Source organism: Pinus tabuliformis, chromosome 2_1, assembly GCF_031772625.1.
Source record: "Pinus tabuliformis cultivar Carrire ecotype Pingquan chromosome 2_1, CPIR1, whole genome shotgun sequence".
NCBI lineage: Eukaryota > Viridiplantae > Streptophyta > Pinopsida > Pinales > Pinaceae > Pinus > Pinus tabuliformis.
In genome coordinates this window covers 21656060-21728148 of record NC_142299.1, presented here as the reverse complement: position 1 = coordinate 21728148, position 72089 = coordinate 21656060, and the positions used below count along the sequence as shown (strand labels likewise).

The 72089-nt window shown below is 38.8% G+C and overlaps 1 protein-coding gene and 2 pseudogenes across 1 annotated transcript; all 3 read left to right on the top strand.

Annotated features, from left to right (window-relative positions):
- Nucleotides 1-26960: 26960 nt before the first annotated feature.
- LOC149198482 (uncharacterized) lies at nt 26961-28411 on the top strand (annotated as a pseudogene).
- Nucleotides 28412-31521: 3110 nt separating this feature from the next.
- Nucleotides 31522-46276, top strand: LOC149198481 (uncharacterized; annotated as a pseudogene).
- A 3126-nt stretch (nt 46277-49402) lies between these two features.
- Nucleotides 49403-50713, top strand: LOC149198480 (uncharacterized). The gene has a single exon (XM_089399291.1). The coding sequence runs from the start codon at nt 49415-49417 to the stop codon at nt 50696-50698; it is 1284 nt and encodes a 427-aa protein (XP_089255417.1). The 5' UTR covers nt 49403-49414; the 3' UTR covers nt 50699-50713.
- Nucleotides 50714-72089: the final 21376 nt, after the last annotated feature.

Genomic DNA, 72089 nt, shown 5'->3' with positions numbered 1-72089 from the left:
GGATTCTAGTGATGATGAGCGACCCACCTACCATCTTCTGGTGCACCCCACTACAATGTCAAATCTAGAGAAGGTGTTAGGTCCCTATAATACTAGCGATTCCCCCATTACTATTTTCATTGTAGCCCTTATTGTTATTATTGTGCCCCTATTGTGCCCGTATTGTTATTAGTGTGCCCCATAGATGCCCACTATTGTTATTTTTGTGCCCTTATATTATTATTGGTATGTTGGCTTTGATTATATTGTGACCCCTTAGACTCCTATATATAGAAAGGAGGTTTAGACATTTATATCATCCAATAATTGTTCATTTGTGTAATGTAAAGGAGGTTTCCCCCTCGAAGACACTGATTTTGAAGTCGTTGATCTATATTTTCTATCTTTTTGTGAGCTGGTTCATAACATTTGGTATCATAGGTTTGGATTCTAGGGTTTCCCTGCCCCAAACAGGTCATCGTGGAATTTTTGCTATAAAGTTTTTTCTGCGACGTTTAAGAATCTAAAAAAACCCATTTGAGCCGAAATTTCGCTGATCTTCGGGTCCAAATTTCAGGTCTTGTCTCACTATATTTTCAGAGATACAATCTAAGGAAGTTAGGGTTTTTGCAGGCTCCTGAATTACATCTCAAACATGCGACCTTGGGAAAATCGTCATAAATTTCTCTCTGAGTATCAGATTGAAATTTCGTAAGAAGTTACAGAAAGAGGATGGACTTTAGTTTTTTGTGCATCATTTTTAGGTCTAAAGGTTGAAACAGTGACATGTGGCACTTCGTACAAGTTCACTCTACTGAAAAAGTGTATAATCAGGTCATCTTGGGAGATTGGGAATAACTCTTTCTTGGAGAATCCAATTTCGATCAGACTGGTGGCATTAGAAAGAGGACTCAGAGGGATACCACAGTTCGCAATTTCAGACCTTGGAGATCTGAAATTTCAGAGATACATCAGATTCAATATCGAGCTCCTACAAAGTGAAAAAAGGTGTGTAGTTTTTTTTTAATTTTGCATAAGTTTGGTTTGAAAAATTAGTTTGAAGGAATTCAAAGGGCATAGTGAAGCATAATTATCATTAATTGATGCCCCGAAGAAATAAAATGGAAACATCTAGTAAGCAACCTAAAATCTCTAGCATGACTGATGAAGAAGAGGATGAAATGCAACAAGATATATCAAAATTATGAGACAAAGTGCAACAAAATTCACTCTCACAAAAAGTAACAGAAGCTAAGATGGATGGTTTAAAGAAAGGCATGGAAGCTAATATGAATGACATGGAAGCTAAGATGGATGGTTTAAAGAAAGGCGTGGAAACTAAGATGAATGACGTGGAAGCTAAGATGGAAGGCAAAATGGAATATTTGAAGACAGATTTGACAAAGTTGCTACAAGAAATGATTACTAATGGTAAAAAATTAGTAAAGGAAACTCATGATGAGAACAAAATAAACGTTAATCATGATTTCATAGACTCTAACGTTGGATTGAAGACCCACCATGTTCCAAAGATCGATATGAGGAAGTTTGATGGTAAGGATCCCGTAACATGGATACTATAGATGGAGCAATATTTTGATCTCCATAATGTGAAAAACACACAAAAGGTATGCATTGCAACTTTATATTTGGAACCAAATCAATTTGTATGGTATCGATTGCTTTGCTCTTGTAAAAAAATTGTCACTTGGGAATTTTTTATGGAAGAATTGATAGCACATTATGAGGATACAAAAAACAACACCTTTTTTAGCCAATTGATAAATCTCAAACAAAAGGGTTCAATGATGGAGCACATTGAGGACTTCCAAAATTGAATATAAGGGTAAAAGATATTCCAGAGGAGCATAGCATTGATGTGTTCATAGGGACTTGAAAGGATAACATCCAAAATGAGTTTCACGTTTGGGAACCTGATTCATTGCTGAAAGCATTCAGGTTGGCAAGAAAAATGGAAAGCAAAATTATGGCAACAAGGAAGCCTACCACTCACAACTATAAAGATGGAAGTGTTGTTTCCCCTAGCCTTCCACAACCTACAAGGTTGACACCACAACAATTGGAAGAAAAAGGAACAAAAGGGCTTTGTTACATTTGTGATAACAAATACATTAAAGGTCATAAGTGTGCTGAGAAGAAATTATTTTACATAGATTCAAAAGAGGAGGAAGAAAAGGAACAAGAAACCTCAAAAGCAGAGGATATGCACTGGGAACAAACCCTAGAGAAAGAAGAAATGAATCCGACCATATCGTGTAATGCATTGGCTAGAATTACCACTCCTCAAACTATCAAAATAGAATTACATATCAAGAAGAAAAAGGTAATAATGTTGATGATTCACGCAGTACCCATAGTTTTATTCATTGTAAGATAGCCAAGGAATTGAATTGCTTCCTATATCCAGCACTAGAGTGTCAAGTGATTGTTACAAGTGGAAGAACCATAAATTTCTCTGTAAAGTGCCATAATATCAAGCTATCCATGGGAGAATATGTATTGAATAACCCAATTCTTTCCATTCCAATGGGTGGTGCTAATGTTGTACTAGGAATCCAATGGCTACAATCCTTGGGTACAATATCTTTTAATTTTCAAGAACTTTTCATGAAACTTTGTTCGAAAGGAAAGGAAGTTGAATTAAGGGGTATCATAGGGAAACCAGGAAAGATAATCAGCTCTAACATAATGACAAAGCTTATGAAGAAATAATGAGGCGTAATTGCACAATTGTGTTCGCTAGAGGTTCCCACATCGAAATCATCTATTTCTCCAGATATCCAAACTTTCTTGGACAATCATTCCAAGGTATTTGAGACTCCCAAAGGCCTCCCACCTATTCGTGATCATGATCATGCTATTCATTTGATTCCAGGAAGTGTTCCTCCAAACATCAGGCCTTACAAATATCCCTATGCCCAAAAGAGTGAAATTGAAAATATGGTTGCAGAAATGCTAAAGGCTAGTATAATTCAACCTAGTCAAAGTTCTTTCTCTACTCCAGTAGTATTGGTTCACAAGAAGGATGGATCATGGCGCATGTGTCCGGCTTATAGGAAGCTCAACAAGCTCACTATTAAAGATAAATTTCTCATTCTTGTCATTGATGAATTATTGGATGAATTGCATGGATCAGTTTACTTCACCAAGTTGGATCATCGTTCAGGATATCATCAAATCAAAATGAAGACTAAAGACATTCCTAAAACAACATTTAGAACTCATGAGGGTCATTATGAATTTTTGGTCATGCCTTTTGGCCTTACCAATGCACCTTCTACATTTCAAGGTTTGATGAATTCCATTTTCAAACCCTTCCTTAGAAAATTTGTGTTAGTATTTTTTGATGATATACTAATCTACAGCAAGTCTTGGAAGGATCATGTTCAACATGTTGATAGGGTGCTCAAACTATTGGAGGAAAAACAATTATATGCAAAAAGCTTCAAATGTTTCTTTGGAGTACAAGAGGTGGAATATCTAGGCCATATTGTATCTCATGAAGGTGTTAAGGTAGACCCTAGCAAAATTAAAGCCATTAAGGAATGGAAAATCCCCACATCCATAAAGCATATGTGATGATTTCTCAGGGTGACAGGGTATTATCGCAAGTTGGTTAAGAATTATGGGAGAATAGCATCACCTCTAACAACATTATTGAAGAAAGATGCATTTTCATGGACTCTAGAAGCAATAAAGGCCTTTGAACATCTTAAAGAGGCAATGTGCCAAGCACTGGTCTTAGCTACGTCCGACTTCACAAAAACCTTTATTATGGAATGTGATGCCTCAGAAAATGAAATTGGTGTTGTTTTAATGCAAGAAGAAAGGGTCGTTACTTTCGAAAGTCGTCCAATCAAAGGAAAGTATTTACACAAAGCTATTTATGAGAGGGAAATGTTGGCAATACTACATGCACTTAAGAAATGGCGACCCTACCTAATGGGAAGACACTTCAAGGTAAAAACAAATCATGATAGTCTTAAATACTTTTTAGAACAAAGATTATCTTTAGAAGAGCAGCAAAAATGGGTCACAAAGATGTTGGGTTATGACTTTGAAATCATCTACAAAAAAGGGAAGCAAAATGTTGTGGCAAATGCACTGTCAAGAAAGGATGAGGATGTGGAACCATTGCTTTGCGCCACTTCTATTATCCAACCAGATTGGATAACGAAGCAAGGGATGAATGGAAGAATGACGGAGAAGTGTGGGAACTCATTCAAAATGTACAACAAGATCCCAGTACATCTGATACATTTAGCTGGAAAATGATTCGTTATGGTACAAATATCGCTTATACCTATGTAAGAATTCCCAATTCAAACAAAATATTCTTATGGAATTGTACACTACTCCCTTAGGAGGGCACTCAGGATTTTTTAAAACTTACCATAGGGTTAAGAAGGAATTTTTTTGGGATGGCCTTAAATCAGATATTCAAAATTTTGTGGCGGAATGTTTGGTTTTCCATCAAAATAAAGTTGAAACAATTAAGACCTCGGGTCTATTACAACCTTTATCCATTCCAATCCAACATTGGGAGGAGGTTTCAATGGATTTTATCACAGGTTTACCCAAGTCCGAAGGAAAGAGTGTCATCATGGTGGTGGTTGATAGACTTACCAAGTATGCACACTTTTGTGCACTATCTCATCCATTTAAAGCCAGTATAATTTCTACTGTGTTTATGGAAACAATTCAAAAGGTGCATGGAAACCTAAATATTATTTTAAGCGACAGAGATCCCATTTTCACTGGAAATTTTTGGACAGAATTATTTTCTTGTCTTGGTACTCAGTTAGCTCATAGCTCATCTTATCATCCTCAATCTGATGGGCAAACTAAGATAGTAAACAAATCTTTGGAAGTATATCTTCGTTGCTTTGTCTTTGATAAATAGACACAATGGGTCAAATGGTTGCCTCTAGCTGAATGTTGGTATAACACTGCCTTCCATACTGCAACAAAAATGACCCCATTTATGACACTTTATGGATATCATCCACCATCCATGACATCACATTTAGGAGAAAAATCTAAGGTTCAAGCAGTGGAAGATCACATCGAGCATCAACAACAAATTCTCCAACTCTGAAAGGATAACCTCACTTTGGCACAAAATGGAATGAAACAACAAGCAGATCAACATCGCAGCAAAAGAAGTTTTGATGTAGGCGACTGAGTATTTTTATGACTACAACCATACGAACAAATGTCCCTCAAGCAAGCTAAGAAGGATAATAAAATATCACTAAAGTATTATGGTCCATACAAGGTGTTGCAAAAGATTGGTACTATGGCATACAAATTTGAGCTTCTTGCAGCTTCCCGAGTGTACCGAGTTTTCCATGTTTCATGTTTAAAGAAGGTTATAGGTGACAAGCTCCTAGTTCAAACAATATTTCTAGAACTTGAAGAGGAAGGAAAAAATCATATTGGAAGCTGGAGTAGTCACAGAAACAAGAACTCGACACCTACGAAATCAATCAATTTCGGAGTATCTCATCAAATGGGAGAACTTACCCGCTGAAGATTCCACATGGGAGGATGATAATTTTATACAGAAGCATCCAAAACTGCTCAAGCATTGAGGACAACACTTTTTTGAAGGAGAGGGGCATGTTAGGTCCCTATAATACTAGTGATTCCCCCATTACTATTTTCATTGTATCCCTTATTGTTATTATTGTGCCCCTATTGTCCCCATATTGTTATTAGTGTGCCCCATAGAAGCCCAATATTGTTATTGTTGTGCCCTTATATTATTATTGTTATGTTGGCGTTGATTATATTGTGAACCCTTAGACTCCTATATACAGAAAGGAGGTTTAGTCATTTGTATCATCCAAGAATTGTTCATTTGTGTAATGTAAAGGAGGTTACGCATCGAAGAGGCTGATTTTGAAGTCGTTGATCTATCTTTTCTATCTTTTTGTGAGTTGGTTCATAACAGAAGGTTTCATTAAGAAAAAGACTCAGAGAGCAAGCATACAATGAATATTTGAATCAACCACCTATTAAATTCCCAATACGTCCAGATTCACCAATTAGGAATGACTAAGTAATACTAGTTCTTCATCATAAGTTGGCAATGGAAGCAATCAAATGGAGGTTGGTGTGGATGATTACTTACAAGATGCAACTGCCATTGAGGACGTGTTGTTAGATTCATTCCAGAACGATGAGCTATGGGATGATGCTCATATCACCGATACCTTATTCGAAAGTCTGAAACATTCTTCGACCACCCCTCTCTTTGGACCTTGCAGCAAGTCAAAATCTGCTCAGATAGGGACAATGATGTTGTTGTAAAATGTGAAAGCAAATGTTGGCATGTCAAATGCATGTTTCTTGGCAATATTGAGGTAATTGACTTGCATGATCGATCAAGTTCCTTATATTTTGTCACATAATTAAATTTAAAAATGGTCGATTTTATGAATGTTAAATATTGACATTGTATAATTATATTCCCCACCAACTGCATGATATTCAAAGATAAGGTTCTTCCGAGTGATAATGTCTTGTTGGGTAGTTGCGAAGAGGAAAAGCAGTTGTTGAAAATGTTGGGTGTTGAGTACATATCATATCATGCATGTCCAAATGATTGTATTCTATATAGAGGAGAATATGCAGAAAAAGAGATATGTCTGAAATGTGGGCATGACAAGTACCGTAATTCAAAAAAACGGGTAAATCACATGGTCCTCCTCATTAGATATTGAGGAACATCCCTATAATCCTGTTGTAGCGGCTACAACCACCCTCCAAATTTTCGCTCGCATGCAAATTTCGAAGCCTACCTTGGATCCTGCGATCGATTATCCTTGGTCACTTGTTGGTAAGATGATGATCTCAAGCTCCCCTCCTTATCTTAAGAGTTGTCTATTTCCTCATCTTTATGCATCATGTGTCATCTTTGGGCATAGGGGTTGTTGTTTTTCATACAAAGGGAACGTTGTCTTGATTCAAGGGAAAGCATGTGCGCATGAGTGGTTATCATCAGATAGACATGTTTCACACTCACTTCACGCACTCTTGTCACGAAGGTTGTTGCATCAAGCAAAGTATGTCTTATGCATTCTGGATGGTATATGTTGTGTCATTAAGTGTCCATGTGCGATCACATTCAAGTCCTATCAATGTTTACATATGTTTCACTGAACTCACACTTAGCCATTTTCCCGAGCAACCTAGCCTAATCCAGCTTCCTAGAAATGTGCACTTTGCTTCTGTAACCATCAAGTTTCCTCCCTTGCCTATTGAAACCCCACAGTGCACATAGACACCAATATCCCTTACCTGTTTAAACCCCACATCCCACAGAGACACCAATGTATCTTGCCTGTTGAAACCTCGCAGCCCGCAAAGACCCAACGAGCACTGCTCTCCAAAAATGCACAGAGCAGTCAGGGAGCCAGCACTGCTCTCTAGAAATTTATAGAGTAGTCTGGTTGCACTACACTCAGAAATTACGTAGAGGTGTCCTCCCAGGACCCCCATACTATAACAGTGTCTTGTGCCTCAAAACTATGCAATGTTGTCCAAACTGCCATGTCTGTATTGCATGCAGAAACTGCGCAGATAGGCCTCCCAAGGCCTCATTTTGAAAATAGTCACTCTTCCTTGAAATTGTGCAGATCTACCTCTCAGTGACTACAGGAAAAGGTGACATACTGAAATCACTCCTAAGGAGTTGAGGGGAAGGACCAAGAGATCAAGTAATGGAAAATGTCAGGATTGCATGCAAACTCCATCGGATGCATGATCATCTTGAGGGTAAGTATGGTAAGCAAATAAAACCTTCTGAAGTACACCTCTTAGTTGAGTTTGCAGGACTGCTTGTCATTGGCATATCATCATGTCCTTAGTAACATGCATGTGCGCAAACATAATGGTAATTTCACGTGTTTCCTCTACATGTCTTGCTTCCTTTTCGTTTTTTGACCAACTGTCATCTTCGACATGTTGATTGCTATGTCATGCTTGCGACCTTGTTCTCGTGATGTTGAAGGTTGTGTTTTAGTTGTGCTTGCTATGTAAACATCTATTGTACTCACACATGATGTTGTAATCACTATCGTGCAAGTGTCATCACGGTCGTCCGAATGTCAATCTCAAGTGTCACATTTGTCACTCGCACCTGTCGGTCAGTCACACTGAGTGTATGTTGTCTTGATGGTTTGATGTGTCTTGTCGTTGAGTCATTTTGAGTGTGTGTTTGCAAGGTCGTGCATGTACAAGTTCATTCACTCACACGCTTAGTCATTTTGTTGAAACTCTATCGACCGAACCACCCCCAAACAACCAGACCTTCGTTGAGCTGCACTACACAGTCTCAACCCTCAATGATCATGTACTGCTACCCAGAATTGCGCAGAGCTTGAAGCTGCCTCCCAGGCAGTCTGCACTCTATAATCCTGGAATCAACCCAACTGACTGTCACCTAGAACAACATAGAAGTTTCTTAGCAAGTCATTTCAATCTGCAATGCCCGCAAGAAAATATATCAAGTCTCTAGTTGGTCAACCGAAGAGTTTGACCAGGCAGTGACCCCGAGCCTCACTCCTCCAAAAAATTGCACAAAAGCTGCCAAGCATGGCCAATTCCACTGATTGAAAAACTGCACAGACATGTCATACAGACACCCGTTGCCTATCACAGCGCTTCCCTCAAAAATTGCAAAGTTTTTCCAACCAGTCACCATGTCAACGGCCTGCTGCTCCTCCTGAAAACTACATAGTTTTCATGAGCAGACTCCCAGCTTCCCAGCATCTCGCTCAGCTCAGAAACTACACAGGGATGTCCAACAGGCCAGCCTCCTAGCTCTACACAATTTTTTCCAGCAGCCTCCCATGGCCCGCTGCCAGCTTCCCCAAATAAATTGTGCAGTTTTCACTGCCAGTCTCCTTCTGTTGCCTGCACTATCTCACTAGAAAATTGTGCAGTTCTTCCCTCCAACCGAGACAAATCCCGCAAACAGTCACTGCCAATCTGGATTTCCCATCTCAGCCTCCCAGTGACCTCTCTGTAATTTTCATGGATATTGCCTAGAGCTCACAACTCGGCTTGAAATGTGCTCTGCAGTTTCAAAGCCTTGTCCTCTCTCCTGGTCACCTGCATCCAAAAGTGAAAAACAATGCATCATGGTAGGCTAGGAGATTTATGGATTTGATGTCATCTCGTCATGAGTGATTGCAAATATAGGTACATGGATGAGACATGGCACGACGACGAATGGGATGAACAAGGAGCGCATGCAAGGAGACTTGTTCATGAACAAACGAACACATGGAGCATGCCAAGTACAAGCGAAGGAGAGACATGCACATGCAACATCAAGCAAACACCAAGACCATCGAAGACTCCACACACCTTGCCATGCGGAGGTGAAGCTATGATACACCAAGAGCACATCCATCACTCAGCAGCATTGCAGCTCAACATGGACACCACTAACAGCATGAAAATACCATATTTGTCGTGTCGAGTCATGTCATCAATCATCTCAGCCACATCACTATTGTGGGCCATACTGTTGTAATCAATGTAATGTAACGTGGAATTCCAAGAGACCCACATGTAAATCTGAAGAGTCATGTAAAGTTGAAGAGTCATGTAAGTCAAATAGTCATGAGGGAAGTCAAACAATCACAAGGGCCAGTTTTACCCTTGGCTATAAATACCCCTCATTTGTACATGCAAAAGAATTTTTAACTTGGCTCCTCCCACATAGCCTTGAGAGTTTGTAATCTTTTATTTGAGGAGCGAATAGTGGCTCCAATGCCCCGCTATCAGGGTCAGTGATGTAATGGTGTACGGATGTGTCTTGGAACTTTCACTTAATTCAGAAGCCTGTTAACAGGCCAACATGTTTTCACGCATGTATTGTATTCGTTTGGAAGACTACTCTTTGGACGCTTGTAATGCATGTTTCTTTAACCTGTATTAAGATAGTTGAACTATTTCGGTTGTTTTTTACATATGTTGTTGGAAATGTGTTGTATCAGTTGCTAACGTTGTCTCACTCATGTGGGCTATCCTGCCGGACACTCAACATATTCATTCTTGTAAACTTGTTATAACGCTCATCGCTTTCATGTGGACGATTCCGTTGGGTGTTGTAATTGATATTCGTTCACCTTGTGTTTGTGACTGTCACATTCATGTGGACTACTCCGCCAGAAGTTGCGCATGTCCTGTTGTGTTGTGTGTCTCTAACAGAGTTGGGACTATTCCCTTTCAACCTGAGACTCACTTCCACCCTCTCCCTTTGCAGTAAAATAAATTTCACACAAGCGGCACTAAGCAATCACCAGGCACACAAACCTCATTGTTCGAAGACAAATAAAAACATTCTCACGTGCTAACAAGCAAGAGCTAAGGCATATCTTTAAGATCATGGCAATCGGGTCATCATACCGGATGGGACTCCTACACCAAACGGTGTAAGGTCTAGTTGGGAATTCATACCGAGGAGATCCCCTGAATGTTGGCAGATCCAACATCGTCAACATTTCTAGTGCCAATTTGAGTCCTCACAATCTGTTTTGAATCTCCACATAGTTATCATGACTAAACACAGAATTTATCTTTCGGAGTGTATGTCTTATGGAAACGAATTTGAAATCTTGGAAGAGCTCTAGAATAACTTGTCACGTAAAACATACAATGGTGGAGGCCAAGTAGCCTTGGTTAGACACGTGGTTGGCGTTGTAGTCTCCTGTGAAATGCATGAAATCTTTGAAGATTACATGACCTGCACTTTGTTTGCATACATGCTTCCAGGGCACCCACTACATTGGTATGCCACGCTGCCCGAAAAATATATTCACTCTTTCCATCATCTGATCGTAGAGATAGACTATGCTTTCAATCATTTATACCTTAAAGCACTCAATAAAAAATTTCTGAAATTATGAAAAGCACCTGATGAATCCGTTGCATAATATTACATTCGCTTTCGTAACCTTACATATCCATTTCCTGAAGATGAAATTGATTGGGAATTCCTCAATGGAATATTTGAGTATCTTCTTTGCATATCTGAAAATATGCAACTATTAGAATCATTCGAACCCCTCCCAGCATACTTCAGTGATGGAGCTGTGCGATCACAAGAGGACACAATTGTTGTCACAAGTGACAGTCCTCCTTCCCCTCATCAAACATCCCCACCCCTGCAAAGATGATGTGGGAGAACATGCACACACATCTATTGAACTGTCACATCCTCCTACCCCACCTTCTCTTGATATCTATGCAGATTTAGCTTGCAAGCCTGTTGGTTGTCATGTGGACTTATTACCTCAACCTCCATCCCTGCATTTTATTGATCCTCTGGATTGTACTGTCTTGTGTTCTTTCGTTCTCGACTCCACACTTATTGTGAATGAGGATCAAGTTGTTGACGGAATTAGTGTTGTGCAGCTAACCTGTGCTATCATTCATGATGAGTGTGTGGGGGAATCTACAGAATAAACTGTATTGAAGGATGACTACCTTCCGTCCACACCTCATTCGCTCTATCCTGACATCCCTTCTGATTCTGACACTTTTGATTCTCCCTCTAAAACTCATTTCCAGATGCCTCTACTTCTGATCATTCACAGGACACACCAGATGTCATTCTATCATTACATTATGGAGAGGACACATCCTCCTCTGAGGGTGAACATCCTTGTTTCTCCTCTACCCCTCTACATGATCATCAAATCATGAGGATATCGACGAACATCCCGAATTTTCTGATCATGTTTGTCGTGATCTTTGTACTTCTTCATTTGATCATGATGTTGATTCACTCGATTTTAATATGTCTAAGCCACTCGTCTCCAGTGATATACCTATTGACGGAGTGGAAACCCCACACGCTGTCGAGGCACTTCAGCCTAGGCTGATGGTTATGTCAGGCCCTCACTATCTTGAGGTTAGTTCCACCTCCGATTGTAAAATTTTCGAAACACCCAAGGCTCCTCATCACTCTCTGCTTTGCATTGAAAATCAACCAAACATCCAGATTTCACTTTCTCCACTCGAATCACATGATCCCATCGCTCAAGCTTTGAAGGAATCTTACTCAACAAGCACACATGCAAAGCACAATTTGTTGGTATTTCTCATGTTCACTCGTATGTCATAGTCCAAATAGTGTGTATGTTTATCACCTGCACGTTGTGTGTCATAACAACATGGTATGTCTGCAGAATGTTTTTTTTGTGCATTCGCTCTTTTCTATTATGTGGATGTTTTAGAACTCAGAGTGTATTGGTATTCATTGATCTGTCTTTCTTGTTCGCTAGTTTACATGCATATCTTTCTTGTTAACCATGTCTTCACCAACATGGGCCAGCCAATGCGTCGGTGGATGCATTGGAAATATCACTTCACGTAGGTAGGCCCATGCATTGTTTAGCATAGGAGTAGGAGTAGTCTTTGCTTATTTGCTTTGCTTTGCCTTCTAGTTTTCATGTTTGCTTGCTTGCTTGCTTTGCTTACTTTTTTTCCTTTCACTTTACTTCTTCTTTTTCCTTTTTTCTTTCTTTGCTTGCTTATACCTGTAGGTTAGCCTCTCGTGAAACCATTTTTGGCTCTCGAAACAAGCTGGGAAAATCTAAGAGGACTTGTATAGATATCAACACCTGGTTATTTGTTGTCCTCTCTCTTTACCTGTTGTCTTCAGTCGATGATGCCTTGATGGAAAATGTGTTATGTTCAGAGTGAGTCTTGGTGAAAACACTGAAAACACAAAGCTTGCATTGTTAACTAGTACCGCCTACTCTAATCGATTCTTTTGTGTTAACCCTTATCAGCTCAATCAAGTAGAATAAGGTGAGGGGGGGAAACTTTAACAAGTTGTCAGAAGTATATATAACATACTTATTTGAAGGAACAACCTCTCCTTCTCTCAATAAGTCGGGATCCCTCTTCTGCCTCTAAAATAAATAAGTGTCTATGCACAGTTCTTTGAAAAAAATGAAAAAATGATGAAAAATGAATAAGGCAAAAGAAGAGAAAGGCTTCCTGTGCATAACCATGATACAAGTAACTCCGCCGGGGTACTGACATGGCGCGCTGGCAACGGAGCGATGCTTGTGTTCCTGCATGACTCCATCGGGGTACTGTCCAGGCCTACTAGCAGTGGATCAACACCAGAGATGAAACTTAAACTCTGACAGTTTTCTTTCTTGATCATCAATATACCCCTCATCCCAAAACAAAATAACTAAGTTGACTTGGCTTGGAATGTGTGTTGACCGATCAAGAGAATGGTAGGGACTACATCTTTCACACAAGCTAATGCAGAAACCATCACCATCGAAGAATCGAGCAATACTTCCAGAAAGGTTAGACTTGCTTTTCACGAAACAAGGTCCATATAGAGAGTTGGAGTTCTACTAGTGTGTTGCCAAGTTTTGTAGCAGCTACAACCACCCTCTAAAATTTTGGCTCGCATGCAAATTTCAGAGCCTACCTCGGATCCTGTGATCGATCATCCTTGGTCACTTGTTGGTATGATGAAGATCTCAAGCTCCCCTCCTTGATCTTAAGAGTTGTCTGTTTCCTCATATTTATGCAACATGTGTCATCTTTGGGCATTAGGGTTTTTTTTTGTCATGCAAAGGGAATGTTGTATTGCTTCAAGGGAAATCATGTGCACATAAGTGGTTGTCATCACATAGACATGTTTCACACTCACTTCACGAACTCTTGTCACGAAGGTTTTTGCATCAAGAAAAGTATGTCTTATGCATTCTGGATGGTCTATGTTGTGTCACTAAGTGTCTATGTGCGATCACGATCAATTCCTATCAATGTTTACATATGTTTCATTGATCTCATAGTTATCCATTTTCCCAAGAAACCTAGCCTCATCCAGCTTCCCGAAACTATTTGCTTTGCTTCTGCAACCATCAAGCTTCCTCCCTTGCCTGCTGAAACCCCGCAGTGTGCAGAGACACCAACCTCCCTTACCTGCTGAAACCCCATAGCCCGTAGAGACACCAACATCCCTTTCCTATTGAAACCCCGCAGCTCGTAGAGACACCAACCTCCCTTGCCTGCTGAAACCCCACAACCCACAGTGACCCCAACCAACACTACTCTCCAAAAATGCAAAGAGGAGTTAGGCAGCTAGCACTGCTCTACAGAAATGCGCAGAGAATTCCAAATGCACTAAACTCAGAAATTGTGCAGAGGTGTCCTCCAAGGACCCCCATCCCACAGCAGCGTCATGTGCCTCAAAATTGTGCAATGTTGTCCAAGTTTCCCTATCTGTCTTGCATGCAGAAACTGCGTAGACAGGCCTCCCAAGGCCTCATTCCAACGACAGTCACTATCCACTGATATTGCGCAGATATACATCTCAGTGACTATAGGAAAAGGTGACATGCTAAAATCACTCCCAAGGAGTTGAGGAGAAGGACCAAGAGACCGAGTAATGGAAAAGATCAGGACCACATGCAAACTCCATCAGATGCATAATCATCTTGAGGGTAAGTATGGTAAGGAAAGAAAACCTTCTGAAGTACACCTCTTAGTTAATTTTCCAGGACTACTTGTCATTTTCATATCATCTTGTCCTCAGTAACATGCATGTGCACAAACACAATGGTAATTTCACGTGTTTCCTCTACATGTCTTGCTTCCTTTTTGCTTGTTTGACCAATTGTTGTCTTCAACATGTTGATTTCTATGCCATGCTTAGGACCTCATTCTGATGATGTTGAAGGTTTTGTTTGAGTTGTGCTCTCTATGTAAAAATCTATTGCACTCACACACAATGTTATAAGCACTGTCACGCAAGAGTCGTCATGGTCGTCCGAATGTCTATCTCAAGTGTCGTTCTTGTCACTCGCACTTGTCGGTCAGTCACACTGAGTGTATGTTGTCTTGATAGTTCGAGGTGTCTTGTCGTCGATTTGTGTTGAGTGTGTGTTCGTAAGGTCATGCATGCACAAGTTCACTCTCTCACACACTTAGTCATTTTGTTGAAACTCTGCCGACCAGACCACTCCCCAACAACTAGACCTTTGTTGAGCTACACTTCGCAGTCTCAGCCCTAAGTGATCATGTACAGCTGCCCAGAATTGCGCAGAGCTTGAGCCTACTTCCCAGGCAGTCTGCACTATACAATCTTGGAATCAACCCGACTGACTGTCACCCAGAACAGCACAGAATTTTCTCAGTAATCCATCACAATCTACGTTTCCAGCAAACAAATATATCAAGCCTCCAGCTGGTCAACCATAGAGTTTGAACGGGTAGTGACCCCAGGTCTCACTCCTCCAAAACATTGCGCAAAATCTACCAAGCATGCTTGCTTCCACTAACTAAAGAAACTGTGCAAACATGTTGGACAGACACCCATTGCATTTCACTACACTACCCTTAAAAATTGCGCAATTTTTCCAGACAGTCACCCTGTCAGTCACCCTGCTACTCCTGAAAAATACGTAGTTTTCATGAGAAGTCTCCTAGCTGCCCAGCATCCCGCTCAGCCCAAATAGTGCACAGGGATGTCCAGTAGGCCAGCCTCCCAGCTCTGCATAGTTTTTTCCAACAGCCTCCCGCGGCTCGCTGCTAGCCTCCTCGAAGAAATTCCACAGTTTTCATTGTCAATCCCCCTCTGTTTCCTGCATTGTCTCCCTGGAAAAATTATGTAGATCTTCCTCCAACCGAAAGAGATCCCGTAGACAATCACTACCGATTCGAATTTCCCATCTCCGCCTCCCAGTGACCTCTACGCAATTTTCATGGATAGTGCCCGGAGCCCGCATCCGGGCTTGAAATGTGCTCTGCGCAATTTCAAAGCCTTGTCCTCTCTCCTAATCACCTACATCCGAAAGTGAAAAATAATGCATCATGGTAGGCTATGAGATTTATGGATTTGATGTCGTCTCATCATGAGTGATTGAAGACACAAGTACATCGATGAGAAATTGTGCAATGAGGAACCAGATGAACAAGGAGCGCATGCAATGAGACTTGTTTACAAATGGGCGACCACATGGAGCATGCCAAGTAAAAGCGAAGGAGAGACATGCACGTGCAACATCAAGCGAACACCAAGACCATCGAAGACTCCGCACACCTTGCCATGTAGAGGTGAAGCTATGATACACCAAGAGCACATTCATCACTCAGCAGCACTACAGCTCGTCATGGTGTTATAGACATTTTTGTGCCTTACAGCATTAAACATGAAATGTCCATAATCTAAGGGATCCAAAGTCCCTAAACATGTTGTTCCTACCCCTAGAGGAACAAGGCTAACAAACCACAGCAATTCACAGAAGTTCTCCACCAGAAACTGCTCAAAAACAAGTCAATTCAGGATCATTTCAGTGGCTACACTAGCTGTTTGCGCTGAATGTCAAAGCCAACACTGGCTACCTGCGTTGAATGTCAAAGGGAACACTGGCTACCTGCGCTGAACGAGAATGGACATGTGGCTAGCTCATTTCTCAAGGTGTCAAAACCCAGGAAGCTTCCAAAATGACACTTGCCTCAGGGAATTCGACTGGTGATGAGTAAGAGGTTCCAAATCTCCAAGTGGAAGCAAGAACCTCCAAGTGGAATCAAGAACTGACAGAGGGAGAGGACACTAGTCAGATCTCAAGCTGACTCATCCTCTCTCCAAACATCTATATATGGATCTCTCCTCCATGAGATCTAGAGGCTGGAATTTTGTTATTGCAAAGAATTGTTGTTGGTTTGAGACTAGAACTATTGGGTGCTTAATGCTTTGAAGGGGGTGAAGATAGGAATTCCATTTGTTGGGAAGGAGATGCTGAATTGGAGCCCTCTGGGTTGTATCTCTTCCTGAACCTTGTTATTCATCAATAAAGCTATCTTGGTTTCTCCTATATGCTGGTGTATTCTTGATGTATGATTGCATTAGTGTATTTGGTTTATTTCTAATCCTGAACTAGTTATGAATATGAATCCATGTCTTATGTAGTGTTCTTTTCTTGTGATCTTGCAGAAACCTCTTGAAGCTAGGTGAGCGAGAAAGCAAGTAGCTGGGAACTCTCCAAGAGAAGAGAAGCCGGATCGAGGGACGAACGGAAGACACCAGTTAGTCCATCTATCTCTCTCTTCATTCTTAATTCATAAAGGAAGAATACTAGAATAGTTGTCTCTGTTTGTTGCTAAGGCACTGTCACACCTTAGGTGGATAGGATCATCCTGCATAGGCATTTTTCCCCACAACAAATTGGCGACTCCGCTGGGGAGATCTGTTTAGTCATTTTATTTGTGTTTCTATCATTGTTTACTTCATAGACTTGACAGCAACAATCGAACTGCATCTGTTTTTCCCGGATGCAAAGTAGACAGTTGCTGCCTTGATCCAATCACTGGACTTGTCTATGATCTGAACAATGGACTCACAAATGATTTGATGATCCTTGTGATAGATCTTAGTAGCCCTTCAAAGCATCCCTTTGATTGTACCTTGCTTGTTGCTTTTATTTGGCCTGAAATAGTGAATTAAATAGCAATCTGTGACCCAGAATCTAAGGGAAACGAGAGTTTCTGCTTCAGCGCAGACCCAGTGAAGGGATCCTACATTTCAACGCAGGTCCCGTGAAGGCTACCTGCGCTGAATGTCAAAACCCCTGTGTTGAGGTTGCGCTGAACCAGTTTGTCCTTTGTGCAGCTGGGGTTCTCTGCTCTGTTTTGCCTTGTTTTGATCTCTGATTTTTGCAGCCTGTAACCAGCATAGGTACCAGTCTAATAACTCCTTTTCTCTGCTTACATTCCGCCTCCTTCTGTACAAAAAGACTGTGAGTGTTTTTATGTGTTTGTGGCGTCATTTACAGTTTTCCTTTGCATGAGTGACATAGTCATCCTGTAGCCCTTGATTCAGATCTGTTGATTGTGATCTTAGAAGAGAGTTCATTGGCTGTTTGTAGATTGATTATACATTTACTTTTGCTTATTGGTTTGAATTTGTCTCTTTTAAGTGTCAAAACAAGTCTTCATTTCGAAAATCGTTAAGTGTTGTAATCTCTTCTACCCTTTCTGATTTCGAAAAAGTAAACTTGTTTGTATTTGTCATTTAAAATCAAATTCAAAGTTGTGCAAAAGCTTTCTTTGTAGGCATCAATACTAAGAAAGCGGAAAACAAACACCTGCATTGTGCATTTGCATCTTGATAGTTTTGCATGTTTGGTTTAGGAAAAGTGCATTAGAGTGTGCTGATTGCTCTTTGAGAAAAGATGGTGTCTTTCTTTTCCCTTAGTAGCTAGGATTTTCAAAGTTGAAAAGATATAAAGCTTGCTTATCATCTTTAGACTGCATTTAGGAATTTGTATCATACATCTCGTGGTGAACCTTGAAAGGCAAACTTTAAAAAGATCAACCTAAAATAAATTGAATGAACTTAACAACGCTTTGCAACATAACGCACAACATAGAGGTCTAGGCTAGAGACGTGTTCCGGCGTCGTAAAGCCTGGTGACTGTCGATCTCGTTGATGGTGGGTGATTCCTCCTGAGGGACGATAGTGCCAGTATGGATTGTGCTCCCACATATCGTCGCGTATATATTGGGAGACCCCTATAGGCATAAAACCTTTATCCTTAGGAAGCCGTGTCGGCCGCCCTACTGATCGCAATGCACTGAACACAGCATTCAGGAAGATTGACCGCCCGTACCTTAAAAAGTATTCTGCGGTTTTGCGAAAAGTTTGGCACACCCTCTACCTAGAATTCCAGAGCAGTTCCTTTTGGCCTTTTTCAGACTCTATAACGGAAAAAGTCCATCCGAGCATTTGTCACTTCGGGCTCGTTAAAACATCGAAGGAGACTAGAGTCATCTTTTGCTTTTTATCGACTCTTTAAAATTGAAAAAGCAGGTTGTGTCTAAGCGTCGTTAAAATTTATTTTAAACGGAATAAATCATCACCTTTCCCTCGTTGATCTTCGAAGTTAGTCTCCCTTCATCACAAGTTCTTGAAGAATCGCTAGAAAATCTTTTGGATAAACTAGATATGTCTGAACAACCGTCGACATTCAGGACTGTGTCATCCGACACATCAGCGGCAGAGCCTCCTGCTGCTACCCCAACGATGTTCAATGGTATACCACCTGTCCCGGCAAGTTATCAACAACAAGCCGGAGTCCCATCAGGGACTGCTTCGACAACATGATTAGTTCCTATTTCTTCATCCGGATTATCATCTGGTATTTCTTATGTTGAAACTCAACAAATCGATCCAATGTGTCTTCAAAGGCCAATCTGCCCTTTAAGTACTGGATTGCTACCATATGGAGGGCAGTATGCCTTTTCATTGTTCCCTCCCGGAGAACAACCATATGGGAGTTTACAACAAATTTCAGGTCAAACTGGAATTACATCCAGCGGTTGGGTACCAATACTGCCTCAGCAACCAAGGGTTGCATATTCAATGCAACCAGTCCACCCTGTGTCGAATATTCCCACTATACCTGGTATGGTGATTGCGTCGCAAGTACAAGCGCTACCTGTTGTATGTCAACCCCAAGTTTCTCAGGTTGCAATACAACAGCCTCTTGTCTCAACGACTCAATCACAACCTCAGGTTAGTGCCTCCTTATCTGGAGCGACTTAGGCTCAAACAAGTACTATGACTCCTCATCTTGGTCAATCATCCAGTATTGGACAACAGCAAATGGTCCAACAACCAGGGCTGGTTCAATCAGAACAACCGCCATTCCAGCAATCATATCAAGGACCTGAGCAACAAGTCTTTGTAAGTAATGGGCAACCATATTATAGTGGTTATGCCCATCAACCTTGTCAAAGTTGCCAGCATTATGCTGGTATGCAAAGACCCACTGCTCAGGCAATTCCATCGTATCCTGGGTATGCTTCGCCTAACCTGAATCAACAGTTGCCCTTTGTAGCAACTCTAGAATTACCAGATCTAAACCGGCTGACGAATGATCCAATTGCTTATGCCCCTTGGTGGCCAGCGATTCCGCATAAACTTCCGTCAAATATTCCTAAATTTAATGGAAATCCAGGTGAAGATCCATCGAATCACGTGATGACATTTCATCTATGGTGTTCATCAAACACCCTAAACGATGATTCGATAAGGCTTCGCCTTTTTCAGAGGACGTTAACGGGTCCAGCGGCAAAATAGTATATTGAGTTGCCTAGAGCTTCGTTCGACAACTTCAGTACCTTAGCCACAACTTTCTTAACCCATTTTCAATTACCGATAAGGTATGAAACGGGAACGGAACTCCTAACCAACTTCAAACAGACAACGGCCACTCACATATCTGATCATATACATGAGTGGCGACGTCGTCGTAGGATGGTGAAAACGTACATTCCCGATCAGCTATTAGCTGAATGGTTTATCAAATCCTTACTTCCTACAATCATGGAAGATGTGGCAAAAGGGGGAGTCGTAACAGAAGAGCAAGTCATCGCTCGTGCGCAATATCTAGACTTGGTCTATACTCAGTCTGGCACGCTCTACGACAAAATACCTGACGCCCCTAGACCGGAATTCTCAATTCCTCCTCCTCCTAAATCAAACAATGACTCTCACGCCGACGATGGCGTGATTGGAAAAACAGATACGAAATCGACAAAGGCTACATCTAAAAAGGCCTGTAAGATTTCTAGTCAAAATGCAAATGAGGAACTTCTTGCCTCGGAAGTAAATGTCATGTCGACCAACAAGGGCAAACAACTGAAGCAACCAGGGGGCAAGAAGAAAAAGAAAGGGAGAAAAAGGAAACCCCCTGCGGGGTGTCATATATGCGATGAGGATCATTGGACGAGAGATTGTCCACATATAGCTGAAGTTAAGAAACTCTTTAAGAGTTCAAAAACCCCAGCGGTATTGACTGATCCGTTTCCAAGCCCGGGAACCAAACTGGTTGCTAATCAAAATGCTTCCCGATCCCAAGTGCTTATGTTGTCTGTCTCAAGGCAGCAAAATGATGCTTTGACAAGGAATAAAGATTACGGGAATCCACGGCTGTCGAATAACAAGGCTAATGAACAACCTAGTAGTTCGACGACAACTTTAACCAAAGTTGTGCCACCCATCATTCCTGAACCAATGATAAAGTCGCCAAAGGGAGTAGTACACAAATCGACATTTAATCCTCGTGCCAAAGTAGCACAGAATTATAATATAGTGGAGGACCTGGCCAAATCGCCGTCCACTATGTCGACACTTGAGGTACCGCAAAATTGCCCCTCCCAAGAGCAAGCTTTATTATCAGCAATAGGGGGGATTGGCCCAATGGATTCAAATCTTGTGGCCTTTGATCATAAAGAATATGACCCTCAGTTACCAGCTCAACTAGCTTTCCTTATTCAAGTGAAAGCCCTCAACAAAATTGTTCATCGAACAATTATTGATGAGGGGGCATCTACATGTCTTATGTCGATGAGTTGCTGGAAAAATTTAGGCTCACCACCCTTGTCGAAATCGTCAACGACGTTAAAGGCATTTGATGGACGATCATACACTCCATACGGGATTTTAAGTAACTTTCAAGTTGAACTGGGGGGGAAAACAGTAGAAGTTGATGTTGAAGTAATCGATGGAAACCTCGATTACAACATCCTACTGGGAAGGCCCTGGATATATGCCATGGCCGCAGTTGTGTCGACCTACTTCAGGAAGATTGCATTTCCCTTTCAAGGAGGAATTACAGTCGTCGACCAACAAACTTTCCTCCCCGACAGTTCACAAGTTACGGGAAGCATTCCAATGATCCATGGAAGCAATCATTCGCTTCAAAATATTGGAGTAGGTCTCCTAAAAGACCCTGCCTTAATGGGTACTTTTGCCCTACCGCCTGCAAGTAATCTGGCGGAAGTGGCCACAGTGGAAACCTACAATATGAAATCTTCTATATCTAATGGATTCGGAAGATTCCTAAACATTTTGTCAGCGTGGATCATCGCCCTAATAGAAATACTGTAAATACAGTGGGCTCCGAGGACGGTTCTTATCTCGTGTCAACCTCATTAAAAAATGAAACAAGGAGTCATGAGGATAGTTCTTTTACTGTGTCAACCTCATTAAAAAATGAAACAAATCCCCTTTCCGAGTCTCAAAGGTAAACCTTCATTCCAACCACCGAGTTGAATGCAATGAAGCTTGGGGGGCATGCACCTCGATTTGCGTTATTATGTTGGGGGCATGCAAACTTATCGAGCAGTTTTAGCACGCAGTTCATGCTCGTTAAAAAATAAATGCAAGATTCGAGCAGTTTTATCGCACAGTTCATGCTCGTTAAAAAATAAACGCAAGATCCGAGCAGTTTTAGCGCATAGTTCATGCTCGTTAAAAAATAAACATAAGATCGAGCAAATGTTTCTACCCGCGTTTAAGCTCGTTAAAAAATGAACTATCTTCCGGTAAATAACCGCCGTGAATGTAATATCATCAGTCGTTAAAGCCTTGGTCGTGTTTGCACCGTCACCTCCACTTTTCCATTGGCCGATCGTTCACCTCCATATGATTGTTTACCCATTTTGAGGAACAGCTGCGAAGAGTGATTTCACTAGCCATCCTTGTGACACTGCCATGATTGGAAAATTCCAACCCGTACCTGGAATCAGCTGCTAACCCGTTTTATCACTCGTTCCTCAAAAGACGAGTCTTCTTTAAGCTCTTTTCATCTAACTCGTAAAATATGAAAAGATTGTCGAGTCCTTCGCCTTCCAGCTCGTTAAAGGGACAGGAAGTGCTATCCCTCCTCTAGATTTTAATCTTTTTGGACCTGAGGGATTATTGCACAAAAAGATCGAGCGCTTGTTTTATTCGGCTTGTTAAAACTATCGAAAACTCATCCCTTCTGTATTATTTATACTTTTTCGGACCTAAGGGATTAGATGACGAAAAAGGACTTTTGGAGTTAACTTTATGTACCTTTTCAGACTCTCTAAAAATGAAAAGGACCGAGTTATCCTTGTCATTAGACTCGTTAAAATCATTAAATAGCGACAAACTTGTCTTTAGACGAGAACGAGTTTCACTATCGCTAGGCTCGTTAAAACGTAGCGATGGGCTTGCCCGAAGGGCAGGTTATAGAACAAGCATATGTTATCCTCCTCAAGCTTGACAAAAATAAAGAGGTACTAATCAGCAATGACTGGGGAAAAATTGGGAGAAACTCAAGAAAACTTTGATGGTAGCAAGTCGCTCTTGAACATGACACTTTTCCTCCGTACCACAATCGGGTTGGGTTGTTTCATTCACCGGTCACATCACCATGGTCTTGCCATACCATCCATATTTGGGGTAATGCTACCGATCCATCGCATCAGTGTCGCCATATGTTCAAAAGAAGTCGTTCAGAAAAGTCAACCGTGTCCCATCCACTGCCATACATTATCCTTCATCCTTTCATAACTGCCAACCTGAATCATATGTCACAGATCGTTTTCACCTCCATCAAAATCATTAGCTCCGTTCCGTGTCATTGATGTGTGATTCATTAAGGCCCTCCTTTGACGGATCGCTTCTTGTCGACATCAGCTCATTATCCAAGAAGTTGATCTAGGAACAACCCCTTCAGTACTTCGAAGCTTGCATGCCTCAATGGCAAGTTTCTCACTTCCGGCGACAGGTATACATCAATGACCTTCGACCGAAATATTTTGCGTGGTGTTCGACGCCAAGTCCTTTATTCACACCACGTGAATTGTACTGCAGTACCTTGAGGGTCATTATCATTATCAGTGATTCCTCTCGCGCTTGTTAACGGTTTACCTCATTGACCGGTAATCAAGCGATGTCTTTCCATGTTCGACTTCAGAACAATTCTCACATGGATCGACTTGTACTTAGAGTGAAGATCGAACCAGTTTGAAGACCCCGGATCTAGTTTCATCCATACGGGCTACAATATATATTCAGGAAAGATAAAGACATTGACATGTACATCATTGCAGCAGATAATCATCTTACTCAAAGGATGATAATTCCATCAAAATTATCAGTCTACCATCAGACGATTGTCTGTTCTATGTACAGAAAAATGAATTTATAAAGCTGAGCATGGGAATGCCCACCTCAGCTAGATCATGAAAGCAGTATGAAAAATAATGTATTGTATTGTATCTTATTACAGGTCTCCTCCCAGCATTGGATGAACTTCGGATCCCCCTGATAAAGCATTTCACCCAATAAACAGCCTCATACTTTAGGGGGCAACTGTTATAGACATTTTTGTGCCTTACAGCATTAAACATGAAATGTCCATAATCTAAGGGATCCAAAGTCCCTAAACATGTTTTTCCTACCCCTAGAGGAACAAGGCTAACAAACCACAGCAATTCACAAAAGTTCTCCACCAGAAACTGCTCAAAAACAAGTCAATTCAGGATCATTTCAGTGGCTACACTAGTTGTTTGCGCTGAATGTCAAAGCCAACACTGGCTACCTACGTTGAATGTCAAAGGGAACACTGGCTACCTGCGTTGAACGAGAATGGACATGTGGCTAGCTCATTTCTCAAGGTGTCAATGCCCAGGAAGCTTCCAAAATGACACTTGCCTCAGGGAATTCGACTGGTGATGAGTAAGAGGTTCCAAATCTCCAAGTGGAAGCAAGAACCTCCAAGTGGAATCAAGAACTTACAGAGGGAGAGGACACTAGTCAGATCTCAAGCTGACTCATCCTCTCTCCAAACATCTATATATGGATCTCTCCTCCATGAGATCTAGAGGCTGGAATTTTGTTATTGCAAAGAATTGATGTTGGTTTGAGACTGGAACTATTGGGTGCTTAATGCTTTGAAGGGGGTGAAGATAGGAATTCCATTTGCTGGGAAGGAGATGCTGGATTAGAGCCCTCTGGGTTGTATCTCTTCCTAAACCTTGTTATTCATCAATAAAGCTATCTTGGTTTCTCCTATATGCTGGTGTATTCTTGATGTATGATTGCATTAGTGTATTTGGTTTATTTCTAATCCTGAACTAGTTATGAATATGAATCCATGTCTTGTGTAGTGTTCTTTTCTTGTGATCTTGCAGAAACCTCTTGAAGCTGGGCGAGCGAGAAAGAAAGTAGCTGGGAACTCTCCAAGAGAAGAGAAGTCGGATCGAGGGATGAACGGAAGACACCGGTTAGTCCATCTATCTCTCTCTTCATTCTTAATTCATAAAGGAAGAATACTAGAATAGCTGTCTCTGTTTGTTGCTAAGGCACTGTCACACCTTAGGTGGATAGGATCGTCCTGCATAGGCATTTTTCCCCACAACACATGGACACCACCAGCAGCATGAACCTACCAACTCTATCATGTCGAGTCATGTCATGAGTCATTTTCAGGTAAATTTACTAAGTAAACTAACTCAGGTGTTTTACTTGTCAATCCGGGTTTGTAGACTTAGAAGCATCTCCAAAATATATGGATTTTATGTATAATCAATTTCAGAAGGCAAGATTCAAAGTTTAAAGGAAGTGCATATTACAAATAATTTCCAAATATAAAGAAACTAAAAAGTCTCTGATTCAAGATGCAGTAAGCAAAGGAAGAGGTTCCTAACTTAGGAGGTCCTCATTGTCCTTCCTCACAGTATTGTCCACAAGAAGAGAAACTAAAGAGCAGCAATTTGTGATGTGTATATAGCAAGAGAAGGGGATCCTAACTTAGGAGGTCCTCGTTGTCCTTCCTCACAGTTCTACTCCAACAACATTACCATTGCATCAAACCATAAACTGAAATTCACGAAGTAATTCAAGAAATGCAAAAGGATGATTTTTAGTTGTGATTCATAATTTAATAGAAAGACTTAAATCCTTGGTTGTCCTTTCATATGCAAATTAGATCTTAAACCAAAATCATCCAGAACTCATAAAGAAATCATAACACATCTAAGCAAGTGAATCATAAAACTTAAACAAGAAATATTGAATCAAAACTATGCTAATTTATACAAAATTTAACCAAATTGTACTTAACTTGGTATGGGGGCCCTCCAACCTTGCCTTGTACACCTGAAGAACTCTTCAGCTACAGCGAACTTGATAAAAATCTCACAACGTGAACAATAATAGAACAATATAACTAATTCTTCAAATTAACTCAAAAGTCTTCAATAGTCTCAATACAAAATTACACACTTTGAATGGTTTATGAACTGTGTTTTAATAGGCAAATCATAAACAAACTTTTCTATAATGACTCTAACAGTTTTATCTATCCTAATCCATCCAAATAGGTCGAACTCATCAAGTTTGGTTCACAAAATTAGGAAAATCCCACAAAATAAGAAATCTACCCCTTTTTACTAGGGATTTCTGAATGACAGATCAAGTTTGACCAGCGTTGACCAGGATTGTGTTTACTCAATTTGACTAAACCTGTTATCACTTAAGAATTCTAATTCCAAAAGCGCTCACATTAGTTTGAAGGTAAAAAAAAATTCGGTGCTAGTCTAGGTTTGAGTTTTTGTTTGTCTTAGAGTCTGAGTCTTAGGAGTCCACTGTGCATCCTCATTCACCACTGGTCTCATAATTCACACAATTTCCATGTGTCAGCTGTGTTCAAAGGTTATTATGTGCTACAAAGCTCCTTAAGTAATTTCGTAGCGCATAAGTCAGTTTTAGGTGTTTTCGCAGCGCAACATGTTTCATGTGATTTCGTAGCGCAGAAACCCGGTCTAGGTGATTTTGTGCTGATCCATAGCAAATCTCACCCAGCTGTCATACTTATCAGAATCCACTGTGTTTTAAGTCGTTAGGTGTCTTGGTACTAGTACATGTTTACAGTTGTATTTTACTCTGCAGTTTTGGTTGTTCAATCAGGCTTTTCAAAATAGTCTCAGAGCAATCGGGGAAATGTTCTTCTAGGTTTTGCTTCTATTCCTTGAATTTGGGGCAGTCTGAAACTATTCCTTGTAAAAAAAAGGATAACTTAATGGCACCACGACACACGGAGAACAAGAGTCGAGGTAATTTAGTGGTAGGTTGAAGGTGTTGGATGTGTGAAGGTACTCGTTCCTTCGCAGTGAAGATGGCTTCAGCTTGGCTGTTCGTGGTGCTTTTGCTGGTAATTGCAGTGAATGTGGGAGTTGAAGGGTCAGTGCATGGATACAAGGACGCTTCCTTCAAGGAGATTGGAAACGCTTACCTGCTCTATGGAGGCAACGAGGGCATGAGAGCCTCGATTGACTCTGTTCAGAAGTCTGGATCAGGCCCCAACAATGGAAAATCTTACATCAAGTTTGAAAATATTACTTTGCGGAGGACAACGGAAGCTGCTGCTCAGCATTCAGGCATGGAACACAGTACTAGACTGGTCCAAGCTATCATCTTTGAGGCATCTGATCGAGATGATATTGGTGGTTCACTATTTGGTGGCCAAAAGGCTATCTGCTGTACTCCCGACCTTGCCAAGATAGAGGGGTGCAAACAAGGCGAAGTCATTCGGCGCCAATCTGCAGGAGATCCCAAATGGCCTTACGTATTAGATATTGAATTTAGTGGAGATGAAATTTTCCACACTTTGTCAGCACAATCAGTAACAATTGCTAAGACTGGAATGTATAACTTGTATTTTATATTTTGTGAACCAGCCCTAAAGGAGCTGTTGCTGGATGGAAAGACTATTTGGAAAAATCCTACAGGTTATTTACCAGGCAGGATGGCACCCCTAATGACCTTTTATGGCTTTATGTCGCTAGTATACCTATTACTTGGAATCATTTGGTTTTCCCAGCATATCAGGTTTTGGAAGGATGTACTACAGCTTCAGAATTGTATTACCCTTGTTATTGCCCTTGGTATGTTTGAAATGACACTGTGGTAATTCGAGTATGCAAATTTTAATGCAACTGGAGTCATGCCCATGGGAATTACATTCTGGGCCGATACATTTGGGGCAGTGAAGAAAACTGTGGCCCTTCTTCTCCTTTTGATTGTTTCAATGGGTTATGGTGTGGTTAGGCCTACTCTTGGTGGTTTTACTTCAAAGGTGCTTCTTCTAGGTGCGACATATTTCCTGGCTTCTGAATTGCTTGATGTGGTGGAGAATGTTGGAACAACTGATGATTTGTTGGGGAAGACAAGGATGTTCCTTGTCCTTCCAATTGCTATTTTGGATGCATTTTTGATACTCTGGATTTTCACTTCTCTGTCTAAAACACTGGAGAAGCTCCAGGCAAGGAGGCGGCTAGCCAAGTTCGAAATTTACAGGAAATTTATAAATGCATTGGTAGTGGCTGTCATTGTTTCTATGGCTTGGATTGGATATGAGCTGTATTTCAAGGCAACGAATCCTTTTAGCGAGCGGTGGCAGAGTGCACGGATCATAACTGGATTTTGGCACATGCTATCCTCTGTATGTTGTGGGCACCATCTCAAAGTTCTACACGGTATGCTTACTCAGAAGAAGTTGGAGAAGATTTTGATGAAAAGGTGCTTAAGCCATGAACAGTGGCGATCATTTAGCTATGAAAGGAAGACTGTGTTTTTAAAATTACACAGCATTTTTGTAGCGCGCTACGAAACTGCTGTAGCTGCATGTTACAATTCAGTTGTTTAATTATGATTGACAAAGCGGCAAATCTTTTTGAAAGGTTTTGTCATCACACAGGTACCTGAAAACGGTGGACAGCACATCAAGGACGTGGCAGTCTGCTCTATTTTGAATAATTAAAGGATAAAGGATATGTTTTTTTGGATTCGAACATTTTGAGGTAAACCAAAGACCAGTAAAACAGGGATAATTTCCTATGTTTCATGACATTGGAAAACATGTGATATTAAATAGCAACATGAAGCATTAAAGGTCCATTACAGCCACCGGCCAAAAAGGAGCCAGATGTCAGAGAACGAAATCATCTTAATTAAAGCCATCACGCATGTAATATGGAGTTAGAGTCATAGTTGATTTAGATCTCTTAAAAAAAAACTCCAGTCAACACTTTGTTGTATTTATTAGTTAGTTAAAAGGTTAATAGGTGTCATTAGAAGTAGTTTTCGAATTCCCCTCATGCTGGAGGAGGAATCTCGATCAGTTAGAATAAGAACTCTATATATAGCTGAAACAGCAATGTAATTGAGGTTGGAAATTTTATGGAAAAGCTTGTATTTGGCCTATGTAAGACTCATTTTCAGTAATGCATGCTTGACTTTACTTCTCAGGATTCATGAAGGATTTTTTATGTTCAGAATATGTGATGTTGTCCTTTTCTTAATTCTTACAGTGGTATGGATGTATAATCACTCAGAATTCACTGAATGTGCTCTGACTTCCTGTATACATTTATGAACTGTGTGGTCCCATATGAGTTTATGTTCTGAATGTTTAAATGCTGAATGCCCTGACTTCCATGTAAGGTTGAGTTCATTGTTATATTGAGGTGTTGTTGACTCCATAAGCCCAATGGATGTTTACTGATCATGTTCAACCATTCATATTTTTCACTTGTTTCATAGAGGTAGCCATCTAATCTTTATCAAAATCATTAACCTTTGAGAGATCCCCCTCAGGTTGAGGAGGCTAAGCCTCAGCCTAAAGTAGGTCTGAAATAGTTACTTGAAGTCTTCCTGGTCTGCAGCCTTCCAGGGCCTGATTTTGAGATAACATTTTGGTGCGTCTGCCGAGAGTCGAAGATTATTCTTTCCCGAAATCAAGAAGCTGAACTTCTGAAGGTAGCAGGAGCTCAGAAGGTTTTCGAGGCTGCAAATCTACCTTGGCGACTCCATTGTTGAAGAATTCAAAATTCATAGATTCGTGGTGATTCCACTGGAGTTATGAAGGACCCAAATGCTACCATTATTATTTCAAGGTATGCATGCATAAATTTTTCAGGAATTCATGGTTTCCCAAATCATTTTCCCAAGGATGCATATTTTCTAAGGAATGGTCCAAAATTCAACGGAGAAGATTTGAGTTTAACTTTGAAGCATCTATCTGAGTTCTGTGATTTTATCGAGCTTCTTAGAGTTAAAAATGAAGATGTTTGCATTATGTTGTTCTATGATTCATTTCAAGGGAAATGCAAACAGTGGATTGAAAGCTTTCCTGCCAAATCCATTAAGCCATTTGAAGACTTTTGGCTTATGTTTTTGGAGGAATGGATAGATAGATCAGATGTGGTGGCAAACTCTCCTTCAATTCAAGGTTTCAAACAATGGAATAATGATCATAGTAATGGAGAAACAAATGAAGATTTTTCTTTGTCCTTGTCCTCGTATCTAAAATCATTTGAGTGTAAGGCAGAGGAGAAGATGAAATTTTTGGATGAAGTTGCTGAGGACATTGAGAAAGACATTGAAGGTTTAGAAGGTCAAATTCAGGCATATAGTTTTCATAATCATGATCATTATTTTTAGAAGCTTTCTATGGCAGAACACAAGGAGAGAGTGTTGTTTCCTTTCTCTTTCACGATTGAGGAACTGTACACTGTTGTTGAAGATCAGTTTGCACAACCAGAAATTTACAAGAATCATCAAGCTAATCATGTATTCTGGGATCCTATAGCTAAATACATGGAAGAGTTTTACTCTCTAGTTTTTCAGTTTTTCTATGAAGATCAGAGGCAATTTCGGTGGCAGTGGTCATCACAATATCATTGTGGATCTGAACTCCGATGCAGTCAAAAAACTCAAATGTCAGATAAGACAAATGATTGGCTACATTGGAAATTTCACATTGATTGAGCTGAAAGAAATTTGAATTGTTAGGGTAGGTAGGTAGGAAAATGCAAATAAGCTCAAGGTTGACTGAGCATTTTTTCAGTAGATGTAGATTTCTTTTTCTCATACAGTGATCATCAAGCTTAAGCCCGAGGTGAAGGCCCAAGAAGCTTGAAAGGGATGCTTGTCAAGCAAATTTCTGTTTGTCATAAATGGATAAGGCACTGGACATACGATTTCTTAGTGTACTACAGGAGCACACTATCCCAAGTGGAGCCACTGTTATCACTTAAGAATTCTAATTTCAAAACCGCTCACATTAGTTTGATGGTAAAAAAAAATTTGGTGCTAGTCTAGGTTTGAGTTTTTGTTTGCCTTAGAGTCTGAGTCTTAGGAGTCCACTGTGCATCCTCATTCACCACTGGTCTCATAATTCACACAATTTCCATGTGTCAGCTTTGTTCAAAGGTTATTATGTGCTACAAAGCTCCTTAAGTGATTTCGTAGCGCATAAGTCAGTTTTAGGTGTTTTCGCAGCGCAACATGTTTCATGTGATTTCGTAGCGCAGAAACCCGGTCTAGGTGATTTTGTGCTGATCCATAGCAAATCTCACCCAGCTGTCATACTTATCAGAATCCGTTGTGTTTTAGGTCGTTAGGTTTCTTGGTACTAGTACATGTTTGCAGTTGTATTTTACTCTGCGGTTTTGGTCGTTCAATCAGGCTTTTCAAAATAGTCTCAGAGCAATCGGGGAAATGTTCTTCTAGGTTTTGCTTCTATTCCTTGAATTTGGGGCAGTCTAAAACTATTCCTTGTAAACAAAAAGGATAACTTAATGGCACCAGGACACACGGAGAACAAGAGTCGAGGTAATTCAGTGGTAGGTTGAAGGTTTTGGATGTGTGAAGGTACTCGTTCCTTCGCAGTGAAGATGGCTTCAGCTTGGCTGTTCGTGGTGCTTTTGCTGGTAATTGCAGTGAATGTGGGAGTTGAAGGGTCAGTGCACGGATACAAGGACGCTTCCTTCAAGGAGAGTAGAAACGCTTACCTGCTCTATGGAGGCAACGAGGGCATGAGAGCCTCGATTGACTCTGATCAGAAGTCTGGATCCGGCCCCAACAATGGAAAATCTTACATCAAGTTTGAAAATATTACTTTACGGAGGACAACGGAAGCTGTTGCTCAGCATTCAGGCATGGAACACAGTACTAGACTGGTCCAGGCTATCATCTTTGAGGCATCTGATCGAGATGATATTGGTGGTTCACTATTTGGTGGCCAAAAGGCTATCTGCTGTACTCCCGACCTTGCCAGGATAGAGGGGTGCAAACAAGGCGAAGTCATTCGGCACCAATCTGCAGGAGATCCCAAATGGACTTACGTATTAGATATTGAATTTAGTGGAGATGAAATTTCCCACACTTTGTCAGCACAATCAGTAACAATTCCTAAGACTGGAATGTATAACTTGTATTTTATATTTTGAAGAAAATGACATTAACTCAGAAAAATATATAAATCACATATAAAAACCAGAGACACAATATATTGACGGAAAAAGGCTGAAGCCTCATGTATTCTCTCACATTTTCATTACATCAAAATAATTGAAATAGTGTTACAAATAAATAGATGAGAGATATTGGTCTCAAGATAGTGTGTTCTATCTTAGACACCTTTGGTTGAGATAATTTCTCCTTTGGTTGAGATAATTTCTCACCAGACACACCAATATAGGAGTTACCTAAACTAACTCCTATCTTAGAGGAACAACCCAAGAGTTATGCACAAATTCCTAACTTGGAATATTTAATTAATTAATTTATGTTTGGATTTATTATTGCTTTATGAGAGAGTCTAACATTCCCCCCCTCAATGATAAATCCAAAAATAAGAACGAGAACCATCTTCCAAGTTCTCATGTTGATCCTCAAAAACATTGCCTGAAAAAACCGCCAAAACTGGATGCTGGAAAAAACTCAAATCTGAAGAGAACATGAATCAACTGCATGCTTGATTCATCTCTGAATGTTGCTTGACAACTCCATCATGTGCCAAGCCGCAAAAGGATCCAACTGTCCTTTGCTTGAAAACAGCATCCGGTGTCCACTGACACAATTTGATGATGATTGCCCACTGGCTGAAGATGTCGAAAAACAACTCAATGTTGCTTTTGCGAGGATGAAAGCTGCTCACTGTTGCTTTGGCTGTCGATCGCCCACTAGCGAATTTGCTGATGCTCACTGCTGATGACAAATGCCCACTGGTTGATGAAGATGCCCACTGGCTGATGAAGATGCCCACTGGCTGCTTCGCTGATGTTGTCGAGACTTTCAGTCTGACAACCACTTGTCAATTTCATTGAAATTTTCCCCCCTTTTTCAGCTAAAAGGAGAGACAATTTGCTCCAAAATATATTTGAACTCCCCCCCTTCAGGTGTAGGAGAGTTTCACTGTTGTACTCCCTCATTCAACTGCATGAGAGTACCATCATCTGTTCACTGCTGGCTGCACTAGGTAAGATTGGAGTCAGTTGTAGAACTGAGACAACCGTTTGACTGTGGATGACCATTCCCAAGGATCAATCCAGTCATAATGTATCTTCAATCTGCCTGATTTTTGGTGGTTGCGACATTTTGCTGAGGAATGATTGGGCTTGCCACAATGGCAACACAGATGGAGATCAAAACACTGATCTTCCATATGACCGGTTCTTTGACAATGAGAACACTTTGATTGGACTTCAACTTTAGGTTGTGTGCAATTCTGTTTGTCGGCAACTTTCTTAGTACCTACTGAGGTGAGTGGTTCAAGAAATCCTGCACTCACAAACTTAATTGGCTTGGAATAAGATGGGATTTGTAAATTGATGTCATCAGGGACATATCCTAAGCCACGTCTATTCTTGTTATTTTGAATTTCTTCCCAGGGCTTGATGATGGGTTTGGAAGAAATTTGACTTTGATCATGAACAACTTCGACACCTGAAGTTGTTGGGATGAATGACTTATCATCTGGATGGTTCAAAGACTTGAAAGTATCACTCTTTTCTTGCAATTCATTCCTTTGAAGTTGGGACTCAAGCTGAAGAAACTCAATGGTTTCATGCGTTAGCTGTAGATGCCGTGAAATATCAGCAAGAGTTTCTTTGCTGACGTGCACCATGTCTTCATCACTGGAGATGATCAAACTGTGAAGAATGTTTAACAACTGAATATGTTGTGCCATCTGAACTTGCTCACTTGAAGTCAGGCTCTCTTGTCGAAGATGTCGTGCTTTGAACTGTTGCACTTGATTTTTTTACTTGGATGACAGGCTTGCTTGCTATGGGACTTGACTGGCACACTCGCTTGATTTGTTGATCTCAACTTGCTGGATTGGTGTTAGAGTTGAACTTGTTGTGGTTGCTGTGATGGTTGTTTCAAGGAGTTAAAACTCATGGACTCACTTGATTGTGCTTTAAAGGAAGGGTGTCGAACACTTTCGAAAATGCACCCAAAAAAGCTTACAATGATTTCAATGATTCACTACAATGACTCAATTCAAGACTTGGGTGTCGGTTTCAACCGAGAATGCACCCTTTACAATTCAATGTGATTGGAATTTGATTTACAAGTTCTTAAATTTGTTTGCAAGAATGTCGATGTAGACTTTGCTTTGAAACAGTGAAGTTTACAAATTCATTAACTTGATTGAATTTGCTTGTTGAAGTAGAATGTCGATGTTGAAAACTTTGATGAGTTGTTGTATGTGTGGAGCTTAATTATCCTTCCTTGCAATTATTTCGATATAGGTGTTGTGCTTGCTCTTTGTATTTTATGTGTGCATGAAATGAGATCATTTATGTGTCAAAACTAGACACAAATCATAAGCAAAAAACATGAAGCATGCACCATCATCAACACACTCTTCGTGTACCTAAGATCCCCTTATTCAATTTCGGGCGGATCTAGGACACAAACACCACAAAAAAATATGTCTTTATTAAACTTTGGAGTACATAATCGCTCAGTCTTCACAACATCTTCTTGGAATCAAAGTTCTAGAACTTTTTGAAGAAAAAAATTGTCTTCAAAAAACTACTTGGACTCACTCACTCTCAAAATCCCTCTCAAAGTAAAATATTATTTTGGATTACAGAAAGGAATTTCTCTCAAAGAAATCCACTTATCACTCCAAATACAAAATCACTTCTTACTTCAAAGAAAAAAACTTTATCACTCCAAGATTACAAAATATACACCTTATTTCTCCCTTACAAATAAATGATTTTATCCGCTCCTTATCTCTCCATAAAATCACTCATTTAAATAATATACATTATTTCCCCACTACAAAAGTTTCACTTTGATACCTCTCTTCAATTAAAGTTTTTTTTTATGGATTTTATAAAATCACTTTATGAAAAAGTGAATTTACGTTTCACATGCAAATATAAAAATTATAAACCACACCCCATGATATGCTTATGTATGTAAATGATTGAGAGGTCAATTATGCACGCTAAAAAGAATTCGTTTACCTTCTTAGAAAGGAGCATTGAGCTTATGTATTGAACGCTCCACTCCCACTCACACCAAATGGAACTTTGCGATTGATCATGTGTTTAATGCTGGCTCCTCCATGTTGAATACTTTCACCACAACAAATTTAACGCATATTTTCATGAACCTTCCACAGACCTTCAGGCAAAACTCTTCAGCAGGGCTTCTTTTCCACGCAGGTTCTACAAGCTGTTTTATTTCTGACCGCTGATGCTCGAAATTTCAATTCCAAGCAACTTGGGACATAAAAAGAATTAACAGTTGTTTCCACAACAGGCTACCGCTCTGCCCGCGCAGGTTCTATAATCCACGTAGATCCTTTAAAGTTGCTTCCTTGCTTCAGTTTAGCACCTTCATTCCACCTGCTGTTTAGACCTGACCTTCAATACGATCTGGATTCTCTTGAACTGCGCCTTAAAATCTCTAGTTCCGCAACATTTTTACAATTTTCTGGCTTGTTCTGGTCGGATTCAGCTATTTAATGGCTAAAAACTGCTACAGACGGTTGTTCCGCTCCAAATTGGTACAGTTGGAAGGATATTAGAAAAACTAGGATGCATCCCTAGCTGAGCGATATTGGCAGAAGTAAATAACGCTGACTCAAAGAGGAGCAAATATTCAGCAGCTTGAAAGCAAGAATATGTCATCGGTACATGCAATTTTTTATAGAAAAATGCAAATTTTGGGAAAACTAAACAAACTTGAGGTGAACTGAGAGGAAGCGGGGTCTATGGAGCAAAACCGATCCAAAAGGATCAAATCTTCAACAAAACTTAAGCACAGCCTTCTTATTCAAGAAAAACAGACTTCTTATTGAACAAAAACACTCACAACTTTCGATTCAAAGGTAATTTCCCTGCGTCGTGCCAAAAACAAGAAATCCGCTCCGCTCAATAAGAGTTTCCTAAATACTTTAGAAATGGAAGCTCTTACCCGTGAGTTTGCGGTCAAAACAGATCAGAATGCACCAAATTTATAAGGTTCGCTGTCCAAGGCTCCTCAAAGTCGTGAATTTTCTCTGAAATCGAGTCTCCAAGGCAATCCAATTCTACGAGAGATATTCTAGTCCAGATGCTTCCCAGAAATGACAAAAGGAATAGCTTGGGTTCCAAATCGATATATATTCGCTCGCCTTCCACAACTTCTGTTACTCTGGAGGTCCGATTGGATGCTTGATTACACAGCAACAGGTAATAGCAGATTTTTCAATGCACAGTCAAATGTTGTCTACGCTCCACGCAAAACAAATTTTGCAGATAAACCATCAGAATTAATTCTCCTTCGCACCCACGAGTCAATTTTCAGGTGCACGCAATGGCTTTCTCTTGGCCTCAACAGACTTCTTTCCCGGAGTGACAACGCTCCTTCTATGCGCAATAATTTCTATTGAATTATGTGCCTCCCCCACACAATTCCCATGGCATGGGATCACCGACGGGTTCAATACAACCTTACACAATGCTGAATACGAATGGGGCAGCATGAAGCCTAAACCAGGCTCTGATACCACATGAAGAAAATGACATTAACTCAGAAAAATATATAAATCACATATAAAAACCAGAGACACAATATATTGACGGAAAAAGGCTGAAGCCTCATGTATTCTCTCACATTTTCATTACATCAAAATAATTGAAATAGTGTTACAAATAAATAGATGAGAGATATTGGTCTCAAGATAGTGCGTGCTATCTTAGACACCTTTGGTTGAGATAATTTCTCCTTTGGTTGAGATCATTTCTCACCAGACACACCAATATAGGAGTTACCTAAACTAACTCCTATCTTAGAGGAACAACCCAAGAGTTATGCACAAATTCCTAACTTGGAATATTTAATTAATTAATTTATGTTTGGATTTATTATTGCTTTATGAAAGAGTCTAACATATTTTGTGAACCAGCCCTAAAGGAGTTGTTGCTTGATGGAAAGACTATTTGGAAAAATCCTACAGGTTATTTACCAGGCAAGATGGCACCCCTAATGACCTTTTATGGCTTTATGTCGCTAGTATACCTATTACTTGGACTCATTTGGTTTTCCCAGTATATCAGGTTTTGGAAGGATGTACTACAGCTTCAGAATTGTATTACCCTTGTTATTGCCCTTGGTATGTTTGAAATGACATTGTGGTACTTCGAGTATGCAAATTTTAATGCAACTGGAGTCACGCCCATGGGAATTACATTCTGGGCCGTTACATTTGGGGCAGTGAAGAAAATTGTGGCCCTTCTTCTCCTTTTGATTGTTTCAATGGGTTATGGTGTGGTTAGGCCTACTCTTGGTGGTTTTACTTCAAAGGTGCTTCTTCTTGGTGCGACATATTTCCTGGCTTCTGAATTGCTTGATGTGGTGGAGAATGTTGGAACAACTGATGATTTGTTGGGGAAGACAAGTGTTATAGACATTTTTGTGCCTCGCGTCAAGGAGCAGGGAATGTCAATAATTACAGGGATCCTCAGTCCCTAAACATGTTGTTCTTACCCCTAAAAGAACAAGGTCATCAACCAACAGCACTTCCAATCAGTTCTCCACCTGAAAACACTTCAAAACAGGCTTATTTTGGATCATGTCAGCTGCTTAACTGAGCTTCTGCGCTGGAATGCAACTGTCCCTCTTTGTACCTGCGCTGGAAGTCAAGATTAATGAAGGCTACCTGCGCTGGGCGAGATTGGCCAAGTGGCACAGTCATCCTGCAAGGTGTCAACTGCCCAGGAAGCTTCCAAACTGACACTTGGTTCATGAGATTCGCCTTGTGATGAGTAAGAGGTACTTGATCACCATGTGTAAGCAAGGATCTCCAAGTGGACACAGGAACTGAAGACTAACTGAAGATGGAGAGGACACAAGGCAGCTTCATGTCAGTCTCAAGCTGACTCATCCTTTCCTCTTCTCTCCTATATATAGAGCTCTTCTATGAGGTCTAAGGAGGCTGGAATTTTGTTAAAGCAAGGAGGTGTTGTTGGTATACTGTCAGAGTTATTGGGTGATTGTTTTACTAGAGGTGAAGAGGAGAGTTCTTGCTGCTGGGGAGGTGCTGCTGGATTGGAGCCAACATCATTGGTTGTAACTTCCTCGGAACCCTGTTACTTTCTATCAATAAAGTTTGCATGTTCTTCTATATACTTGTCTTACATAGATGTTTTGTGTTTACATGTATATTTGATGCACCCTAATCCATGCTTCAGTTATGAGTACATGTATCTTGTAGTTTGCTCTCTTTCTTTGTGCAGGATCTGTGTGTAGCTGGATTGGCTAGGAGAGCAAGGAGCTGGGAACGAGATACAAAGAGAGAAGGACAAGGATCGACTAAGCGAAAGACACCAGGTTGGTTGACCTTCTTTTCATTCTCTCTGTATTTTCATAAAGTGGAACATGAAAACTTTACCTTCAGTTGTTGCTAAAGACTGTCACCTTTAGAGTAGGGTTAGTGTCATCCGCATCGGATACTTTTCCCCACAACAAACTGGCGACTCCGCTGGGGAACCCAGTATCTTGTTGGTGTTTGTAGTATTTTGCTATTCATTTCTTGAAGAAAAGAGTACCAAATCGAAAAGCTTTTGACTATATCAAAAGCGAAGTAGAGGGTCTGCTACTCTTGCTCCTTTGCTGAGCAAATTCAAGATTTGAAGAGCTAATCTACAAAAGAATCTTTACTCTTTGTGATAGATCTTCATCCTCTTGATCATCCCTTAGCCTGTACTTGACCTATAGCTTTTTATTTCAGCAAAAACAGTTCATTTTTGAGCTTTTTATGACCCGGAATTCTTTGCAGACGTAACTCTCGTAAGTCAGTGCAGGCTGTCCACAGGCAGTCTGCATTACAGCGCAGGTACTCCCTTCGGGAACTGCGCTGAGAGTGAAACTGACAGACCAGTGCCTGCGCTGGTCCAGTTAGCCTTAGTCTAGCTCAGCTTTCCCTTTGTGTCTTGGCCCTGTTTTCACTGATTTTCTTGATGATTGCTTGCTGGTCATTGTACTTGCTGTAGACCACTTCTCCTTGTCATTATTCCGCCTCAGTTGTATGATGAAACTGTGAATGTTCTTTCAGTATTTCTTGTTTCAGTTCCAGTTTCCCATTGTGAAAAGCGAACCAGTATAGCTGTGACCTCTTAGATCCTGAACTGTAAAAGTGTCTTTGTGATCTTATGAGATAGTTTCATTACTGTTCATAGCTGTTTGAGTTTGTTTGCTTTTCATTTTATGGTTTGAATCTATACATTTCCTGTATTTTAAACAAGTCTATCATAAGGTGTCGTTTTGATTGTGGACAAGCTTGTTTATTTTTACTTGAAAGTTGATTCAAAAATCGTACAACAGTTTCCTTTTTGTTAGCATCAACATTAAGGATAACGAAAAGAAATACATGCATTGTGCATTTTGCATTTGACTGTATGCTTGATGATTTAGGAAAATGTGCATTTTAGTGTGTGTTCTTTGATCTGTGGAAAAAGTTGTGTCTTTCTTTTCCCTCAAGTAGATTAAGGTTTTCAAAGTTGAAAGACTGAAAAGATTTTGCTTCTCATTCTTAGATTGCATATAGGAAGTTGTATATATACATCTCGTGGCGAACCTGAAAGGAAAACTGTTAAGAAAGATCAACATTAAAATAAACTCAATTTACATAACAACGCTTTGGAATTTAACGCAAACATCTAGAGGTCTAGGTAGAGACGTGTTCCGACGTCGTTAAACATAGTGACTGTCGATCTCTATGAAGGTGGGTGATTCCTCCTGAGAGTCGGTGGCACTAACACGGACTTGAGCTCCCGCGTACCGTCGAGTATATTGGGAGACCCCTATAGGCTTTTATCCTTTATCCTTAGGAAACCGTGTCGGCCGCCCTACTGATCGCGATGCAGTGAACACAGCATTCACGAAGATCGACCACCCGTACCGTAAAACATATTCTGTGGTTTCGCGAAAGGTTTGGCACACCCTCTGCCTAGATCTCCAGAGCAGTTTCTTTTGGCCTTTTTCAAACTCTATAACTGAAAAAGTCCAACCGAGCATTTGTCACTTCGGGCTCGTTAATACATCGAAGGCGACTAGAGTCATCTTTAGCTTTTTCTCGACTCTTAAAACATGAAAAAGCAAGTTTGTGTCTAAAAGCGTCGTAAATAAAATTTATTTTAAAGCGGAACATAATCACCTGTTATTCCCACGTTGATCTTTCAGTTAAAAAGTATGGAGCCCACCAACCAAGGAAGTAACCTTGGCGGAAGTCCAAATCCCTTCTCCTCTTGGGGAGATGTTGGTGCGCCTCATATGGCTACATTGTCGCTTCCAGGATTGACAATCGGCCTCCCTGTTTGGCTCTTTTCAACTAATGTAGTCCAGATCGCCACTAATCCTGAGCAGTCGAATCAACAGTCAGAACAATCTAGAACTACCCACCAGCCTTCCACTTCTTATGATACTTCCTCTGATCCTTCATCTTCACAGGGTAGAGCCGGCAAAAGTCAGCCTCCCAAGGAGAAGAAGGAAAAGAAGAAGAAAGGAAAGAAGCAGAAGGAGCCTCTGGCGAAGGCGACTGGGGGCAAGCAGAAGAAAACTGACAAAAACCCACACACTGCACCGACCGGGCCTAAATCGCCATGTGTCATTTGCAAAGGGATCCATTTCCATCGTGATTGTCCTTGTATTCCCCGGATACTAAGGGACTGGTCCCCAAGGTTGCACAATCCGGTAGCATCAACCTCTGGTTGTCAAGTTGATTGCATTCCGTCAACTAGCGAGAGTGAAGGACGAAGAAGGGGACCAAGATCACCCTGTCTATTGTGTGAAGGTAATCATGCCATCCACAAATGTCCATTCTTAGATGAGGCCAAGAGAGTTTTGGAAGATCGCCCGGTGTCACCGTTGCGACTTCCTCCTGGATATCAAAAACTCGCGCCTAATCCCTCGATAGTTGAAAATCCAGTTGACCCTCTCAGGTGGTCGACTGAAGTGTCGGTCATTGACAATGAACCTACCGAATCCAGACCAGACGAGAGTCTAAAGGTCGAAACGGCAGTTGACCCGGTTCTTCCTTCAGAGGTTCTATCGTCCAATGACTCCGTCATTGAAGATCCGTCTTCCAATGACACCGTCGTTGAAGAGTCATCTTCATGCGACACCCTAGCTGAAGAGAATAAGGATGACACCATCCAGGTTCTTTATATCAGCGCCGACTCTGATGAGCGTCAGGGCAATGCGCCCATTCCTTTATCGCAGGAAGGAACAACATCAGGGTCATATCCGGCCGTATATTCGGTCCCACCACCAAGCAACCTGGTTGTATCCTTTGATTGGAATCAACTAGGCAGACCCCGGTTACCAGCCAGTATACCATTCAGAATCATTGTCCAGATCTATAGAATGATTATGGCTGGTACTATCATTGATGAAGGGGCGTCTGTGAGTATCCTTTCCTCTATTGCTTGGAAAGCACTGGGTTCCCCAGTGCTTTTACCTGAGTTGAGAAATCTCTCAGGTTTTGATAAAGGAACCAGTCGACCATTAGGGATCCTCCCCAATGTACCTGTTACATTGAAAGGGAAGACCGTCGAGATGAACGTGTTGGTCGTCCAAGGACCCTTGGATTATAACCTACTCCTTGGACGCGACTATATTTATTGCATGGGAGCGATAGTCTCCTCACTCTTTAGAGTAATGTGTTTTCCACACGAAGGAAGAATGGTCAAGCTCGTAGACCAACTTTCATTTCCGGGATCTCGCATCGCAAATAGTCAAATACCAATCCTAAATGGTCTATTCACTCAAGATACGCCTCCGCCCCCGGTCCTACTTCCCGATGAATGCGAGTGATTCGGAAAGAGAGACTGGAACCCAGGGGGCATGCACCCTGGTCTGCTTCGGGCAGAAGAAACTCCGGGTATAAGGAAGAATTTCCGCAGAAGAATATGACTAGTCCGTACCCCGTCCGTAGGAAGTGGGGTTGTTCTGGAATAATAATCTTTTGTTAAAGTTATGTGTCTGGGAATCATTCACCTTTGTCTAAAAAGTGGGCAATGCCCGAGTAGGAATTCCCTTATTACAACAAGTAGTCAACATCTTTGAATTCAAGCCTCGCCCATCGAAACATGTGTTTTGAAGGATAAGCAGGGGCAGCCTACAAAGAAGGGGACCGTATTGTTGTGACAGAGGGTAACCATCTTTGGACAACCCAATGATAGACACCGCCGAAGAAAGAGATTGATTTGCGGCAGCGAATAGAACCACTCTTCGGATAATAAGAAAGAGGCAAGCCTCCCTCAATAACACCAATGTTTTGTCTTTGAGTAGTGTTCTTCTATTGTCACAAATAGCTATTTGTTAAAAGTGGGCCGACGGGAAGCCTGAGTACTGCGTAAGACCCCTTAAAATAACGAGAAATCGTTAGCATTAGATTGGCAAGATGACAAATAACTGTGAACACCCAAAGAAAAGAAAAGGTAGGGGAGAGGAGGGGCAGCCTCGAAATTCTATCCTATACCTGGGGGCATGCAAACTTTTGGAATGCAAGCAAGGGACGACTATTTATTTTTTAAATTTTTAGGTCCTCCCTTTAAACCTGTAGGTCTAACCCGTTAAACTCGTAGGATTAGCCGTTTCCAAACTTGCATAAAGAAAGCCTGTGGGGCAAAAGTAAAATTTGCCAAAATTAGAGCATAGTTGTGGTAAGGCATAAGCTCTATAAAAATTGGTCCTTACGAGAGGCGTTCTTCATATGACTGGTATATCGAGCAGTTTTAGCATATAGTTCATGCTCGTTAAAAAATAAACGCAAATTCGAGCAGTTTTAGGCCTGAATCTATGCTCGTTAAAAAATAAAAAAGTGTCAGCAAAAGTTTCCCCCAGAGTTCAAGCTCATGGAAAAAATGAACCGGTAAATAACCTTTTGAGATCGTAAATTCATCAGCCATAAAAACCTTGATCGTGTTGTCATCCATCACCTCCACCGTTCATTTGGCCGATCATTCACTTCCATTTGTGTGTTTACCTCTTTTGAGAAACAGCTGCGAAGAGTGATTTCACCTAGCCATCCTTGTGACACTGTCGTGATTGGAAAATTCCAACCTGTACCTGGAATCTGTAGCTATCCCTGTTTATCACTCGTTCCTCAAAAGACGAGTCTTCTTTCAGCTCTTTTCACTGACTCGTAAAATATGAAAAGTTTGCCGAGTTTTGGCCTTCCAGCTCGTTAAATGACCGGAACGCTATCCCTCCTCTAAATTTTAATCTTTTTGGACCCGAGGGATTATTGCACAAAAGGATCGAGCGCTTGTCTTGTTCGGCTCGTTAAAAGTACCGAACAGCCATCCCTTCTGTATTGTTTTATACTTTTTCGGACTTAAGGGATATGCTGACGAAAAAGGAATTATGGAGTTAACTTTCTGTACCTTTTCAGACTCTCTAAAAATGAAAAGGACCGAGTTTTCCTTGTCGTTAGACTCGTTAAAATGATTAAATAGCGACAAACTTGTCTTTAGACGAGAACGAGTTTCCCTATCGCTAGGCTCGTTAAATCTTAGCGATGGGCTTGCCCGAAGGGCAGGTTATAGAACAAGCATATGTTATCCTCCTCAAGCTTGACAAAAATAAAGAGGTACTGGTCAGAAATGACTGGGGAAAAATTGGGAGAACATCAAAGTTTAAAAGGTAGCAAGTCACTCTTGAACATGACACTTTTCCTCCGTACCACATCGGGTTGGGTTGTTTCATTCACCGGTCTCATCACCATGGTCCTCGCCACACCATCCACATTTGGGGTAATGCTACCGATCCATCGCATCAGTGTCGTTATATGTTCAAGAGGGGTCATTCTGAAAGTGTCAACCGTGTCCCATCCACTACCATACATTATCCTTCATCCATTTCATGATCGCCACCCTGAATCATATGTCACAGTTTGTTTCCACCTCCACTAAATCATTAGCTCCGTTCCGTGTCATTGATGTGGGATTCATTAAGGCCCTCCTTTGACGGATCGCTTCTTGTCGACATCAGCTCATTATCCAAGAAGTTGATCTAGGAACACCCCCATCAGTACTTTGAAGCTTGCATGCCTCAATGGCAAGTTTCTCACTTCCGGCGACAGGTATACCTCAATGACCTTCGACCAGAAGATTTTGCGTGGCGTTCGACGCCAAGTCCTTTATTCACGCCACGTGAATTGTACTGCAGTACCTTGAGGGTCATTGTCATTATTGGTGATTCCTCTCGCGCTTGTTAACGGTTTTCATTATTGACCGGTAATCAAGCGATGTCTTTCCATGTTCGACTTCAGCGCAATTCTCACATGGATCGACTTGTACTTAGAGTGAAGATCGAACGAGTTTGAAGACCCCGGATCTAGTTTCATCCATCCGGGCTGCGATATATATTCAGGAAATATAAAAACATTTGCCATGTACATCATTGCAGCAGATGATCATCCTATTCAAAGGATGATAATTTCAGCGGAAGATTATCAGTCTGTCATCAGACGATCGTCTGTCATATGTACCAAAATGTATTTGTAAAAGCTGAGCATGGGAATGCCCGCCTCAGCTAGGTCATGAAAATTGAATGAAAAATAATGTATTGTATTGTATTACAGGGCACTCTCCTCAGCACTGGAATGAACTTCGGACCCTCTAGCTAAAGCATTTCACCCGATAAACGGCCTCATACTTTAGGGGGCAACTGTTATAGACATTTTTGTGCCTCGCGTCAAGGAGCAGGGAATGTCAATAATTACAGGGATCCTCAGTCCCTAAACATGTTGTTCTTACCCCTAAAAGAACAAGGTCATCAACCAACAGCACTTCCAATCAGTTCTCCACCTGAAAACACTTCAAAACAGGCTTATTTTGGATCATGTCAGCTGCTTAACTGAGCTTCTGCGCTGGAATGCAACTATCCCTCTTTGTACCTGCGCTGGAAGTCAATATTAATGAAGGCTACCTGCGCTGGGCGAGATTGGCCAAGTGGCACAGTCATCCTGCAAGGTGTCAACTGCCCAGGAAGCTTCCAAACTGACACTTGGTTCATGAGATTCGCCTTGTGATGAGTAAGAGGTACTTGATCACCATGTGTAAGCAAGGATCTCCAAGTGGACACAGGAACTGAAGACTAACTGAAGATGGAGAGGACACAAGGCAGCTTCATGTCAGTCTCAAGCTGACTCATCCTTTCCTCTTCTCTCCTATATATAGAGCTCTTCTATGAGGTCTAAGGAGGCTGGAATTTTGTTAAAGCAAGGAGGTGCTGTTGGTATACTGTCAGAGTTATTGGGTGATTGTTTTACTAGAGGTGAAGAGGAGAGTTCTTGCTGCTGGGGAGGTGCTGCTGGATTGGAGCCAACATCATTGGTTGTAACTTCCTCGGAACCCTGTTACTTTCTATCAATAAAGTTTGCATGTTCTTCTATATACTTGTCTTACATAGATGTTTTGTGTTTACATGTATATTTGATGCACCCTAATCCATGCTTCAGTTATGAGTACATGTATCTTGTAGTTTGCTCTCTTTCTTTGTGCAGGATCTGTGTGTAGCTGGATCGGCTAGGAGAGCAAGGAGCTGGGAACGAGATACAAAGAGAGAAGGACAAGGATCGACTAAGCAAAAGACACCAGGTTGGTTGACCTTCTTTTCATTCTCTCTGTATTTTCATAAAGTGGAACATGAAAACTTTACCTTCAGTTGTTGCTAAAGACTGTCACCTTTAGAGTAGGGTTAGTGTCATCCGCATCGGATACTTTTCCCCACAACAACAAGGATGTTCCTTGTCCTTCCAATTGCTATTTTGGATGCATTTTTGATACTCTGGATTTTCACTTCTTTGTCTAAAACACTGGAGAAGCTCCAGGCAAGGAGGCAGCTAGCCAAGTTGGAAATTTACAGGAAATTTATAAATGCATTGGCAGTGGCTGTCATTGTTTCTGTGGCTTGGATTGGATATGAGCTGTATTTCAAGGCAACGAATCCTTTTAGCGAGCGTTGGCAGAGTGCACGGATCATAACTGGATTTTGGCACATGCTATCCTCTGTATGTTGTGGGCACCATCTCAAAGTTCTACACGGTATGCTTACTCAAAAGAAGTTGGAGAAGATTTTGATGAAAAGGTGCTTAAGCCATGAACAGTGGCGATCATTTAGCTACGAAAGGAAGACTGTGTTTTTAAAATTACACAGCAGTTTTGTAGCGCGCTACGAAACTGCTGTAGCTGCATGTTACAATTCAGTTGTTTAATTATGATTGACAAAGCGGAAAATATTTTTGAAAGGTTTTGTCATCACACAGGTACCTGAAAACGGTGGACATCACATCAAGGACGTGGCAATCTGCTCTATTTTGAATAATTAAAGGATAAAGGATATGTTTTTTTGGATTCGAACATTTTGAGGTAAACCAAAGACCAGTAAAACAAGGATAATTTCCTATGTTTCATGACATTGGAAAACATGTGATATTGAATAGCAACATGAAGCATTAAAGGTCCATCACAGCCACCGCCAGAAAGGAGCCAGATGTCAGAGAACGAAATCATCTTAATTAAAGCCATCACGCATGTAATATGGAGTTAGAGTCATAGTTGATTTAGATCTCTTAAAAACTCCAGTCAACACTTTGTTGTATTTATTAGTTAGTTAAAAGGTTAATAGGTGTCATTAGAAGTAGTTTTCGAATTCCCCTCATGCTGGAGGAGGAATCTCGATCAGTTAGAATAAGAACTCTATATATAGCTGAAACAGCAATGTAATTGAGGTTGGAAATTTTATGGAAAAGCTTGTATTTGGCCTATGTAAGACTCATTTTCAGTAATGCATGCTTGACTTTACTTCTCAGGATTCATGAAGGATTTTTTATGTTCAAAATATGTGATGTTGTCCTTTTCTTAATTCTTACAGTGGTATGGATGTATAATCACTCAGAATTCACTGAATGTGCTCTGACTTCCTGTATACATTTATGAACTGTGTGGTCCCATATGAGTTTATGTTCTGAATGTTTAAATGCTGAATGCCCTGACTTCCATGTAAGGTTGAGTTCATTGTTATATTGAGGTGTTGTTGACTCCATAAGCCCAATGGATGTTTACTGATCATGTTCAACCATTCATATTTTTCACTTGTTTCATAGAGGTAGCCATCTAATCTTTATCAAAATCATTAACCTTTGAGAGAGCCCTCTCAGGTTGAGGAGGCTAAGCCTCAGCCTAAAGTAGGTCTGAAATAGTTACTTGAAGTCTTCCTGGTCTGCAGCCCTCCAGGGCCTGATTTTGAGATAACATTTTGGTGCGTCTACCGAGAGTCGAAGATTATTCTTTCCCGAAATCAAGAAGCTGAACTTCTGAAGGTAGCAGGAGCTCAGAAGGTTTTCGAGGCTGCAAATCTACCTTGGCGACTCCATTGTTGAAGAATTCAAAATTCATAGATTCATGGTGATTCCACTGGAGTTATGAAGGACCCAAATGCTACCATTCTTATTTCAAGGTATGCATGCATAAATTTTTCAGGAATTCATGGTTTCCCAAATCATTTTCCAAAGGATGCATATTTTCTAAGGAATGGTCCAAAATTCAACGGAGAAGATTTGAGTTTAACTTTGAAGCATCTATCTGAGTTCTGTGATTTTATCGAGCTTCTTAGAGTTAAAAATGAAGATGTTTGCATTATGTTGTTCTATGATTCATTTCAAGGGAAATGCAAACAGTGGATTGAAAGCTTTCCTGCCAAATCCATTAAGTCATTTGAAGACTTTTGGCTTATGTTTTTGGAGGAATGGATAGATAGATCAGATGTGGTGGCAAACTCTCCTTCAATTCAAGGTTTCAAACAATGGAATAATGATCATAGTAATGGAGAAACAAATGAAAATTTTTCTTTGTCCTTGTCCTCGTATCTAAAATCATTTGAGTGTAAGGCAGAGGATAAGATGAAATTTTTGGATGAAGTTGCTGAGGACATTGAGAAAGACATTGAAGGTTTAGAAGGTCAAATTCAGGCATATAGTTTTCATAATCATGATCATTATTTTCAGAAGCTTTCTATGGCAGAACACAAGGAGAGAGTGTTGCTTCCTTTCTCTTTCACGATTGAGGAACTGTACACTGTTGTTGAAGATCAGTTTGCACAACCAGAAAGTTACAAGAATCATCAAGCTAATCATGTATTCTGGGATCCTATAGCTAAATACATGGAAGAGTTTTACTCTCCAGTTTTTCAGTTTTTCTATGAAGATCAGAGGCAATTTCAGTGGCAGTGGTCATCACAATATCATTGTGGCTCTGAACTCCGATGCAGTCAAAAAACTCAAATGTCAGATAAGACAAATGATTGGCTACATTGGAAATTTCACATTGATTGAGCTGAAAGAAATTTGAATTGTTAGGGTAGGTAGGTAGGAAAATGCAAATAAGCTCAAGGTTGACTGAGTATTTTTTCAGTAGATGTAGATTTCTTTTTCTCATACAGTGATCATCAAGCTTAAGCCCGAGGTGAAGGCCCAAGAAGCTTGAAAGGGATGCTTGTCAAGCAAATTTCTGTTTGTCATAAATGGATAAGGCACTGGACATACGAGTTCTTAGTGTACTACAGGAGCACACTATCCCAAGTGGAGCCACTGTTATCACTTAAGAATTCTAATTTCAAAACCACTCACATTAGTTTGATGGTAAAAAAAAATTCGGTGCTAGTCTAGGTTTGAGTTTTTGTTTGTCTTAGAGTCTGAGTCTTAGGAGTCCACTGTGCATCCTCATTCACCATTGGTCTCATAATTCACACAATTTCCATGTGTCAGCTTTGTTCAAAGGTTATTATGTGCTACAAAGCTCCTTAAGTAATTTCGTAGCGCATAAGTCAGTTTTAGGTGTTTTCGCAGCGCAACATGTTTCATGTGATTTCGTAGCGCAGAAACCCGGTCTAGGTGATTTTGTGCTGATCCATAGCAAATCTCACCTAGCTGTCATACTTATCAGAATCCGTTGTGTTTTAGGTCGTTAGGTGTCTTGGTACTAGTACATGTTTGCAGTTGTATTTTACTCTACGGTTTTGGTCGTTCAATCAGGCTTTTCAAAATAGTCTCAGAGCAATCGGGGAAATGTTCTTCTAGGTTTTGCTTCTATTCCATGAATTTGGGGCAGTCTGAAACTATTCCTTGTAAACAAAAAGGATAACTTAATGGCACCAGGACACACGGAGAACAAGAGTCGAGGTAATTCAATGGTAGGTTGAAGGCTTTGGATGTGTGAAGGTACTCGTTCCTTCGCAGTGAAGATGGCTTCAGCTTGGCTGTTCGTGGTGCTTTTGCTGGTAATTGCAGTGAATGTGGGAGTTGAAGGGTCAGTGCACGGATACAAGGACGCTTCCTTCAAGGAGAGTGGAAACGCTTACCTGCTCTATGGACGCAACGAGGGCATGAGAGCCTCGATTGACTCTGATCAGAAGTCTGGATCCGGCCCCAACAATGGAAAATCTTACATCAAGTTTGAAAATATTACTTTGCGGAGGACAACGGAAGCTGTTGCTCAGCATTCAGGCATGGAACACAGTACTGGACTGGTCCAGGCTATCATCTTTGAGGCATCTGATCGAGATGATATTGGTGGTTCACTATTTGGTGGCCAAAAGGCTATCTGTTGTACTTCCGACCTTGCCAAGATAGAGGGGTGCAAACAAGGCGAAGTCATTCGGCGCCAATCTGCAGGAGATCCCAAATGGCCTTACGTATTAGATATTGAATTTAGTGGAGATGAAATTTCCCACACTTTGTCAGCACAATCAGTAACAATTCCTAAGACTGGAATGTACAACTTGTATTTTATATTGTGTGAACCAGCCCTAAAGGAGCTGTTGCTGGATGGAAAGACTATTTGGAAAAATCCTACAGGTTATTTACCAGGCAGGATGGCACCCCTAATGACCTTTTATGGCTTTATGTCGCTAGTATACCTATTACTTGGACTCATTTGGTTTTCCCAGTATATCAGGTTTTGGAAGGATGTACTACAGCTTCAGAATTGTATTACCCTTGTTATTGCCCTTGGTATGTTTGAAATGACACGGTGGTACTTCGAGTATGCAAATTTTAATGAAACTGGAGTCACGCCCATGGGAATTACATTCTGGGCCATTACATTTGGTGCAATGAAGAAAACTGTGGCCCGTATTCTCCTTTTGATTGTTTCAATGGGTTATGGTGTGGTTAGGCCTACTCTTGGTGGTTTTACTTCAAAGGTGCTTCTTCTTGGTGCAACATATTTCCTGGCTTCTGAATTGCTTGATGTGGTGGAGAATGTTGGAACAATTGATGATTTGTCGGGGAAGACAAGGATGTTCCTTGTCCTTCCAATTGCTATTTTGGATGCATTTTTGATACTCTGGATTTTCACTTCTCTGTCTAAAGCACTGGAGAAGCTCCAGGCAAGGAGGCGGCTAGCCAAGTTGGAAATTTACAGGAAATTTATAAATGCATTGGCAGTGGCTGTCATTGTTTCTGTGGCTTGGATTGGATATGAGCTGTATTTCAAGGCAACAGATCCTTTTAGTGAGCGTTGGTAGAGTGCACGGATCATAACTGGATTTTGGCACATGCTATCCTCTGTATGCTGTGGGCACCATCTCAAAGTTCTACACGGTATGCTTACTCAAAAGAAGTTGGAGAAGATTTTGATGAAAAGGTGCTTAAGCCATGAACAGTGGCGATCATTTAGCTATGAAAGGAAGACTTTGTTTTTAAAATTACACAGCAGTTTTGTAGCGCGCTACGAAACTGCTGTAGCTGCATGTTACAATTCAGTTGTTTAATTATGATTGACAAAGCGGCAAATCTTTTTGAAAGGTCTTGTCATCACACAGGTACCTGAAAACGGTGGACAGCACATCAAGGACGTGGCAGTCTGCTCTATTTTGAATAATTAAAGGATAAAGGATATGTTTTTTTGGATTCGAACATTTTGAGGTAAACCAAAGACCAGTAAAACAGGGATAATTTCCTATGTTTTATGACATTGGAAAACATGTGATATTGAAGGGCAACATGAAGCATTAAAGGTCCATTACAGCCACCGCCAGAAAGGAGCCAGATGTCAGAGAACGAAATCATCTTAATTAAAGCCATCACGCATGTAATATGGAGTTAGAGTCATAATTGATTTAGATCTCTTAAAAAAAAACTCCAGTCAACACTTTGTTGTATTTATTAGTTAGTTAAAAGGTTAATAGGTGTCATTAGAAGTAGTTTTCAAATTCCCCTCATGCTGGAGGAGGAATCTCGATCAGTTAGAATAAGAACTCTATATATAGTTGAAACAGCAATGTAATTGAGGTTGGAAATTTTATGGAAAAGCTTGTATTTGGCCTATGTAAGACTCATTTTCAGTAATGCATGCTTGACTTTACTTCTCAGGATTCATGAAGGATTTTTTATGTTCAGAATATGTGATGTTGTCCTTTTCTTAATTCTTACAGTGGTATGGATGTATAATCACTCAGAATTCACTGAATGTGCTCTGACTTCCTGTATACATTTATGAACTGTGTGGTCCCATATGAGTTTATGTTCTGAATGTTTAAATGCTAAATGCCCTGACTTCCATGTAAGGTTGAGTTCATTGTTATATTGAGGTGTTGTTGACTCCATAAGCCCAATGGATGTTTACTGATCATGTTCAACCATTCATATTTTTCACTTGTTTCATAGAGGTAGCCATCTAATCTTTATCAAAATCATTAACCTTTGAGAGAGCCCTCTCAAGTTGAGGAGGCTAAGCCTCAGCCTAAAGTAGGTCTGAAATAGTTACTTGAAGTCTTCCTGGTCTGCAGCCTTCCAGGGCCTGATTTTGAGATAACAGAACCAATAGGTATTCCTTCATCCATGGTTCCCAATCTTTCCAAATATGCGCTCAGATCTTGCCCAGGTGTCTTGCACATATGACTTTAACGGAGATATTATGGGAATTTTTAATGCAGTCCAAATTTACTCTTAAAACCCAATTTTTACAAAAAAATTCTAAAAATTGAAAACATAATTTAGTTACCTGAATATGAAAAATAGGACTAAAATGAAGCATATGTAAGTGAAATAAGATGGATTATGGTGGTAAATGAACCGATTTAGGATATGCAAAAATGACCAAAATTGAGGGCCAACATCTCCCTCTTGCTGATGTTCAAGCATGTCCTCATGATTTCTTTCTCTGTTTGCATCTCCTGAGTGATGATTCCCCTGCTATTCCTGAACATGTAGCTTATTCCTATGCAACTCGAAGGATAATATCAATACCCTCATGTTCCTCTTCTTTGTATATGGCAGTTTTTACTTTTTGTTTCTCATATTTGTACTGCCATAACTTTTTATCCTTTAGTCATCTGTAGGTTTGTTTGGAGATGAGCATATTCTGAGTCTCAAACTCTTTAATCTACTTGTTCATTTTCTTGTTCTCCTTGGCTATGTTGTTGTTGTTTTCTTTGTACATTTTGTTTTCCTTTTGCAAGTGTCTTTCCATGATCTTGTTGTCTTCCAGCTCACTTGTCAACTCTGTTATTTTCTTAAGATATTCTTAATTATGTAATTCTCTATATTCTTCCCTTGTCCCTTTGGCATATTAATGGGATGAAGTGGATCCTACCAAAGCATCCTCAAAAAGGGAGTCTTTCTCTATGGGCTCTTCCCGAGCTTCCTCCTCCAATCTTTGTATAATCTCATCGATTTGCCTTGATGTTTGTGGAGGTTCAATTTCAATAATTTCAATTTTTGGGTCTTTTCCTTCATTGCTTGGTTCTTCTTCTGATTTTCATCTAGACCTCTAGGAATGGACAAAAAGGATTCTTCTTTCTCTATCATAGTATCATATTTCTTTTTCTTCAATCTCGTCCGAGGATACAAAGGAGAATTCATAATACTTCTTGTGACATGTAATTGTTCAAGTTTCTCCTCATTTCCTATTGTTTGTTCTTCAAAATGATGTGCAACCAAAAATTCCTTCCAAAGTATCCCTTTGTTCCTTGCCTGATACTCAACAAGTATCTTGATTAACCCACAATGATAGATATTGGCTTCTTTAGCTTTCGTTTTGCTTTTGACATTCTCTATCATTTTAGTTAAGGTCTTTGAAAAGAAGTAAGGTAAGTTGATTTTACAATCTCCTTTTATATGTTGAAGCAATTTAATATGATAGAGATATACCACACTGTATCGACTATCACAAGTGAAATACTTTTTGATAATCAAAACTAATTCTGACCATGGTTCTCTGAGCCAATCTCTTTGAATTCCTTTTGTTCTGTCAAAGGATCCTTTCTGTAGTTTCTTCCAGAAAATGGTCCATCCCTTCTCCTTAAAATGCAAACCCTTGTGATATTCTTCTCCTATCAAAGGAAGATCTCATGCCTGAGAAAGAAAGGTTGGATTCAATGGTATATAGAGTTCACCAACTCTAGTTTGTCAATGTTCAAAATGTTTTATGAACTCATGTGTGATTTTATCATTATGACCATTGAAATTCTTAAGAAACTCCATTAACCATGCTTGGTATAATTTCTCCACTGTGTCCTTACTCCAATTTTCTATCTTGAAGTCCTTAGGTGCCATTTTGGTTGCCATTTGCATCTACTCGGATCTCTGTAGCTTTGAAAAAAAAAATGATATTACTTCCTCTGCCTTTAAATCTTCAATTTCCCTATCTTCTACTGCAAATGGTATCCAAACAAAATTCTCTATTTGTAAACTGAATAAAACTCTTACTGTGTAAAAGACCCAAAACAAAAATCTCCACTGTAAGAAAAATCTCTCACTGTTTTGCAAATCGTATTTAAATCTCTCTTCTTTTGCAAAATTTCCTCATAAAAATTTATGAAAAACCCTCTCTGTTTCAAAAATTGCGTACTGTGTATTTGAAATAACGCTCACTGTATTTTTATGTGCAAAATTTTTAACAAAAATTGCATGAGGAAATCGTGTTTTTGATACCTGAACTGCAAGTGACGTGTAGAAAACTTGTAGAAATCTCTTGTTAATGGTTCTGTCCTTCCTGTGTAAACATATAGTTTTAATTAAACTCTTCTCCAGCATCTCGAAAAATCATAGATTCTACAAGTGGAAGAGTATATTTATGGTGACAAAGCATTGCAAATCCATAATCGGAGTCTTGTTTCTCTCTCATTATGACACATCTGAACTAAATATTAATTTAAACCCTTTCTTAAAAATCTTTTAGTTGTTGAGGAGACCTCGAATTGACTCTTACCTGATCACTGTGTGATTTTCAGAATTTGTTGGAGAGAATTGTCAGCTTAGCACACAGGAAATATCGGTCACTCTCTTGTTTAAAAATGCTTCTTCTTATTCTCCACGGAGTTCCTTCAATCCCTCCTTGCAATTCCATGCAATTCTTTTCGTTTTCTTGAGCTATGGATGAATACGCAACATTGTCCTCAATTCGGAGCTGGGTTTAGCTATGATGATGAAGGATATCATACACAGACAGTGTTCAATCCTTTGAAAATGTTTTTGACCATTTTCTTGCTGCTTGATTTGACTAGCTAACCTTTCAATTTTCGATTTTGGCTGCCACTTGTGTTAATGCATCATGGTTCATTTACTTATGACCGTGTTATCCTTTGTACACTCCTTCAACACTTTTTTATGTTGCATCATAGTTTGTAGATTAGAGTTTTTAATACTCATTACCATTAGGACTTTAGCTTATGATTTTTCCATTGCATGCACTATGTTTTCTTATATCCACCATACTTGTTTGCATGTTGCATATTCATGCCTTTATCATTGCATATTTGTCCCTTTTCATCATATACTTATGTGTTGATATTTGTTTTGAAATGACCATAATCTTGGATCATTTCAAATAAAATTATTTTTGAAAGAATAAGTATATATGTAATGATACTAATCGTCTATATTCTTGTTTTGTAGGCACATAAACTAATCCTTCTTTGTTGTGTAGACAATTTTTCCATGAGCAATAAGTCTTTTCTCAAAAAGGAGATGTGACCAAAAAGTTTGATTCAAATTTGCAAGTGATGTGATTGATGATGATATGAATGAATGTAGGGTAACGTAGGGTAATGTAAGATGATATATAGATGGCTAGGAGTATTGCATATTAAAGTTTAAACTAAATTATCATTCTTAGAAAAAAATTCAAAATCGAATGCATTAAGAATATTTTAAACTTACAGTACTTTCCTTTTACTTGATAGCTCATTGTCAATTCTTTTCTTTGTTGATGGTGACCTTATATCTTTTGTTAATACTTGATCTTGTGCTAATGATAACAATACTTCGACTTCAAAATGAATTCTATTGAATGAGCTTTGTTGGATTGTAGATGCTTGTAGTTGCTTCTCAGGTCCTCTGATGTTGATTTAGGATGAATAATCAGGTCCTTTTTGCAACAATATATGAAATTGATCTTGTTCAGGTCCCTTACTGATGAATATTGATTATGATGTCTCAGGTCCCTTCTGCAAACCAATTGCATATTTTGTTGGTTTATTATGGATCTTCCCCCTTGTTGATCTTGAGACTTGTCCTAAAGTCTTTGAATTTTGGAAGTTGATCCTGCAAAATGAAATTTGAAAAACATAAAAGAGAATTCATATTGGCCAAACAAGTTGGTTTTCCGATATGAATTCGAGTTTTAATTGTGCTAGTATCCTGGATTTTCACAACCAAACTCCTTTATTATTTTTTAACTTTTTTTATTTTTATTCTGGAAGTAGGGAAGGCATGTCACTATGTTGTTCCAGTACTTCCATATTGTTTTCTGTTGAGACTATGTTCAAAAAATTCTTCTTTTTTTATAGGTTTATTATAAACTTTGAGCCTATGACCATTAACTAGAAATGAAATAGTTGCTTTGTCAATTGTCTTAATCTTGACTGCTCCATTGTCAAAGATTTCTTCTATTTCATATGGCCCAAGCCAATGAGTAGTGAACTTAGCTTTGAAATCTTTGTACTTGGAGTTGAAAATAAGTGCCCAGTCTCCCTTATGAAAAAATTTGTTTTTGATAAATCTGTCATGCCATTTGATTCTCTGTTGTTGTACTAGTGATGTATGTTCAACTGCTTGTTGTCTTATCTCATCTAGTTCATTCAACTACATAACTCTCTGTTGTGGAGCTTCTAACAGGTCTAATCCCAATTCTGCTGCAAGTTTGAATGTATGAATTTGAAATTTGATTGGTAACAAAACTTCTTTACCATATATTAGTTGATATGGATTGAATCCAGTAGTATGTTTCCATGTAATTATGGATGCCCATAATGCATCTTTTAATTTGTCTGACTAATCTTTTCTGTTCATTTGCATTGTCTTTGTCATGATGTTTTCCAGAACCTTATTAGTAGATTCCACTTGTCCATTTGCTTGTGGATGATACAGAGTAGACTTTCTATGCTTGATTTTGTATTTTTCTGTAAGATCTCGAACAAGTTTAGAAGTGAATTATGTTCCCTGGTCTGTAACAATCTGTCTTGGAACTCCAAATCTTACAAAGATTTCTTCAAAGAGGAAAGAAACCATTGTTTCTTCTATTGTTCGTGCCACTACTTTTGCTTCTACCCATTTTGTAACGGTCTGTACATACTATGATGTACTTCTTTCCATTTGAAGGTGGGTTAATAGGTCCCACAAAGTCTAGAGTCCATTGTTCAAATGGTTCTATAAGTACTTGTGGTTTTAATGGCATTTCATCTGATACTACAGGTCTTCCAGTTCTTTGACAGCTATCACATCTTATGACATATTTCTTTGAGTCCTTGAAGATTGTTGGCCAGTAATAACCAAACTTGAGCACCTTATATGTTGTTTGTTTATCTACAAAATGGCCACCACGTGGTTCATCGTGACATGCTTTTAGAATATCAAGAATTTCATCTTCTCTTACACATTTTCTTATTAAAAGATTAGGACTAGTATAGAAGAGTTCACCATTGACCCAAGTATATCTAGCACTCTCTCTTATTATTTTTATTTTCTGCTTGTAAGTGAAATGGGATGGTAATATTCCAAATGATAAATAATTTTCTACATTTGAAAACCATGGGGTTTTAGTTGTTATAGAAAATAAATGCTCATCAGGAGAGTTGTCTAAAACAGGAATAAGATCATCAGGATAATTAAGTCTTGACAGAAAATCTGCCACTTGATTATCTTTTCCTAGTCGATCTAGAACAGTGATATTGAATTCTTGCATTAGTAACAGCGATCTAGTGATTTTTCCATTGGTAATTGTTTTTTTCATTAAGTATTTGATGGTTGAATGATTTGTATGAATAAATATTTGATAGCCTGTTATATAATGCCTAAATTTATTGATTGCATGCACAACAGCTAGCATTTCTTTTTCAGTTACTGTACAGTTTAATTATGCGAGAGTTAAATTTTTGCTTATGAAATAAATGGCATAGTTAAACCGATTTTCTTTTTCTCCTAGGGATGCTCCTATAGTTGTGTCTGATGCATTAGTGGATATGTGGAATGTAAATTACCACTTTGGTCCTGGGAGAATGGGTGCTATACACAATTTTTCTTTCAGTTTTTCAAATGCATTTTGACAATTTGTAGTCCATTGAAACTCAATGTCTTTTGCAAGTAATTTGAACAAAGGTAAAGCTATTTTGCTGAAGTTTTCAATGGATCTTCTGTAGTGGCCTGAATATCCCAAGAAACTTCTTACTTCTTTCTGTGTTTTTGGTGGCATTAAGTTTATAATGACTTGTATCTTTGTTGGATCTACCTTAATTCTAGAAGAGGAAATGTGGTGTCCCAACACTATCCCCTCAGTTAACATCATAAAACATTTCTCATTACTAAGGGATAATTTTGTCTCTATGCATCTCTTTAGAACTTTTTCAAGGTTATTTAAACAATCATCAAATGTACTTTCATAAATAGTAAAATCATCCATGTAGACTTCAACACATTCATGTATAAGATCTGCAAAGATATCTAGGACTGCTCTTTGAAATGTAACAGGTGCATTATATAATCCAAAAGGTAAAACATTGTAAGCATATGTATCCCATGGAAAAGTAAATGTATTTTTATCCTAATCCTCCAATTCTATTTTGATCTGATTGTATCCACTAAATCCATCAAGAAAGGAAAAAAACTTTTCCCCTGCCAATGAGTCTAGTACTTGATCAATAAATGGTAGTGGGGAATGATCTTTCAATGTTTCTTTGTTCAGTTCCTTATAGTCTACACATATTCTCTATTTGCCATTTTTCTTTGGTACCACAACTAAGGGAGAAACCCAATGACTATCAAAGATATGGTAGATAAATCCTACCTGTAATAGATTCTGCAACTCCTCTTTCACTATATCCTTCATCATTGGATTTATCCTTCTTTGTGGTTGTCTTAATGATTTTTATTATTTCCTCTATGTAAATGTGATGGATACATGTTTTTGGATGGATTCCTTGCATGTTTATATAGTCTCAGGCAAAATCTTTTGAATATTTCTGTAATAATGCAATTACATGTTGTTCTTGTGATGGTTGTGGATTATTACCAATATTTAATTTTTTTCCTGGATTGATTTCAATGATTTTACTTTGAGAATTGGTAATTGAGTTTACAGGAAAAATGCTTTCATATGAATTATGCAAAGATTTAATAATACAGTTTTCCTGAAAACATTGATTTAAAAGATGATTTGTAGCTTCATATTGTGTTATTCATAACTGCTTAAAAATATCAGGTTCTAATATAAAAAGGTCTATTAAATCCTCATGTTCTTCTTCTTCTTTATTAATGCTTAAAACAGGTAGAGTTTCTTCATGTTGGTCATCAGGCCATGATTGTAAAGAAGAATATTGAGCAAGAGGATAAAGTGTAATATGTTTCCTTTCATCTCCATGTGTTGTGATCATGCTTCCTGATCTGCATCCAATGAAGGCATATGTTGTGGCTAACCATGTTTTGCCAAGAATTAAAGGATGGCATCCTAGATTAGTTTTTGGTTGCAAAATTATAAAGTCTACAAGGTATTCCCATGAATCCAAAGAAACAATGATGTCTTCAAGTATTGCTTCCAGTACAACTTTATATTTATCTACTAGTTCTAAAATTGTAGTAGTAGGTCGGATATTTGGCAATTTTAAATATTTCATAGTTTCTATTGTCGTGACATTTATAACAACTCCTAGATCAATTAAAGTTTTAGGAAATGAAAAATTATTGATTGAAATGGTAACCATAGGTATCCCAGGATCAATATATTTTTCAATTGTTGTTTTTACAGACATGAGACTAGCTAATTTCCAAATGACCTGGATTGTGGGTGGATCTCTTTTCTTTCTGCCAGTTTTCTTAAAACATAATTCCTTTATTGTTTTTGTATATATTGGAATATCTTTGATAGCTTGCAACAAAGGAATTTTGACATAAGAATTTTTTAATTCATCTATGATATCAAATTCAGGAAGAGAAATTGAAGTTTTTTATCCACTAAGCTTTATGGGAAAGGTGGTGTTTGAGTCATAATAGTTTTACTTTTATGAATTTGATTCCTTATATTAGATTTTTTAAATTGTTTTCCTTATTCAATTTGTTCTTTTATGATTGGTGGAGAATATTTTGTAGAACTCTTCCAGACCTCAAGTGGATGTCTTGAATAGGAAGAATAGAATATGTAGGAAATAATGTTGTTTCTTCCACATTATAGTTTGGTCTTTCCACTCTATTACTCGGACTTGCTACTAGCTAAGCTGGTAATTGAGTCAGTCTAGGTGGTGGTTGGTTAAAATGTAGCTGAAGTTGTTCAGGTTGAGTTAGTGCAAGCATTGATTGTTGTATGAATGGATTTGGTTAAGAGGATTGTTGGAATTGTTGATATGGAAATGATTGTTGAGGATATGGTTGTTGACATGACTGTTGATGATAAGATTGATATTTTTGTTGAGGGTAAAATTGTTGGGGAGTTTGGGCTCCATAAGAATATCCTCGCCAACTTTGTGAATGTTGGTTTTCGTTTGCTAAGGAGGCTAAACCTGCCATGGCATTGGAGTATTCCATGAATTTTGATACTGAAAATTTTGGGAAATTTGTTGAGGAAACTGTTGAGATGTACCTACAAAACATGGTTGCCAAGATCTTCTTAGTACCATATAATAAAATCCTTGAGTTTCTTCTAATTGGCCTGATTGCAACTCTTTTAATGTTGGACAATCGTCTGTAACATGATTTTCTGTACAAAGTCCACAAACATGTATATTATCCAAAGGACATTCTCGTAAAGGATGCTTCTTCCTACACTTAGGACAAAAGATTGATAGTATTTGTTCTTCTTCTTGTTGTTTCTTCTTTGCTTTCAATACATCAACTTGTGTTCCTAAAGTGCTCAAAAGATTTGTTTTAAAGTTTTCTAACAAACTCCCTATTTCTGCTCTTGTCACTCCTCCTGTTGCTGATTTAGAAGCTCTTGAAGTTATATCTTTTTTTCCTGTTTTGGCTCCACCTCGAGAGTACTTCTGACATAATTCAGCAATTTCATCAAATGGTACGTATGAAATATCTCCTTTACCCATCATATTGATAATATCAAGATAGTGATCTCGTATTCCTTTGAGAAAAATTGTTCTAATGGTGTCAGGATTTAGAGAATGTTCTTTGGATTTTTGCAAGTTGTAAAGAAATCATTCTAAATATTTTTCCAAACTCTCATCTTCTTGTGGAGACATCCTAAAAATATCTTTTTTTGAATCTATAGGCCTACAATAGGCTTGATATTTCTTAAGAAAAATTTTCTTCATTTCTTCCCAAGAAGTAATAGAGTGTTCTCGTAATCCCATAAACCATTTTAATGTAGTTTCTTTAAGAGTAGCAGGAAAAAGACGAAGTTTATGTGTATCATCATTATAACCATAAGTTTGACATAAGATATCAAATTCAATCATGAATGAATCGGGATCTTCAAAAGACATTCCGTAGAAATTTGGCGAAACCAAAGGTGGAATATTATTCATGTTTACCTCTTCTCCTAGAATTGCTCTAGTATCTACAATTGGATATCCAAAATTAGCTTCTTCATCATTTTCTATTTCTACATCTTGTCTTCTCTTATGATCATATTCTCTTTTGATATCTTCGTCTCTTTTCCTTTTTGCTTCTCTTCTTACCTCTTCTTCTCTTCTTTTTTGCTATTCTTTGTGTTGCTTTTCATATTGTAACCTTTGTTCTGGAGTGAGGATGTTAGATCCTTTTCCTTTTTATGTCATATATTTTTCAGCAATTTCAAATGTTTTAGTAACAAATTGAGATTCAACTTGTTTTGTTTGTTCATAAATAATTTCAAAGATAGGCTGATTTATTTGTTCAAGAATAGGTTGATCAATTGATTTTATTGTCTCTCTTTGTTTTCCTATCGAAGATGTTCCTATGTGTTTTTGTTTTCTCTTCACTTCGTAAGCTGAAAAAAAGTTTGTTTTTCAACAAGTGTTAACCTTTGTCCTGAACATTGTTTTTCCTCTAACTCTTCCAAAGTTGGTTTTCCAGCGATTGGTGTGGTTAATTCAAATGGAGGTAGTCTTGCTTCTACCAATGGTTTAGTAGTTGGGGGGTCTTGTTTGGTGTATCTACCATTTTCATCTCTTTGTCTAGGCATAAATGACCACAATGAAAAATCCTAATTAATTTTTTTTTTTTTTTTAATGATCTTCCTATTTTGATTAAATCTGAATATGCTTCCCCGGCAACAGCGCCAAAAATTTCAAGTCAATTTACTAAGTAAACTAACTCGAGTGATTTACTTGTCAATCCGGGTTTGTAGACTTGGAAGCATGTCCAAAATATATGGATTTCAGATATAATCAATTTCAAAAAGTTAAAGGAAGTGCATATTTAAAATAAGTTCTAAATTTAAAGAAACTAAAAATTCTTTGATTCAAGATGCAGTACGCAAATGAAGAGGCTCCTAACTTCCAAGAAGAGAAACTAAAGAGCGACAGTTTGTGATGTGTAGATAGCAAGAGAAGAGGCTCCTAACTTAGTAGGTCTTGGTTGTCCTTACTCACACTTCTACTCCAACAACATTACCATTGCATCAAATCATAAACTGAAATTCAAGAGGTAATTCAAGAAATGCAAAATGATGATTTTTAGTTGTGATTCATAATTTAATAGAAAGAGAATTTAACTTAAATCCTTGGTTCTTCTTTCGTATGCAAATTAGATCTTAAACCAAAATCATCCAGAAATAATAACACATCTAAGCAAGTGAATCATAAAACTGAAACAAGAAATATTGAATCAAAACTATGCTAATCTATACAAATTTAACCAAAGAGTACTTAGCTTGGTATAGGGGCCCTCCAAACTTGACTTGTAGACCTGAATAACTCTTCAGCTACAACTAACTTAATAAAACACTCATCGTGTGAACAACAATAGAATAATAGAACTGATTCTTCAAATTAACTCAAAAGTCTTCAATAGTCTCAATACAAAATTACTCACTTTGAATGGTTTATGAACTTTGTTTAAATAGGAAAATCATAAACAAACTTTGCTATAATGGCTCTAACAGCCTTATCTATCCTAATCCATCCATACAGGTCGAACTCATCAAGTCTGGTTCACAAAATTAGGAAAATCCCACAAAATAAGAAATCTACCCCTTTTTACTAGGGATTTTTGAATGACAGGTCAAGTTTGACCAACGTTGACCAAGCCTGTGTTTGCTCAGTTTGACCGAACCAATAGGTATTCCTTCATTCGTGGTTCCCAAGCTTTCCAAATATGCACTCAGATCTCACCCATGTGTCCTGCACATATGACTTTAACGGAGCTATTACGGGAATTTTTAATGCAGTCCAAATTTACTCTTAAAACCCAATTTTTACAAAAAAAATCTAAAAATTGAAAAACTTAATTTAGTTACCTGAATATGCAAAATATGACTAAAATGAAGCATATGTAAGTGAAATAAGATGGATTATGGTGATAAATGAACAGATTTAGGATAGGCAAAAATGACAACACACCAGGTGTGGTGGTTTGGGACAACGAAAAAGATAAAGACAAAAAAGAAGGGGAGCTTCTCAAAACGAATGAAGAGATGTGAATGATAAAGAGCAAGTGCAAGCTTATCATTTGTCAAATTAATACACAATAACTATTCACACTAAACTTCATATTAATGCATATTTTGATCTCATATTCATATATATATATATATATATATATATATATATATATATATATATATATATATATATATATATATATATATGTTGGTTTGATTTCATCAATGAAATCATAAATTGAAGCCATCAACAAATTCATTCTTTACAATATGGAAGCAACACAACTGTGGATCGCATTGTAAGAAGAGAATAGGAGGAAATGGGACAGTGATAGGAAAGAATTAAAATGGTTGAATGTATAAATGTGCCTTATCATGATCATCTAAAAGAAAATATGCCACTTACATTCCCTAACAGTTGGGTTGTTGATCAAGTCAGAGAGAAATATGATGCATATGCTCATTACTCACGTGTTGAATAGGATACGCTAAACATAGGGATTGGGTGTAGCAACTCGATAATTATAATGTCTTCCTGTACAGTTTTAACTTCATATTGTGCCTTCGAATTATAACATCTATAAATATTTTATATTTTTAATTATGTTTGATTTATTAGACACATGACTCTGTGATTTTTTTCACTTTTTTATATGTGCATTTGTTCCCATCTGTGTGGCCATATGGACATCATTTTTGCACGAAGGAAGCCGATGATGGATGCGTGACACAAGACTATGGAGAGGAAGTTGAGTTCGACCAATCTAGTCATGCTAGTCATCACGATCAAAACATAATGCAAGGGACATTAGGTTACATTGGGAAGATACAAGAGATCATCTAAGTGGACTTCTCTTCATCCCAATGTGTTATTTTTAGGTGCAAGTGGTGCGACACCTTTGACCAAAATAATGTAACGGAAGATCACAATAGTGGGATTGATATCTATCAACTCTAGAAAAAGGTGGCATGAAGCTAGGGAGCCTTATGTTTTCCCAAAACACTGCAACCAGGTGTTTTGTTACCCAGGTGTGTTAGATAAGGATTGGTGATTTGTATTACGATACGACCCTAGATAAAAACATGTATTTAAGAACAACAGTGTTATCATGCCAAGTGATAAGAAAGATAATCAAGGTGATGACAATGGAGAGTGATATGTAGTTGTGTTATTTCATCATTTATACTATTGTTTTATGTTTTTGTTTTTATTATTTTGCTAAGTATTTCCAATTGTTGTTCCCTCTGCTGAAATATTTGCTACATGGTTGGAATATAAAATACATCAGCCTCATACATAATATACATTTTTTTTATTAAATGAAAAATGTATTTATTAATATAAAAACATAGCTCTCAATTAAATAAAATAAAAATTATTGGTGTGCCAAAAACACAAGCATGCATCAACTTCAGTGCTCTTTAAAACACAACCACACCATAAATGGTCTGCACATACATATGACTCACCGTTGTTGGTTCACAAATTTAAAATTTCGTAGTGGTGCGTCACATGTAAGCATCAATGCGCACGTATAAAATTTTCGCACCGGGACGGAACATTCACATTATCGAATGCATTGATATATAGCTATATTTTTAAATGTTATTTAGATGATGTTATGGGTAAATATGATAGCACCGGCGTGCACGTATATTTTCGAACCAGGACGGAACGTTCACGTTATCGAACGTGCCAATATATAGCTATATTTTTAAATATTATTTAGGCGGTGTCATGGGTAAATATGATAGCACTGGTGCGTTCAGAACATACTAAGTGCACTGCATTTGTGATGGTGATTAAGAGGCATTTATTTGAGTTTCAGATAGAATTGGTAATGCATTTTTGTTTCTTATTTAGATTATGTAAAATAAATATCTATTTTTTATGTATCTCTAACTAAACTATTTAAAGTAGAAATGGCTTTATCATTGTGAACATGATGTAATATTAGCTAGGAGAAATATGAAAAACATGAATTTTAGTTAATATCCCGTGATAATTTAATTTCTATTATTTAAATTGTATTATTTAACTGATATTTATTATTGAAAAGAGTTAAATTTAAATCAGTACAAGAGCAAATAAAGAACCAAAATAGCATCAAAATGTTATATCTTTATTACTAGAAAAAAGTTCACTTGCCTCTTTAAGGGAGAACTTCCAATAAAGAAAACCTCCAACTACAAGTAACTTGATCACAAGCCTTATTTTACATTTCTTTATGGTCATCTTTAGAGAGAGAATTTTTTTAATTTAAATTGGTAAAAGTTTCTATAAAGATTAAATTTAAATTGCTTGAAAATATCATAACTTTAGTAATGAAATAAATTTTATAAAAATAGAATTTTTTAAGTTGTATTAAATCTAAATTAATTTGGTCGAAAAGGCGCTCTACAACTCAATATGGGAGAGATGTTGTCACATAACATTACATTTAAAAATAATAAAATAATAATTGAAATTAACAAATTAAAAATAGTAATAAGAAAAGAAATTAATGTCGATCATAATTACAATACTTTAATTTACACCATCATCTAAAACACAAAGAGTGTAATCTAACATCATCACCACACACATCCTCAAATTAATATAAATCTCATGTCAAATAATTGTTATCACATACACATCTATTTGCAAGCACATTAAATGGACATACATAACATGATCTAATAATATGCACATCAATACCAACATATAAATTAAGTACATAAACATGAACAAAAAAAATGCACCATATATATATATATATATATATATATATATAAGAAGTCAAATAACTACATCATGAAGTCAAATAAGTGCAATCAAATATCTGATACAATAGATATAGTAGTGCCTGCAACCTGGTCTGCAGTAAAAGATGATGGATGGTCAACTACTGCCTAATCAAGTACATTTGTCGAACTCAGCTAAGGTGGAGGACTAAGAGGTGGTCGGTCTGCTCTGTCAAGAGAAACATATGACACATCCTCTAGCTCTAAAATATTGATGTCATCAGGGAACTAACGAGCAGGTGTACTACTAGAAGGATCACTAACACCCTGACGGTCATGATCCAATTGGGTGGCACCACTAGAATCATCATCATCACCATCCTCATCATCATAATCATGATCATCACCCTCATCATCATCATCACCCTCATCATCATCATCACCACCCTGATCTAATGGATGTGTTGTTGCACGATGCCCTACAACCCTCATCATTGCCAATAAAGTACTAGATTTGATAACATGTCACATAAGAGACATCAAATCTCGTAGACAATTCCTATAGAGATCCACAAACATCAAATATGCGCTAATATCTCTACGCCTCGCAAGGGGGAGTCCCTGCTAAACCAATACTCTAACCAATCTATCACAGTAATCCATCCGAAATCGTATAGCAGTCCTCCACCCTCGGATGCCCACACCTCCCTAAGGATGTGCCTCACCCTCACCCTCTTGGGCCTCACCCATCTCCTCCATCTAATAGTGGGGGGGAGGCATGTCCCCATCATATGAGTCGATATCTACAAAATATATAGTACACAAAAATAATTAAACAATTTAATAAAACAAGTTAAAGAACATGTTAGAATAAATTGTATTCTAATTCATTAAAACAAGAAAATGAAACTAGATTAATTTAAAGAAAACACTAATATTACCTCTATCATTTGGAGGCTCGGACGTTGTGAAGAAGATAGTGGGACACCCTCTCCAATTAATCCCCACATACGAATACCCCAACATGACAAATGTGTGATCATCCACACTAGCCAGTAGCACTAGTGCCTCCCAAATCCTAGTCGGAAACTCCAACATATCCCTCTGGGGCATCATCTGCCCTCACGTGCACATACGGGCCTAAGTGATCGACCTAGGAGTGAAATGATCAAATGTAGGTCCCATCTCCATAAACCTCTCAAAAAATAAGCAAAAAAACTCGAAAGCAAAAGGGAAGGTCGCTCTCCCCTATCTTGACAATGCACAACATCTATCTAAAGTCATACAAAACTACATCAAAAAAATGGCAGACCATCTGATGCAACGTGGCACCTAAATCAAAGAATCAACATAATACAAAAGGGGGACACTAATGCTCTTCCCATCACCATAAGAATGTGCAATGGTGAAAACAAATAATGAGAGGCACCTAGCCTCCTCTGTAGCAAAAGAATAAATCCCTAGTTGCCCACCACTGACCTGAAAATATGATGGACGGACTGCGTGAGGCCTCACATATCTCTGAGTGTATGCAAGTTGACTCTCAGTTGCAATGCCATGGGGGACATCAAGGAACTGGGGAAAATCCTCCCCTCTCTTCAATAGGCCAGTGATAAAGTATATGTCCTCCTCAGTGGGCTCATACCATAACTCAGGACCGACACAAAAATCATGTTGCTAGACATTCCATCGACAGATCAGACGCCCCAATAAGATAGAGTGCGCCTTTAGGGATGTACCCTCCTCATATTACTTGAGGAGGCCTTCATTCCTCTAGAGCACTCAAGTCGCTGGAGTAATAGGGAGAGGCTATAAATCACTCTCTCGCCTGCCATGGTTGGACCATATTTTATAGGTTTGCCTACTGCTCTTGCTCCTGCTCCTATTCCTTTTGTTGATGTATCTGATACATGATTGACATATAAAATACATCTGCCTCATACATAAAATACGCTTTTTTTTATTAAATGAGACATGTATTTATAATTATGGAAACATAACTTTCAATTTTAAAAAAAAAAATTGTGCGCTCAAAACATAGTAATGCACTAACGTTGGTGTGCTTCTAACTATAATCGCACCAGTAACAGTGTGCCCATAAATATGATGCACCACGATTGTTTCAGAAATTTAACTTTTCATAGCAGTGTGGCATACTTGTGCACCATTGCGCACGTATACCTTGTTGGCACTGGTACAGTACGTTCAGGTTATCGAATGCATTGAGCTATAGGAATATTTTTAAATATTTATTTGTAGTGTGTTTGGTAAATAAAAACACATCGGGAGTGACACACCTACACACAATCTATCGCATATTTATTGGTGCACTTATATTTACAAAATGCACTGCCACAATGTTGGTGTGTTATGTTCACACACCGAAACACAGTGCATCCTGTAAATTTACAGGGCACACCGCTCCCGGTGCGAGCCGAACATATCGAGCACACCATGTGTCGATTTTTTTTGGCAAAACCAATGACAAATTCAGTATAATTTGTAATTCTAATCCACTAAAAACTTAAATTATAATTAAACATAGAGATTACTTAGAAATTTTTTCGTTGGGGAGGCATTGTGGACACGTAATGGAGAAAAACAAATTTTCACACTATTTGAAAAAATTGGAAACTCAAACTGTGAGCACAGTACTGAAAGGTGGTGAGAAAGAGAAGCATCAATGTCAAGGTGCTTTCAAGTGGAAAGAGTGGCACCGGTGCTTTAAATCTCTCCCGTATTGTAGATGGTAAAAATGAAAATTATAGTCGGGCGAGTTTCTTTAATTTAACCCTCCTCTGGTGTGTTTCGCTAAGAGCACTGGGGTGGGCTATATCCAAAAACACCATGTTTTTTTTTTCAATTTAAAATTATTACGGAGCTTTATCAAGACGTGCGGAGGATTTACATTAATGATAACGCACCATTGTTGTGGGTCTACAATAGCACCGGTCTTTTTCTATAAATTAGAAACTGTATATCAGTACACTTTATAAGATGCCCCAGAGCGTTGTTGTACGTTTACCGCACTGGGACGTCATTTTCGAATAGCACCAGTACATTTTACTATATGGAGTCAGGTGCTAGTGAATATTCAAGCACCAATGCATTTGGGTATTTAGGGCACAGTGGTTTTTTATTTTCAAAAAAAAAATCTACAGTGCACCATGTTATATGCAACTCTGGTGCATGTATGGATAGTAAAGCACTGGTGCGCTTGAATAATTTACACGCACCATCAAGAAACATATGCTAAAACATATTCCTGCACACCTCCACTACAAACATATTTTTGGGCTATTTTTATAAGGGCCTCCACTACCAGGGCTTTTCGTTGTAGTGTGAGAAGCTCCACCAATATCTCTATTGATTTCATTTTCCTCTTACTCAATTCTGCAACTCTCTCTGCAACCTAACATGTGATTCAATCAATCATTAATATACCACAGAACCCCCTAAAACTTCTAGACTCGTCACTATGTATCTTACACATTGTTTGCAAATTGGATTTTTGAAAAGAACGAATGGGTCACTTCTAGTTTACCTGATTCTGAAGCTATGCATGTTGTCATGGGATTTGAAGTCATAGATGATCTTAACGCACAATGAACTTGTGGATCAGATCCCCAATTTCACCCTCGGTCATGACATCTTACATTAATGTGAACTATTTTAGAGAAATCATGCCCCTCTAGCAAACACACGGATGTCGCAATACAAAGACTTACTCACTTGAATTAGAGAAATTGTCAAAGGGTTTGAAATTCCACCAATCAGCCAATTTAATGAGCTCATGACAAACAAATAGGGCGATTAGAGAAAATCTCTTGCTTTAGTGCCTGGACAATAGGTTATTTCAACTTCATTGCCTTTTCCTCAAACGGGTTGCCAAAAATGGAATTGTGTGATCTTGTGACTCTAGCGTGAGAATATAGTTGTTGTCAACAGTTACAAGAACTAGTCATCTTGGTCCCCAAAACAAATTTAATAAACACTAACGCTGATGCACATGTCGTCTCAAACTAAACACAAGTCAGGCCTCCATAGACATGACGGTTCAGTGAATGAACTAATATAAATAAAAGATGCATTTGACCTCATTTGGGACCATCATTTTTCCAAGGATCGTGAAGAAATAATCTAAGATATAAAAGAAGACACCTGAATGAAGAAATTCATATAAGGATCATAGAGAACTCAGTTAAAATAACTAAGAGTGTTTTAGACTTATGGTGAAAAATGAGAAGATTTTGGAGCAGAGCATTAGAACAAAACTCAATTTCTTGTTTGGAAAATCTTAGCACTAGTTGAAGGCAGACCTCATCTTTAATCAGAAGGGAGACTTTGGCACTATTTTAAAATAGATTATGGCAATATCTAGAGAACAGAACTAGGTCAATTAAAGAATATACCTTGTTCAACTAAGGAATAGAATTCAGTCACCTGAGGGCAGACTTTGGCCCTCTCCTCTTGTGGGTATTTCGGATATATTTTTGAGGTACTAATCTAGCCTAGGGCTTGCACAATCTCAATCTTGTGAACCAGCTTTGGACCGGGTCTTTGGACCAAACCTTGAACTGGCTATAAGAACATATTTTCAAGAGACTCTAGGAGCAGTTATTTGTGTGCATTCTTGAATTATTTTGGGTAGTCTTAAAGCTTCTTGGAGCAAGCCTAGACCATATTTTGAAGTAATTCCTAAAGAATTTTTTGAAGTGTCTCTGGTGCATATCTTGGAGAATTCTTGATAATGATTTTAGAATAGACTTTGGAGAATCCTTGACCAGCCTCTTGGAGTCTTACTAGAGTAGCATTGAAGCCCCATTTGAAGCATTCTAAGAGAAGAACTTGATAAGTATATGGACCATCTCCTTGAAGTGATTTTTGAGCAGGCCTTGAAGACATCTTGAGAGAATTTTTTCGAGATTATTGAAGTCACCTTGAATTTGACATTGGAGGACATCTTGTCCCATATTTTTAGAGCAACCTTCTTGAAGACATCCATGTACAAACTTGGAGACATATTTCTTGCAGACTTGAAGTTGATTTGGAGAACTTGTTGAATCTGATCTTGGAGACCCTTGGAGCAGACTTGAAGATACTTATTGTAGCAAATTTTGATGACCCTTTTTGGAGCAGCCACTAAATTCAATATTTTGGAAGTATTTTGGAAAGGTTGGCGCCTTGTGAAAAAAGCAGGTTGGAGTTTGGATTGATTTTTGAGGATTGGAGTCCTTGTAATAGGTTGGAGCCTCATTGAGATGAAATTACAGCCTGGATTGATATTTGAGGATCAGAGTCCTCATTCAAGGTTGGAGCCTTGAAGAAGTTAGAATTTTGTTGTATTGGTTAGAGCCTGAATTATTATAGAGTATTAGAGTCCTCACTTTTTTTATTAAAAAAGTTATTTTTCTTATTCTACATTTTGTGTTCTGGTAAAATTTAATTGGCATAATATAACAATTTTAAAAATATTGATTCACCCAGCCTCTTAGTATTTCCAACATGGTAGTTGTGAATAATCTATAGCATCCCCAATTAACATACTTATTAGGAACATTATAGGAAATGGTCACTATTATTTCCATAATGTTTTGACCGTAGATTAACAATGTCGAATAGAATTGTTAATCGTATAAATTTGTGAGACTACATTACTTTATATGAAATATTTTACACTAAAATCATCAAATATTGTTATCAATTGTCCCACCTGCTATATGTAAGATAGAGATGTCGTACGGAGAAAGGTACATGTCGATTGGGCACATGCATTATCAAAATTAGTGGCGGTATTAGTAATTTAGGATATTAGATATAAGTTAGCATAGGAAAATCATATATATATATATATATATATATATATATATAGTAAAATAAATAAATAAACAGATAAAATTAAGAACAATGATAATAAATCAATAAAATAATATTTTATTGAAAATAAAATGAGGCGGGGTCCATAAAGAAAAAGACTAACCTTGATTCTATTACATGTTGAATTATGACGAATTATATATGTCGAAGCGATGTGCACAACTAGAGAGAATTCTTTTCATTATGCTTTGAGGACAAAGCATCCCTTAAGAGGGTGGCAATGTAACAAACATAATAATAGATAATAATCAATAAAAAGGTGTAAACTTGTGTCTTATCAAAAAGGCATATCTCTT

Coding starts and splice junctions, on each gene's coding strand:
- LOC149198480 (XM_089399291.1), top strand. CDS start 49,415: ATGGCTTCAGCTTGGCTGTTCGTGGTGCTTTTGCTGGTAATTGCAGTG.